The following is a 65,571-nucleotide window of genomic DNA, read 5'->3' as shown; positions in this document are numbered from 1 at the left end:
CATAACTTTGATGATGTAGCCATATGTCCATTTCTTCTTTCTCATCTTTATCATCTTCTTTTTGAAATGACTCAAGGTGAGCCATTTGAAACTAATTTGAATGAACCCATATGGATGATCCAAATATGGCTCCAATGGTATTTCCCAGAATTTCGGGCCAGTAACTTAGAATTCCCAGAAGGTGTGGCTCATGCCCGAATCCTAGCTGAAGCTACTCCCATAGATCACTCTACTTTTGCCTACTTCTATTTCTTCAAGGTTTGCAGAACCCGATCATACCTGGAGTGGGGTGCCTCAGTTTTGAGGAGATATCCCTGGTTTTCTGATCAAGCATTCCAAGACGCTCCCGGAGAAGATGCCACCTCATCTTGCAAGGAGAAATTTATCAGTCCAAGAGATATAGCCTGGGGAGTGCGTGGAAACCTTTATGATCGAGGGTTGGAAGTGTACCACCCTAATTTTTGTAGCAGGCAATTAGGCTTTAAGCAGGCCATCCCTATCCCATTTTTTGATTTTGTCCATTGTGGCACTTCCTTCCGGTTACCATCCCCTTCAGAGGTGACCTTTCGAGCTGCCCGACGAAGTCTGGAAGTTATGAATCAGGCTGCCTGAAAGTCTATAGTTCTAAACTTCGAATGTATTTCACTCTTCTCCACCTGGTGGGAAGCCAAATGGACCAATAAATATGGAGGAGATTTGCGAGAAACTCACGACCGTCTCTTTTGTCAACTTTCTCTCAAGTCATACCCAAGTTCGGGCGAACTTGAAAATTGGAAGGAAATGATTCAGCAGAAGAACCGGTTACTTCTGATAGGTATTTCTCTCCCTGTCTTGACTCTGCCTTCCTTTGAGGTTAAAGTTATTTAGTCTTATCTTCCTTGATTCTGCAGCTCAAGTAGATGTCGAAACGGCATCCATCGAATCAGAAGATGACTCAGCTGATGCAGCAGTTCTTCATGGAGCTGCAGTAGAAGCTCAAAGGCGAGAAGCTGGAGTAGGCGGAGATGTTTCTGAATCTTTTGGGGACTCAGATGCTGAAGAGGTACCCAAAGAAAACATCAAGGCGATTAAACGAAGAAAAGTAGTCGTGGTCGAAACTTCAGAATTTGAACCTGTATCACCACCCAAATCTAAACGACCAACTCCCACCAGAAGGAGTAAGAGAGCAAGGACTATCCAAGCTTCTAAGTCTTCAGCTTCCTCAGCTCCAGTTTCTAAGGCAGGCTTAACAAAGTAAAAGTCTTCAAGTAAGTTTTTTGCGTTTCTTCAATTAGACCGCCCCCTTTCTTATCTGATTATCCCTGCTCTCTTTGAAATCAGGGTCTCATACTTCTAAGAAACCAACTATCACACCCAAGGAGGGTTCATTGGGAACTGAAATACATCAAAGAGCTGAAGATTTACAGAAGGCCACCCTTAGGGAGCGTGAGGTACTCGTTTGTATTTTCATTTGCATGATCTCCCTTGTTTTTCTTTTAAACTTTGAACATGATCTGCCTAATTAGGCTGCAAGTGAAGAAAAGATTCTTCTGCCCGAGGTTTCTGGAACAAATGACCGAACTTCTTTCTTCCTTTCTTTTTATCCAGGTTAGGGTATCTGCCCCCTTGCCTAGCCAAGGTTCCCCTCCAAAGTCTTCTATTTCTCCTTCTGCTCTGGATGTAACTCCATCTTCTCAATTTGACCCAGCAACATGAGTTATGTTGCATTTTGTAAATGAAGACAGTAGTTTGGTGAACAGTTGTTTTGACATTGAACTTCCACACACTATGCCCGTACTAACTTTCCATTTATATTTTCTCCAGCCATCTCCAATACATGAAGCACGACGACCACCAGTGGTAACACTTAAAGAACCCGTAGCCCCTGAAATCTATGTGACCCCAAGGGTAGCTATTTTGCAAGTGTTGCCTTGCCCAATAGCTACCACCGATGAACCTCCTTCTTCTCCCCTCACTCAGGTATGGATATATTTTCTTTCTGTTCTCTTTTCATACTTGTTTATTAACAATTCTGTAATCCCTGGATGCTCTTAGGGCATTGGTGAAGGTTCGGGCATAGCTTTTTCTTCCCCTGCTGGTGGTAGTGATTCTCCTCCTCAAACAGGAGCTGATACTCTTTCTTTTAAAACCCCAGGGCCCATTCAGGCATATTGCTTCTTCCCCAAAGTTCCTTTCTGCTTTAAACTTTTTAACTGTTTTTCTTGCCTTAATCTAGTCTTTTTTGGTTCTCGCAGCAGGTCATATGAGAGGCTTTAGGCAAGTCTCCCCCACGTGTGGTGTCTAAAACAGAACTCCCCCGGCCTTCTTCAACTTCTGGAAAAACAGGGATCTCCCTCCCTGGATTTAAGAGGACCAGGACTGAAGTCGCCTCATCAACAGTTATTACTCCCTTAGAAGATACTGGAGTACGAACCCATCCCCCTTCAATTTCAACAACTACTGATTTGCCCGAACTTTTTGAAGAATTCGAGCAACTTGAAACAAGGCTGAAATTTTCAAAGCATTCTTCTGAACCTTCCGGCTTTCAAGAGCAACGTCGAGCTTTCCAAGAATGGGTGAAGAAGGATTTCCCAGCTTCGTTCAACCTCAAGGCTCTTCATGATACAGAGAAGGTTACAATAGAGCTTTTCAAAGCCGGTCAACTATCCAAAACTCAACATGATTCCTTTCTCTCTTTCTTCGAGAACCTGAGGGCTTTCCGGGATCAACATCAGAGAGCTGAGAGACAAGCCAATCGCGTAAGATGCTTCAAGGAGAAAGAATCAACTACTTCTGCTCGGGTCGAACAGTTGATGGATGCGGGCTTGCTGACAAAGGAAAGGATTGGAGTGGTCACTTCTGAAATCCAGAAGATGGAAGAGCAACTTGTTGTTCTTAAAGCTGAGCAAACAACCCTTCTTGGCACTCTTAAACATCAAATTGAAAAAGTGAAAAAGTCAGACTTAGAGCTGGAGCACACTAGGTCCCAACTTGTTAACAGCAACACTACTCTGGACGAACTTGATCGAATTTTTGCAATCATGCGGACTTATCATTTCAGAATAATTACTCTAAGTGCAAATGTAAATCTATTAGACTAGGCTTATTTGTAACCCTTTTTTTTATCAGAATGAACATTTGTTTTGCCTCTGCTTGTCTTGCTCATGGCCCCATCTGCATTATAAATCCCATATGATATATTCGGGCAACTCCTTGCCCCCTTTTTATTTTCTTTTCTGCTTCCCTTACCAATTTCAAGACCTGATTATGATCAATTGGTCATCCTTCTGATGCTATTATTATTGACGTGGGGGTATTGGGGCAACATGGGATCTATTTCCCTCTTCTTTCGCAACAAATGATGATCCCGGCTTCTCTACCCAAACCAGGTTGATCGCATTGATAGGGGCCTCCGGGAAAGGATTTGTATCAACCATTATAATGGTTTGGGGCTTGTCAAGCAACAGCTTGCCCTTCACTATAAGGTCTTGTATCTAATCTCTGAACTGGACACAATTGGCTATAGAATGGTTGAAGGTATAGTGCAACTTGCAATACTTCTTTCCCCTTAGCTCTTCTGGCTTAGGCATCTTTTTAGTACTGTCGGGCAAAATTATTCTTGCATGCACTAGTTCTTCATAAATCTCAGGTGCTTTGGCCAAGTCAAATGAATAACTCTGGTACTTGGGAGGTTTCATAGATACAAATCCTTCATCGTTCATTACGATTTTCTGGTCTTTGATGGGTTGAACCAACCCTTTCACCATCAATGGTTTGAACGACATGGTCATCTCAGCAGCACAAACATCAATTTCTTCTTTACCATGGTCATCTTCCTGTTCTGGCTTTGCTTCTTCCACCTCCACACGATGAATTATAGCTTTGTTTTTGTAAAAGGGAGGAACCTTGGAAGTATGCTTCACTTGTTGTTCCTCTAGCAGCAACCTTTCATACTTTGTGGCGGCGATTACCAGCTCCTGTAACTCGTTGAATTGTGTATCATATAACCTTTTCCTCAAAGGTGATCTCAAAGCCCTCTGAGCAATTGATATAAGTTGAGCTTGGTTGACAGGGAATTGGCATCTCATTATTGTCTTTCTGAACCTCATCATGAAATCTTTTGTGGTCTCATGGTCGTATTGCTTGACTTCAACCAGATCATTGATAGTCATTTCTGGCTCTATTCTATAAAACTGTTCATGAAAGGCCATCTCCATCTTCCCCCAGTTGGCAATAGAATTAGGGGGCAATAGAGAGTACCACTGAGATGCTAGCCCCGCCAATGAATTTCCAAATAACTTTAACTTGTAGTTCGGGTTGTCTTCATATGCCACACAATGATTGGAAAATTTAAAAATATGATCTCTAGATGACACACTTCCATCTTCTCCCGTGAATGTTGGGAATGCAGGCATTTTGAAGTTGATAGGAAATGGGTTCTGCTCATCAATATATTAAGGATAAGGTTTTTGATAAGTAACCCTGAATACTGGACGAGCTTATGGTTGAGCATTGTGAGCCACCGTCCTCCTTAATTCAGCCAGCTCTTCCCTTAGTTGTTGAGTAGCTGTATTATTATTATGGAAGATAAAAGCAGCCTCATTCTTTGGGCTTCGGTCATTGCCGGCACCTACTTCCTTTTTTGATTCGGGCTTTCTCCAGTTGGCTCCTCCTCCCTTATTAGTCAATGGAGGTGGCCTATAAGAAGGAGGCTTATCTGAGGTGACGAAGCCTTCTTTTCCGCTGGGTTCTCCAGTTATTATGGGCATCCCATACCTTGTCATTTCTTGTTGGCTATGCTTCCTATTAAATGATAATAATGGGAAGCTAGGGAATTCTTTTTCTAGAATTGGTTCAATTATGGGCTGACTTCCTTCAAGAACTTCATTTTCCTTTCCCCTATCTTTTTTTTCTTCCAATAACGGGAATATGGGAATAACAGGTTCACTTTTGGAGGTAACTTGGCTCATCATACTTCCTTGAGCACCTTTTGGGGTAGAGAACTCCAGATCTAGTCTCCTCTGTAGATTTCCTGTTAAGGTACAAAGTCGACTTACTTCTCCCTTAGTTTCCAAAGAAATTCTTTCCATGCTCTTTAACACTGGTATCATAATAGCCTGCAGTTCTTCATTGATTCCTTTTCCTTCAGACCTTCCAGATGAAGTTGGACTTTCCAGGACCACCTGTCCTGATGGAGAGGAAGGATTTCCTAATCGATTTGTCATTTGCAGCAAAGGTTGAGATAATTCGTACTTTGTACTCTTTCTGCAAGGTATATGGCTTTTCTTCTTTGACATACGAGATTGAAAAGTGGAATCCCACCAGGCGTGCCAAAACTATGTTCGTCTCGAGGAATATCCAATGAGGACGTTTCCTGGTAAACGAGCACACAGCTCCCCGAGAGGTTGGCGCCGATTGATATCGTCTGTCGGGCTTATTCTTATTGGCGGGCTGTAAGAGAATGACATAGTTAATTCTGAAAGGTGCCTTTGTGGGGCCTTAGGTGTAGGCCTTGAGGCTCGCAATCAAAATTAACTTTGAATGTTCAGGCGTGCCACTGCCATCTTTAGCATGACTGATGTAAAAAAGACGTTTGGTTTGATTGTATATGCCCGAGATACCCAGTTAGTTATGAAAGGTGCCTTTGTGGGGCCTTAGGTGTAGGCCTTGAGGCTTCCAGTCAAAACTAACCAAATACTTGAACATATATTAGTTGTTTCATTGTTACCTTAATCGCCCGAGCCCACAGAGCAGAACGAACTCAGATAGGTGCCTTTGTCGGGCCTTAGGTGTAGGCCTTGAGGCTTCCCATCAGAATTAATTCTATACTCAAGCGTTCTGTAGCAACTATGATACAACAGAAGTAAAACTAAGAAATAGGCTAATTACTTGCGCCCCAAGTAACTTTGGACTTCTTGTTACCAAGGACTATCGTGGATGGGTTAAGTCCACATAAAGTTCTTGTTTATGCCTTGAGACCAAGGACTTTTAATTGATCAATCTTGTTTGCCCGAGAGGATAGAACTTAGAAATCTTTTACTCATAATCTTGCTAGAAATAACTGGGATGCAGATGGAAATATACATCATATTACTAGCTTTATGAATGAAAAGACAAAAACAAAGGAGGTCGGGCAAGGCTGATCGTCTTGCAACTTCCCCTCTTTGTGATTTACAAAAGGGTTGAGTACTAGAAATGGAGATTGGGAGATGAGTTTACAAGAGAGAATCGATACTACAACAAGATTTAAACAAGGTATCAGAGCTTTTACAAAGACTTCTTGGTAAAGGTTGATCCTGAAAGGGATGAAGGCTTGGGGGCTGACTATAGCTTCGTGAAGGCGAATCTGGTTTGATCAGAGTTTGTGATTGTGTTTGTTTGTTTGATTGAGTGTCTTTGTCTCTCATTTTCCTTCCTCCTTTTATAGGCGATTTTGGCTTGGCTGTCTGCAGTGTTGATTCTGCCCGAGTGCATCTGAAGAGTAGTGACTCATCAGCTTTTTACTTGTACTGCCATTGTAAAGTACTTTTGGGCCGATTAGCTGGCTGGTCTACACCACTTGACCTCTAAGTAGGTGAGCAGATGACTTGAGTAATCTGCACTTAGTCGGAAAAAGGATCTTCCTTTCTTCTGGGCTTCGGCTGGGCCTTGAGCTTTTCTTTCTCCTTTTGGGCTTTCTTTTGAGCTAACCTATTTTTAACCCAAAGTCCAAGTTTTATCCCAAACACGTTTTTCTTCTCTCTCTCTTCTCCACCGTCTCCGCCCTCTTGCCGAAGTCATGGCCTCCGCCCTCTTGCAGGAGTCATGGCCTCCGCCAGCAAGCTATCCCCTACGATCGTCCGGTGCTTGTCGACCAGATCAACGACGTCGTCGCTCAGGGACCCGAACCCAAACTGGTCGAACCGGCCTCCCAAGGAGACGATCCTCCTCGACGGGTGTGACTTCGAGCACTGGTTGGTTGTCATGGAGGCCCCTCAGGGTGAAATCACTAGGGATGAGATCATCAATAGCTACATCAAAACCCTGGCTACCGTCGTCGGAAGGTAACACCTGCTATTAATTTCTGTCTAATTTAATAATTTTTCTTACTTTTATTGTCTTTGGATTATGAGAAATCAGAACTGGAAATGGAATTTTAGAATTTATATGTCTCTGTTTATAGTGTATTTTTATCTTTAATTAATTTTCAATTTGTATCTGTATTTGTTTTTTCAAAGTTGTAGCTTTTTAATTTTCTCTTTTTCGCTCTTGATTACGGTAGTATTTTGGGTTAAGTTGATTTGTATTGCACCAGGAAACTTTTGTTTGAGAAAATACAAGAGGTTGTTTCTCTATTGGGGGAGGGTTGTGTACACGATTTGTTTGCTTTCTTGTCTGTTTTGGCAGGTGAACCTTTTATTAATGGCCAAGCAGTGGCATATGATCCCAAGTACCATGAGGAATGGATAAGAAACAATAGTCGAGCAAATGAGAGAAACAGGCGTAATGACAGACCTCGTAACTTTGACAGATCAAGGAACTTTGAAAGGAGAAGGGAAAATATGCAGAATCGTGATTTTCAGAATACGGGTCCATCTCCTATGCCTAATCAAGCTGGGCCAAATTCGGGACCTGGACCTGCCAACATGGGTCCTCCACCCCCGAACAGGGCTCCAATGCCGCCTCCCAACATGGGTCCACCAAACAACTACAATAATCCCCAGCCAAGCAACAATTGGAATTCTGGGCCACCGAACAGCTATAATCAGGTGCCTCCCAACAGCTACAATCAGATGCCTCCCAACAACTACAATCAGATGCCTCCTAATAACCTGGGAGGGGTGCCACCAAACAACATGGCTTCACCTTCTAATGCAGGATGGAATGATCCTGGACAATACCAGAATAACTACACGCCAGACAGGGATGCTGGAGTCAATCCTGGTCCAAACCGTTACTAAGCTTGAGGCTAGTTGCGGTATGATGAGTCTTGTAGGCATGTTGTAGATAAACGAGGAGGTTGCTCGAGATGGGCTGTAGGTTTCAATGTTTCTGGTCTTGAATGATATTTGGTTTGACATATTGCTGTGTTTGGAACCTGGTTGCTTTTTGCGATTAGTCGTGTCTTTACTTTGGTGCGCAGTATGAGTTCTTTCAGGTAGTGCACATATTGACAAAAAGCAGACTGCGTGGGGATCCTTGTTAGATGGAACATGTTAATTTGCAGTCCTCTGAAGATTATGTGTTGCTTTTCTTTCGTAGATTGTTTTTGCATGATATGAGCACTATTACAAAATTATCTATAACTGGCGGTTCAAAAATCGACAAAAAATGTTTATTACTGTCGGATTTTAAGCAAAATTCGACAGAAAATGGATGCAGTGGCGGATATAATAAGCGACAGAATTGCTTGCGTCAGGAAATGAATTTTCCGACAGAAAATACTCTAAAACCGACAGAAATTGTGTCGGATATAACCGACAGATAATAAATTAATAATAAATAAATAATAGCATTTTCTGTCGGATAAAACCGACAGAACATATAAACAGAACTTATGTCGGTTATAACCGACAGTAAATATATTAATAATAAATAAGACCATTTTCTGTCGGATAAAACCGACAGAAAATAGATAAAAAATATATATACTTATGTATTCACATAATTATGTGTAACTAATTTTTAGTAGTTAGGGGCTGTTTTGAAGCCCCGAATATGATCGTAAATTTGTTGTGATATTTTGTTTGAATGACTTTTATGAAAGGATGAAAATTGTTTCACTACTTATGTCATTGATAAATTCTTTATATGTTTCTATGGATGCATACATAGTGAGCATATCTAGGATTTTAATGCTATGAATATATGTCTGCCTGCCCTTGTTGAATGAGGACCTACATATGTTCTAGAGTAGCACTTGTTAATTGTGGTTTACATGTGAACCGATTTCTAGGATAAGTAAGACAACGCCAGTACTTATTGTCACATCCCGGCTAGGGGTGGACCACTTCCCGGGCCCGCTCCACCACCGTAGCACGATATTGTCCGCTTTGGGCTCCGACCACGCCCTCACGGTTTTGTTTCTGGGAACTCACGAGCAACTTCCCAGTGGGTCACCCATCCTGGGAGTGCTCTGGCCTCCTTCTCGCTTAACTTCAGAGTTCCGACGGAACCCGAAGCCAGTGAGCTCCCAAAAGGCCTCGTGCTAAGTAGGGATGGGAATATACATTTAAGGATCGCTCCCATGGGCGATGTGGGATGTTACAATCCACCCCCCTTAGGGGCCCGACGTCCTCGTCGGCACACTCGCGGCCAGGGTCAGGCTCTGATACCAATTGTCACATCCCGGCCCGGGGTGTGACCACTTCCCGGGCCCGCTCCACCACCGTAGCACGATATTGTCCGCTTTGGGCTCCGACCACGCCCTCACGGTTTTGTTTCTGGGAACTCACGAGCAACTTCCCAGTGGGTCACCCATCCTGGGAGTGCTCTGGCCTCCTTCTCGCTTAACTTCGGAGTTCCGACGGAACCCGAAGCCAGTGAGCTCCCAAAAGGCCTCGTGCTAAGTAGGGATGGGAATATACATTTAAGGATCGCTCCCATGGGCGATGTGGGATGTTACACTTACGATGCCTTGTGATGACTCAAACTCTTTTTATTCTTAATGATTTCTACTTGTTAAATCTATGAACACACCATTCTAGATTGCATGCTAGGGACTAAGTTAAGTTGAAAACGTCATTCTCTTAACATACTACGTAAGAAAGAGTAATAGGTTGAGTTCTAACAGTGAGCCAACTTGAGCATCTTCATCCGGAAATACAAGGAATTTGAATGAAACATAACATACTTGCATGATTATTTGGTGGTGGAAAGCATGTCCCCTAACTCATTTTCTTAACTTGTGAATTAAAATCGGTTTCTGTACTGTTTTTGTACGATTTAATTTAAATAGCAAATCAACTCCAAAAATCCCAAATATTTGTGTGAGCATAGCTTGGTGTGTCTAGTTTATGTGTATAAAATTTCGTTGCATTTGGATAAGTGTAAGTTAGTTTAATAATTATTGTTCGGTGGCTGGTCAGTGGAGACAACCACCCTGTTTTTGTGACATTTTAAGTATTTGGATAAAACAATCTTCTGCGGGACCCTTATTTTCATATGCTACAATTGACAAATCTTAGTGTTAATAAGGAAAATTAATAGGATTATTGTGTGCTACTTTGTGGTGCGTTATAATTACTATCACTTGTCCTATTATTTTCTATCTGTGTCTCTCCTTTTCTTCCTTCCTAATACAGATGCGTACGGCTCCCAAATAGTGAAGTCTGGGGAAGGATACAAAGGCAACCAAGGGTGACAAAATAGGTAAATAATAGCTCCAATTCTCTGTGTTCTGCCCAATGTGAGTGGCTTCCCCCACATAACCAAACAGTGGAACGTGATTGAGAGGTGAGTATGGATCAACCAATTTCCTGACGGAAACCCGAACATCGATCAGACGCTAATTTCATTCATACAAATTATCAACCAAAAAATAATGCAAACATCCATAACTCTGTGTAAATCACCTGTCAAGATTATTCCATACAGGCAGGAGACGAGACGAAGGGATCAGACTTGGAAGCTCAGGTTTGGGAGTGAATACTCTTAATCAACCGAGCTACATAACCCTTATTATTCTATCAGTATCACATATGCACTGCCACCACTAAAATCACCATACAACCTCATTTTTATTGTACATTAATCACATATTTTGAGTTAATTAGATTTAAATACTCAAAATTTGAATTTCTTTTATTAAACATCCATGCCTTTTAGAATTTTGAACAAGGCACCTTGGTACATTAGGCCACATCAGTATTCTTATTTTTTAAATTAAAAATAATAATTTTATTTTTTTAATTAAAATTTTATATATTGATTTCTAAATTTGTCCTTTTAATGAGTTGAGAGAATTTTTTTTTATCCGGCCATTTTTTGTATTCATGTATTTTAGGGGTTGTGGACTCTTTTTTAGGAGATAATTTTTGACACGCCCCGACCCTGATATTCCTCGAATACCAGGATGGACACATGCTGGCCGATACCCGAGGGTGACGAAAGCCATTAATTGATACAAAAGTTAAGAATAAGAAGTAAATAAGGGTTATGAATTTAAATACAATCAGTTAATAATTTAGGAACGTATTCAGAGCATACAACTAACTAGAGCTCTAAAAGAATTAATATACATTTGAATAAATAAGAGGATGTGGGTCCTACACCGAGAGAACTTGAATATGCCAATGTGAAAGCGTTGACGTCGGGATCGTATGCCTCGATTCTAAATCATGAAAGGGGGCGCAAAACAAGAGTGAGTGGACCAAGTTTATATACATACATAATACAAAAACGGTTATAAACATACTAACCCCCAAAGTTTTAATAATGAAAACTACTAGCATAATAAATGATAGGTTTCTATGAAAACCCTAGCATGCCATAAACATCTCAAAAGACATATCGTGGAAATAAAAGCATCAATAGTCTCACAGATCGTCTCATCAGCATGGTGTGCTGCCAGTAAGCTCACTGAATAATAATACTCCCGATCCAATGCTTGCACCTAAGTCTATGTGCTTGTCTCCGTGTCCCTCAGCCTTTCGCTAGGGATTATTTCTCCTGGCCTAACTGCCAACACCAGATCCTCATCCCAGGCGGCATAGTGTCCACTAGGTACGCACAAATAGTTACGCCTCTCAAAAATAACCACTTCATAATATAAAGTCATTCATCGTCTATACTATAAAGAAATGTTTCAAAAACATGTTCTAGCATCCTATCGTCATCCACCAGATAGTCTACCAATTCATGATTTTTATAGAAAATATGATATATTAAAATATAGCTCAATATAGGTCAACAATTAATTCCTCACCAAAAACACGAGACGAAAAATCAACATATTCCATAAACATGCTTAACATAAAATCAAATCATAAACTCGTAAGGCATGCTATTCATTTATGTAATTGAACTATAAAATCATGTAATTTTAGATGGGGTCCACTCGCAGTACTTAGCCGCCAAAAACTGCGCCACTAGCGAAGACAGAAAAGTCACAATAATTGCCCCTAAGCACATAAATAGCACATTTAGTCAAACTCTACTCAAACGATTTTAGTTGGAAAAACAGACTTTAAAAACGGGTCCAGGACGTCAAAATTAGCCTAGGAGAGGTCCCGGACGAAACCCCAAAAAGTCAACTCTAAAAGTCAACGTTCACCGGTCAAAGTCAAAGTCAACTCTGACCGTTAACCAAGTCAACAGTTAGAGTCAACGGGTCAAGGGCTCAGACTGGGCTTGAATTTGGGTTGGGTAGTTAGAGCCTAATGGGTTTAGGGTAAAGGGTTTTGGGCTTAGAGCCCCAACAGAAATGGCCCAAAGGCCATTTTGGTTTTTTTTTAAACTATTAAATTAAAATAAAAATAAGCTGGGCTTAACGGGCTGGAGGCCTGAGTTCCTCCCAGCCCTAAGGCTTAAAGCCAAAGGGTTTGGGCCTTGCTATCACGGCCCTAAGCCTTTTGGGTCTTAAGGATTTAAACCAAAATTATAAGGGAATGGTTGAGGGTACTGGGCTGGCTAAAACGGGCATAAAGCCCATGGGTTTTGAGAAACGGCCTAAAAGGCCTAGTGTCGATGGGAACAACATAGAAGAACACCGAAGCCTTCCCAGCTCCGGCCGACTGCAAACCACAACCTTAGACTCCGATTTAAGTATTAAAATGAAGCACAAGAGAAGAAGAATGTATGTATACCTTCCCTTTGCCGTAGAACGACCGGAGACGACCGGAAAATCCCTCAACTCACACAGGTTCGCCGGAGATGGGTGAGCTCTCCTCCGGGTCGATTTTATTCTAAAAACCTTAGAAAAATAACAAGATAACACTCAAAATCACATCCAAGTTTAAATCTAGAACAAGTAGAGGGAGACCCGAGGTTTACCTAACTGGAAAAATTAAAGAAATCTCGCCGGAGAGCTCTGAGGTTCTCTCGAGTTATGCAGCGATAAGAGAGAGAGAAAAATACGAGGTTTGATGATGATGACGGTTGTCTTCCTCGTGCAGGTAAGCAGTTAGGTGAGTGTATGTGTGTGTGTGTGTGTGTGTGTGTGTCTCGATGAAGAGAGGGAGAGAGATGAGAGCAGAGACAGAAAGAAGAAGAAGAGGAAATCACGAGTTGGGGACACAGAGAGAGAGAGATGAGGTTTGTTAGGGTGCTGCCATGTGGCAGTTTGAGGGAGTTTACGAATCTAGATCAAGGGTCCAGATTTAGTCAAGCTAGGGGACCAAAATGATAAATTCAATAAAACTTTGGGAAATTATAAAATTACATATAAATTTGGGGTGGGGTTTAACAATCTACCCCCCTTAATAGAATTTCGTCCACAAAATTTAAAATCACTTACTAAATTGAAATACTTAAAAATAGGAAGAAAAAGAAAGAAAAAAAAATATATATGTATTAAGAGAAATCAAGTCAGAGTGGGTGCATCAAAAAGACTATGCCACACCGTCGCGTGCGGTTTGCAAAATCCTCTATCATGCCTCCAAGCTCTTACTTTCTTCCCCATCAGTGTAAAAGTAGAAACATAGAACCTCTAAATCAACAGAATGACAAATAAGAAAGATACAAAGCAGCCTAGAAATGTATGCAATGGCACGATTGGTTACCTTAAAATAGTGCTCTTGAGCAAACCAAAATTCAATGATTCCAGAGAAGTTCAAAGTAAAGCTCGATCTTCGTACAATGATGAATATGGTAAAGCCTCAAGCCATTACACTGAAAATTACAAGGCTGAACAAATAGTGGACAAGAACACTAGTCAGTTGGGCTAGAAGTAAGAGGCTAAATTCAACTTTACCGAAAAGTGCATGGACAAGGAGTTAGGGTTTACCACCGAGTATTAGACTCAGGTGAAATTCAAGAAGTCTGTTTATCCAAACAAGTATGGATCTTCATCATCTAAGTCTAGTTACAACAACAATAGGAATCGCAACTCCCATTGAAAAATTAATGAGAATATCGTCTGTTGCCAAGGAGTTTCCCAAGAAAAGAAATTATTGTAAACGAAGTCAACACTCGAAGAATTTGATGTGAAGCTGACGATCAAAGGTCAATGAACTTGACTTCGTTGTTGGAATAAGCAAGAAGGTTATCGATAGAACAATCGTCGAAGATTTATTCTAAACATTCAAACGAATATCCTTAGTGGAAACGAGTTCGAGAACATTGATATGCTCCCACCAACTACCACCTACTAACCGTCGTCACCACTAGAACTTACTCGCTTCTTTAGCATGCACTTTGAATATTTTCGAGCAAATTTCCAAGAGATATGACTCTGCCCACCATTCCTAAGGAACGTATGTCGCAGAGTGATATCATCGCTTCAGATCTTCCAAATTCAAACCACTTAGGTTTTTCTGTTTCCCAACGCTCTTATGTAGATCCAATCTGCCAGCAATTCCTAGGGAACGCATGTTGCGGAGTATTGATCTGATGTTGAAAGTCGTCCAACAATTCGAACACGTCACCGATAAGGCACAATCCCGAAACGAATTCTTGTATTTCAACCAGAAGATGACAATTCAAACAGAGTAAGATTTGCACAATTGCGCCGAAAGACAGCAAATCCGGAAGTCATGACATCCAAATGATGTCATAACCGACACAATACGAGAATTGAAGAGAATCCTAAGTATGCTCTAAACAAACCTCGCTCTGATACCAATCTGACACGCCCCGATCCTGATATTCCCCAAATACCAGGATAGACACGTGTTGACTGACACCCCGAGGGTGACGAAAGCCATTAATTGATACAAAAGCTAAGAATAAGAAGTAAATAAGGGTTATGAATTTAAATACAATGAGTTAATAATTTAGGAACGTGTTCAAAGCATACAACTAACTGGAGCTCTAAAAGAATTAATATAAAATTGAATAAATAAGAGGATGTGGGTCATACATCGAGATAACTCGAATATGCCAATGTGAAAACGTTGACGTCGGGATCGTATGCCTCGATTCTAAATCCTGAAAATGGGTGCAAAACAAGGGTGAGTGGACCAAGTTTATAAACATACATAATACAAAAATAGTTATAAACATACTAACCTCCAAAGTTTTAATAATGCAAACTACTAGCATAATAAATGATAGGTTTCTCTGAAAACCCTAGCATGCCATAAACATCTCAAAAGACATATTGCAGAAATCAAAGCATCAATAGTCTCACATATCGTCTCGTAAGCGTGGTGTGCTGCCAGTAAGATCACTAGATAATAATACTCCCGGCCCAATGTCTGCACCGAAGTCTCTGTGCCCATAGCCAGAGATAACTTCCTCCCGACCCAATGCCTGTCTCCATGTTCCTCAACCTTTTGCTAGGGATTATTTCTCCTGGCCTAACTGCCAACACAAAATTCTTGCCCCAAGCGGCATAGTGTCAACTAGGAACGCACAAATAGTTACACCTCTAAAAAATAACCACTTCATAGTATAAAGTCATTCATCGTCTATACTATAAAGAGAGATTTCGAAAACATGTTCTTGCATCCTATCGTCATCCATCAAATAGTCTACCAGTTCATGGTTTTTATAGAAAATACAATATATTAAAATATAGCTCAATATAGGCCAATAATTAATTCCTCACCAAAAACACGAGACGAAAAATCAACATATTCCATAAACATGATGAACATAAAATCAAATCATAAACTCGTAAGGCATGCTATTCATTTATGCAATTGAATTATAAAATCATGAAATTTTAGAAGGGATCCACTCACAGTACTTAGCCGTCAAAAACTGCGCCACTAGCGAAGATGGAAACGTCACAATAATTGCCCCTAAGCACATAAATAGCACATTTAGTCAAACTCTACTCAAACGATTTAATTTGGAAAAATGGACTTTAAAAACAGGTCCAGGACGTCGAAATTAGCCTAGGAGAGGTCTCGGATGAAACCCCAAAAAGTCAACTCTAAAAGTCAACGTTGACCTGTCAAAGTCAAAGTCAACTATGGCCGTTGACCAAGTCAACAGTCAGAGTCAACGGGTCAAGGGCTCAGACTGGGCTTGAATTTGGGTTGGGTAGTTAGAGTTTAATGGGTTTAGGGTAAAGGGTTTTGGGCTTATATCCGCAATAGAAATGGCCCAAAGGCCATTTTGGTTTTTTTTTAAAACAATTAAATTAAAATAAAAATAAGCTGGGCTTAACGGGTTGAAGGCTCGAGTTCCTTCCGGCCCTAAGGCTTAAAGCCAAAGGGTTTGGGGCTTGCTGTCATGGCCCTAAGGCCTTTTGGGTCTTAAGGATTTAAACCAAAATTATAAGGGAATGGTTGAGGGTGCTGGGCTGGCTAAAACGGGCCTAGAGCCCGTAGGTTTTGAGAAACGGCCTAAAAGGCCTGATGTCGACGGGAACAACGGAGAAGAACGTCGGAGCCTTCCCAGCTCCGGCCGACTACAAACCACAACCTTAGACTCCGATTTAGGTATTAAAATGAAGCACAAGAGAAGAGGTGTGTATTTATACCTTCCTTTTGCCATAGAACGGCCGGAGGCGACCGGAAAATCCCTCAACTCATATAGGTTCGCCAGAGATGGGTGAGCTCTCTTCCGGGTCGATTTCGTTCTAAAAACCTTAGAAAAATAACAAGATAACACTCAAAATCATATCCAAGTTTAAATCTAGAATAGGTAGAGGGAGACCCGAGGTTTACCTAATTGGAAAAATTGAAGAAATCTCGCCGGAGAGCTCTAAGGTTTCCTCGAGTTGTGCAGCGTTAAGAGAGAGAGAAAAATACGAGGTTTGATGATGATGACGGTTGTCTTCCTCGTGTAGGTAAGCAGTTGGGTGTGTGTATGTGTGTGTGTCTCGGTGAAGAGAGGGAGAGAGATGTGAGCAGAGACAGAAAGAGGAAGAAGAAGAAGTCACGGGTAGGGAACAGAGAGAGAGAGAAATGAGGTTTGTTAGGGTGCTGCCATGTGGCAGTTTGAGGGAGTTCAGGAATCTAGATAAAGGGTCCAGATTTAGTCAAGCTAGGGGACCAAAATGATAAATTCAATAAAACTTTGGGAAATTATAAAATTACATATAAATTTGGGGGTGGGGTTTAACAATTTTGGTTTTTTCGCTCAAAATATTTATCCAATTATCTCTTTTAATTTTTGTTTCCGTTCAAAACATTATTTTTATCCTAAAATTGAAAAAATAATTGAAATGATGGACGCTTAGATTTTGTTTGTTTGTGTATTATTTATTATACTTTTTGTTATATAATTATTTTGTATACATTTGAATTTGTACATGTTGTTGATTAGTGATAATGGTACGTTTATTGTTGGTTTATCATATACTGGTTTTGTATTGATTGGTTCGTTTATTTTTAATTTTTGGGTGTACATATCGTTAATTGGTACGTTCAGTTTTAGCTTTTGGTACGTTTTGTTTTAGCTTTTGGTACGTTTAGTTTTAGCTTCTGGTACGTTTAGTTTTGTTCTCGTTGATTGATAGGTTTTTTTTCATGATTTTGTTATGATTGTTTTTGTATACCTTATGGATTGTACCATTTAGTATCATATGGGTACAATTAATATTATACATACCGTTGATTGGTACATTTACTTTTGTTCTTCAACGTTGTTTACTAGTACGTTTATTTCCGGTTTTAGTAGGTTTGTTTTCATACATATATTTTTATTGGTACGTTTTATTCCTTAATAAATTGTAGATAATCATTTTTTTTTTGTATAATTATCTTTAGAGGGAATCAAATGAGCTAGATTGTAGGAAATTCGTTTCAATATCTCTGCATTCTTTTTCTTGACGTGAAGAATTTAGGCAGTGGTAAGATATGTAATTTTGGTACAAATAAAGTTATGATAGATGAGACTCCAAATTTGTAGGAAAAATGTTTAATTAAATCTCTAAAACCAACAAATGTTTAGTCTATAGAGTTGAAAACTCAGGCACTTATATCAAAACGCTCCTTATATAAATCCCAACTAGCAATAAAGTATGGTTCATGCTATTTAGTACTACGGCCTAATTGTATTCATCTTCACTTATAAGTGAGAGGTCTTAAGTTCGGTTATCGTCAAAGCCGAATTTGAATCACATTACTACTAGTCCATTATGAGACTAAGTCTACCTCCTCCTCTTTAGTATAGATAAAATCGTTTGTTAAAAAAAAAATTTTAAAAATGTAAAACAAAAGTATAGTTCATGAATCTGGCACGAGAAGCCCAAATAGCTACATATGTTCCGGTCTAGTCCATACTACGAAAAGCCAATACTCTCGTCAAAGCCCATTTAACTAGAATAATTACTCATATGAAGAGGCCCAAGGTATCCATCCAGTATAAAAGCACACAGAAGAATCACTTACTCGGAAAACTCCCAACCCCTCACCCTCCCTCTCTGCTCTCTTCCTCTTCCCAAAGGGTTAGGGTTTATCCTCTCTCTCTCTTTCTCTCTCTCTCTTTCTCTCTCTTCTCCCAATGGACGCAACCAAGAAGCGCAAGCTCGACGAAAACGGTGTCGTTCTGGACACAGATCCCTCCTCCGCCCCCAAGCTCTCCCCCGAAGACGCTCGCAGGCTCATCGAGCGATTCACCCCCGATCAACTCCTCGACATTCTCCAGGACGCCCTCTCCCGCCACGTCGACGTCCTCGACGCCGTCCGCTCCATCGCCGATCCCGACGCCTCCCAGCGCAAGCTCTTCATCCGCGGCCTCGGCTGGGACACCACCACTGAGGGCCTCCGATCCCTCTTCTCCGCCTACGGAGAGATCGAGGAGGCCATCGTCATCCTCGACAAAACCACCGGGAAATCCAAGGGTTATGGGTTCGTCACGTTTCGCCATGTCGACGGCGCTCTCATGGCCCTGAAAGAACCGAGCAAGAAGATCGACGGCCGCATGACCGTCACGCAGCTCGCCTCCGCGGGGAATTCGAACTCCAACACTGCCTCCAACAGCGTCGCCGACGTATCGTTGCGGAAGATATATGTGGCCAATGTTCCGTACGACATGCCGTCGGATAAGCTCTTGGCCCATTTTGCCCTGTACGGGGAGATAGAGGAGGGGCCGCTAGGCTTTGATAAGCAGACTGGGAAGTGCAAGGGGTATGCGCTGTTTGTGTATAAGACTCCGGAGGGGGCTCAGGCGGCACTCGTCGATCCGGTGAAGAACATCGAGGGGAGGCAATTGACTTGTAAATTGGCGATTGATGGGAAAAAGGGCAAGTCAGACGGGCCGGGTCAGGGTCAAGGACCCGGGAGTGGGTCCAATACGCACGGCGATGGGATGGGGATGGCACCACCGTCTTCGATTCCTGGGCAGTACGGCATCCCAGGTGGAATTGGTTCTTATGGTGGGTATACCAGTGGGCTTCAGGGCCAGCCTCCGTTGGGTCACCATCCATTGGGTGGGCCTGGGTTGTCTGGTATCGGAAACCAGGTGAATTCGGGTTTGGGTGGTGGTGGCGGATATGGAGGGTTGGGTGGGCCTTATGGTAACTATGGCGGCCCTGGGGGTTATGGTTTAGGTGGTGCTGGTGGGCTGGGTGTTGGACTAGGTGGTGCTGGGTCGGCTGGTGGTGGTCCGGGTGTGGGTACCGGGTCGTCTTTGTATGGATTGCCTCCGAGTTCAGGTGGGTTACCATCTGGGAGGTATCCAGAGGGTGGGCACTACGGCCTGTCGGCATATCAGAATCAGCACCACCAGCAAGCTGGGACATCCCCCCATCCAAGGGTTCCGCAAGGTGGCATGTACCCAAATGTGCCACCTTATTTCTGAGGTATTTTCATTATTATATCCTTTGCTATTATGTGTATAGCTTGGTGGTGTTGGTTGAATTTCTTGGTGCCTGGTTAGAATACTTGTGTATGGTTCTTCTTGGTTTGGTTCTTTCTTTACAAAATTTGTGCCTTAGACTAATTGTGTATTGCATTTGTTTTTTCCTTTGGTTTACATGTGTGCCTAGGACGTCTTTGTTCATGCTTCTGCGTGAATTCTCTTTGCTTTCGTTGATTGAGAGGTGACCAAGCATTTCACTTTTACATAAGACGAAGATGTTTTCCCTTTGCTGTAGCATTTCTCTTGTTTTTAATTTTCAATGAAATGATTTAACAGTACTTTCTGTGTTGCCTCCAAAGTTTTAATTTTAGCAAAAATAGTAGATGTGGATATTTCATTATAATTTATGATGTCGGGTTATATTTAGTGAAGAACTTAAGCAATTGAGTTTCCAAATGAATTTTAGTGTTTTCTATTTTCTCTTAACCGATGAAATTTATATGACTTGAAATTTGAATTATTTGTTAAGTGTTAACTTTTTAGTCCTTAATTATGGAGTAATATGGATATTAGAATCCCTTAATCTTTACAAGATGCTTCTCCAGTCCGCATAGCGAAGCCTTTTTTGTTTGGTGAGTGTGGAAGGATTTGTGTGCATTTTTTTCCTTTGATCAATGCGGGTGGAAGCTTAATACTTGAGAAGGAATTCAATTATCTCATTTGTGACTTTTATTATATTTTATGTATTTGTGTATAGTTTTTGTTGGGAATTTGATGGGATTGATTAAGCAACTTATCATAACTTTAAGTGATAGAGTCCAACAGTAATGTCATTAGTCCAACACTATAGATTCCATTAAGTGGCATTTTCTGTGTTTGTTAAGAACCTAAGACATAAGGAATAAAAAAAGTAGTGGATCTTACTGTAAAATCAGATATCACATGAGGGTAGTTTATTCCATACCTATACAACCAGATTCATTCCTATTCATCATTTCCCCAAATCCAATCAAGTAAACATGCCATAGGAGGTATAGCGAGTGACTTACATGGATGATGAGCTTTGCTCATAGTCAGATTTTAGTGTGTGGGTTTCATCCAGTGTTTTAATACGCAAAAAAAAAAAAAAGGTATAGGGCTTTCTCCGTCTTGCAAATCGAGTGTAAGCTTTGAGACAAGAATATTATTACTAAAAATATTTAAATATGTATATGATACAGAATTATGTATATGTATATTTAAGAACATACATGCAGTATTAAATACTTGAGCTAAATCGCTGTTTTCTACGAAGAGCTGTTTATTTGTTATTGGAGGTTAGTGGGTGCTCTAGTAACTGCACTGTGTAATATTCGAAGCATTCATATCTTTGTAGTTGTAATATTTGAATGGTGATATAAATTTGGCTTTAGGAATTGTGGTTAATAATGTGTGTGTGGAGCTTTTGTAACAGTTGATTTGGAGGGTTAGTGAAGTAGTGGGATCATTATGTGATTGCCTTTTCTTCTCGTAAAAACAAAAAATCATGCATAGGATTGCCTCTTATCATTCATACATTTATTTGAGGAAAGATTTGCTTTTTTCTTGGTCAGTGCAAAGTTTAACTTGACTTACCAATGAAACCGTTAAAACATTTCCACATTCCAGTATTCTATTGATGTAAGCCAACTATTGGTTGTTAGTTTTATTTAATTATTCTTATGCTCAATGAAGTATAGCCTGCTGTAAGATGATGAATTCATCTTCTAAATTTTGATACAGTTGTATTATTTGTTTTTTTTAATGTCACTTTTGAATTATCTTATCATTTTATTGTTCTCTAGTTGTGTGAGTATTTTATAATATTTTGGTAAGGTAGCAAGGATTTTTTGACTTGTGGGTCACTCGATTGCTTGTGCTTCAAATCCTTATCAGGATCCTTATTATGGTGGAATGATGGCAGCTTATGGACATCAGCCTTTGGTATGTTAAACAGCAATATCCTTTTGTGCAATACCATCTTAAGTGTCATGTTGGATTTGCGTGTTTTTATTTTTTGTGCAACTATGTAATTGTTCAGTAGAGGTCGCACTTGGTGCGATAGCAAGTGCCTTCGCCCATGAGCGGTAGGTCTCGGGTTCGAGACTTGGGAGCAGCCTCTCCATAAAATGGGGGTAAGGCTAGCCGACATTCACCTCTCCCAGACCCTGCGTAAAGCGGGAGCCTTGTGCACTGGGTACGACCTTTATGTATGTTAGTGTTAAAGGTACATGAGCTATCACTATGCCTTGTGATTCGTTTTGATTTTTATTTCAAGTTGTGTGAAATGTGTTAACTCCGCCTATGTCTTACATGGCCGGTCCCAAGCCCGGATAAAGGAGGAGGGGGAGGGCGTCAGGTAGTCGACAGCCGGCACTCCATGATCACGTCGAATCCTTATGAAAATGAATCCAGAACAAAATCGCGCTAAAGCTAGGGCGTCACCCGTAAGTGGCGCGCTGTGTGGCCTGAGCACAGTGATAAGTGAGCAAGGGTCGCTGTATCTCCATCGGCACCCGGATGCAGTGTTAAATGAGCAAGGGGGCCATAGAAACTTCTTTTCGAACGACTCCACTCAAAGTTGTTTGGGAGCATATGCTCCTATCAACTTTACCCGGGACACACAAAAGAAGTACTTTGATCCTATTAGACGGGGGAGGGTGAAGAAGCTAGGACAGAAGGGTAGAGTTCAAGAGAGCAAAATGCGTTTAGGAACGTGGAATATAGGAACCTTAACGGGAAAATCTATGGAAGTAGTGGAAGTTATGGTGAGGAGAAGGATAAATATTATGTGCCTACAAGAAACTAAGTGGGTTGGTAGTAAGGCAAAGGATCTAGAAAACTCAGGGTTTAAACTTTGGTATTCGGGCACAAATAGAACGAGAAACGGTGTTGGCATCATCGTGGACAAGACCTTGGTACAAGATGTTGTAGATGTCAAGAGGGTAGGAGATAGAATCATGGCAATCAAGATTGTAATAGGACAAGAACTTATCAATGTGATTAGTGCGTACGCACCTCAAGTAGGGTTGGATACGAGTTCGAAGGAGAAATTTTGGGAAGATCTTGGAGACTTGGTGCAAGGAATTGCTCAGACGGAGAAGTTATTTATAGGAGGAGATTTAAATGGACACGTGGGCAGGGAGACAGGCAACTATGGAGGTTTTCATGGTGGCCATGGTTTTGGGGAGAGAAACGAGGATGGGGAAGCTATCTTGGATTTTGCAATGGCATATGATCTCTTCTTAGCCAACACCTTCTTTAAGAAGAGAGAAGAACATGTGATCACCTACAAGAGTGGGTCGTCAAAAACACAAATAGATTTTCTTCTAATGAGGAAAGGGGATCGTATAACTTGTAAGGATTGCAAAGTTATACCAGGAGAGAGCGTGGCTAATCAACATCGCTTGTTGGTGATGGATGTACATATCAAAAGAGTAAGACAAAAGAACAAGATTTGGAAGTGCCCAAGGACTAGATGGTGGAATCTAAAAGAAGAAAAACAAGCAATTTTCAAAGAGAAGGTAATCACCCAATGTGTGTGGGATAGAGAGGGGGAAGCTAGCCAAATGTGGGATTCCATGGCTAGTTGTATCCGAAAAGTAGCAAAAGAGGTATTAGGAGAGTCCAAGGGCTTTGCCCCACACCAAAAGGAATCTTGGTGGTGGAATGAGGAGGTACAAACAATGGTGAAGGCTAAGAAGGAATGTTGTAAAGCCTTATACAAGGAGAGGACTGATGAAAATGGTGAAAGGTATAGAAAAGCGAAGCAAGAGGCGAAGAAAGCTGTCAGAGAAGCTAAGTTAGCGGCTTACGACGATATGTATAAACGACTAGATACCAAAGAAGGAGAGTTGGATATCTATAAACTATCTAGAGCAAGGGAAAAGAAGACAAGGGACCTAAACCAAGTGAGGTGCATCAAGGATGAGGATGGAAAGGTTCTTGCTACAGAGAACGCGGTTAAAGACAGATGGAGAGGTTATTTTCATAATCTTTTCAATGAAGGACATGAAATGAGTGCTTCTTTAGGGGAGTTGAGTAACTCAGAAGAGTGTAGAAACTACTCCTTTTATCGTCGAATCCGGAAGGAAGAAATGGTTGTAGCTTTGAAGAAGATGAAGCATAAAAAAGCAATAGGCCCAGACGATATACCAATCGAAGTGTGGAAACTTTTGGGAGAGACAGGTATAACATGGCTCACTGACCTTTTCAATAGGATTTTGAAAACGAAGAAGATGCCAAATAAGTGGCGAATGAGCACTTTGGTGCCTATCTACAAGAATAAGGGCGACGTACAAAATTGCATGAACTATAGGGGTATTAAGCTAATGAGTCATACAATGAAGCTCTGGGAGAGAGTCATTGAGCATAGATTGAGGCAAGAGACACGGGTTTCGGACAACCAATTCGGGTTCATGCCAGGGCGCTCAACCATGGAGGCAATCTATCTCTTACGAAGATTGATGGAAAGATATAGAGATGGGAAAAAGGATTTACACATGGTCTTTATAGATTTGGAAAAAGCGTATGATAGGGTCCCAAGAGACATTCTTTGGAGGATTTTAGAGAAGAAAGGAGTACGAGTAGCATATATCCAAGCTATAAAGGATATGTATGAAGGAGCAAAGACTGCCGTAAGAACTCATGAAGGACAAACCGAAAGCTTTCCCATAACTGTAGGATTACATCAAGGCTCATCCTTAAGTCCTTACCTTTTTGCGTTGGTAATGGATGAGTTAACACGACATATTCAAGATGATATTCCTTGGTGTATGCTTTTCGCAGACGATATAGTGTTGATAGATGAAACTCAGGAAGGGGTAAATGCAAAGCTTAACCTTTGGAGAGAAGTGTTGGAATCTAAAGGTCTTCGCCTAAGCCGATCAAAGACAGAATATATGGAGTGCAAGTTCAGTGCAAATGGAGGCCAAAACGAGTTAGGGGTGAGGATCGGAGATCAAGAAATACCAAAGAGCGACCGTTTTCGTTACCTAGGATCTATCTTGCAAAAGAACGGAGAATTAGATGGAGATCTCAACCATAGAATACAAGCTGGATGGATGAAGTGGAAGAGTGCATCCGGCGTGTTGTGTGACCGCCGTATGCCACTGAAGCTCAAGGGAAAATTTTATAGGACGGCAATAAGGCCGGCGATGCTGTATGGCACAGAATGTTGGGCGGTGAAACATCAACACGTACACAAAATGGGTGTAGCGGAGATGAGGATGCTTCGTTGGATGTGTGGGCACACGAGAAAGGATAAGATTAGGAATGAGGATATCCGGGGTAAAGTAGGAGTAGCCGAAATTGAAGGAAAGATGAGAGAAAATCGGTTACGGTGGTTTGGACATGTGCAAAGAAGGCCTACTGACGTTCCGATTAGAAGATGCGACTATGGGACAGAGGTTCAGGGCCGAAGGGGTAGAGGAAGACCTAGGAAAACTTTGGAAGAGACTCTAAGAAAAGACTTAGAGTACTTGGATCTAACGAAGGACATGACACAGGATCGAGCACAATGGCGTTCTAAGATTCATATAGCCGATCCCACTCAGTGACTTGGATTTTCCAAGTCTCCAACCGAGAAGTTTTCCTCATTCGGGAAATTAAGAGAACACTACCCCAACCTACATGCTCCACTCAGAAAGCTTCAACATACAAGCTTTAACAAAAGAAAATTCAAAGAACTTAGCGAAGAAGGCTTTGGTGTATTTAACACAATACGTTGAAATGAAGGAAAGCTTATTTATTGATATCCCCGATAAGCTACAAATATGTACATATACATGAGTCAAAATAAGCACACAAGAGGGAGCCTTCACAAAGGTTGCTTAGGAGAAGTCTCAGCAGTCGGTAGAGCCCCAGAAAGAGAAGGCACCGGAGGGGGATCATTTGGAGCCTCAGTACTGGACAGAACCCTAGAAGGAGGAGGCATCAGAGGTTGATCATTTGGAGCTTCATTACGCGGTACAGCCCCAGAAGACGAAGGCAATAAATGCCTTTGGAACAAACCCACAAATCTCTGATGATCAAGTAAAACCTGACCATCAGTTTCCTTCATCTGGTCAAGCTTCCTCTTCATGTTTGTAGCATAGTCATGTGCGAGCCGGTGCAACTGTTTATTCTCATGCTTGAGCCCTCTAATCTCCTGTTTGAGACTCATCACTTCAGCCGCCAATGATTCAACTTGGCGGGTTCGAGCAAATAGGCGTTGGGCCATATTAGACACAGAACCTGCACACTGAACACTGAGAGCCAGCGAATCCTTAACAGCTAACTCATCAGACCGTTTGGAAAGTAGTCTGTTATCTTTGGGAGTGAGAAGGTTCCTGGCCACCACCGCAGCGGTCATATCATTCTTCATCACGGAATCCCCAACGGTAAGAGGACCAGTAGGGGAGACGAAGGATGGGCGCCATATGTTGTCTGGAGAAGGCGGGGCTGCCTCTTCAACAAGGTTCAAGTCAAAACGACGGTCGGAGGGGCCAGACATTTTCAAAGGTGTTGAAGAGAGAAGAGGTCGGACAAATCAAGATCTTAGAAGTGCAAGAATGAAGCTGCTACTGGTGGAGATTTAAGTGTGCTTTGGAACTTAATGCCAGCCCCTATAAAAATCTGCACTCGACGAAGCTTCAGAAATCGAAGAGGCGCCTGCTCAGAAATCGAAGAGGCGTTTGCTTTCTCAAAAGCTGGGCTGCTTAGAGATCACGAGGGTTGATCTCAGAAATCGAAGAGGCGTTTGCTTTCTCAAAAGTTGGGCTGCTCAAAGACCACGAAGGCCAATCTCAAAAATCGAAGAGGCGCTCGCTTTCTCAAAAGCTGGGCTCCCTAGAGACCACGAGGGCCGATATCAGAAATCGAAGAGGCACCTACTTTTCCAGCCTTTTCCAGCCTTGTCAGCACCTGTCACACGCACACTCAGTTTTGCGGAAATTATGGGCATTCTGTCAAAGACTTCTGGGGAAGTAGAAAACACATGAATCTTACTGTTCAATCACCCACTTCCTACACGCAACAATAGCTCATGGGTACCACAGATAACTTTGCCAAAGTTCTCTGCCAAAGTTGAGCACGTGAAGCTTGCAGCTCCCACTACATCGCTCTGACCAAGAAGGGTAAAAGAATAGCAAAGAAACAGCACTAACAAAGTTTAGACCCATAAATTTTGAAGGTCTAGCTACCATATTATTACCCACAAGGGTAAAGGAACAGTACCACTGCTGGATAATTGGAAAGTCCCTGTGTGTCAACCTCTGTGCTTCGTGGCAAGGTAGACTAGCAAACATGCCCAACCTTTACTCACATTCGAGAAAACACTCCCAATAAGATTGCTTGCTCCAAAATCGAAGAGGCACCGTCCTCCGAATCTCGAGAGCCAGACTCCCAACATGACTACTTTCTTAAAAATCGAAGAGAGGGTAAAGGAACAGTACCATTGCTGGATAATTGGAAAGTCCCTGTGTGTCAACCTCTGTGCTTCGTGGCAAGGTAGACTAGCAAACATGCCCAACCTTTACTCACATTCGAGAAAACACTCCCAACAAGATTGCTTGCTCCAAAATCGAAGAGGCACCGCCCTCCGAATCTCGAGAGCCAGACTCCTAACATGATTACTTTCTCAAAAATCGAAGAGACACTGCTCCCCGAATCTCGAGAGCCAGACCCCCAGCATGATTGCTTTCTCAAAAATCGATGAGGCATCGTTCTCCGAATCAATCGAAGAGGCGCTCGCTTTCTCAAAAGCTGGGCTGCTCAGAGACCACGAGGGCCGATCTCAGAAATCGAAGAGGCACCTACTTTTCTAGCCTTGTCAACACCTGTCACACGCACACTCAGCTTTGCAGAAATTATGGGCATTCTGTCGAAGACTTCTGGTGAAGTAGAAAGCACATGAATCTTACTGTTCAATCACCCACTTCCCACACGCAACAATAGCTCATGGGTACCACAAATAACTTTGCCAAAGTTCTCTGCCAAAGTTGAGCACGTGAAGCTTGCAGCTCCCACTACATCGCTCTGACCAAGAAAGGTAAAAGAATAGCAAAGAAACAGCACTAACAAAAGTTTAGACACATAAATTTTGAAGGTCTAGCTACCATATTATTACCCACAACTGTAAAGGAACAGTACCACTGCTGGATAATTGGAAAGTCCCTGTGTGTCAACCTCTGTGCTTCGTGGCAAGGTAGACTAGCAAACATGCCCAACCTTTACTCACATTCGAGAAAACACTCCCAATAAGATTGCTTGCTCCAAAATCGAAGAGGCACCGTCCTCCGAATCTCGAGAGCCAGACTCCCAACATGACTACTTTCTCAAAATCGAAGAGAGGGTAAAGGAACAGTACCATTGCTGGATAATTGGAAAGTCCCTGTGTGTCAACCTTTGTGCTTCGTGGCAAGGTAGACTAGCAAACATGCCCAACCTTTACTCACATTCGAGACAACACTCCCAACAAGATTGCTTGCTCCAAAATCGAAGAGGCACCACCCTCCGAATCTCGAGAGCCAGACTCCCAACATGATTACTTCCTCAAAAATCGAAGAGACACTGCTCTCCGAATCTCGAGAGTCATACCCCCAGCATGATTGCTTTCTCAAAAATCGAAGAGGCATCGTTCTCCGAATCTCGAGAGCCAGATACCACAGACCACTTTTTCAAAGTGCTCTGACAGAGTTAAAACATGTGAAACTGGCAGCTCCCACTACCGTGCTATGACCAAGCAGGGTAAAGGAATAGCATTACTACTTGTTGTTAGGGAGACTCCTATATATGTCGACCTCCATCCCCAACGGACAGGCAGACCTGCAAAAATGCTCAACCCTTCATCATATCTGAGAGGGCACTCCCAACGAAGCCTTTCGAAATATTCAGCTTTCTTTCCCCCCGATAATACCTCTGCAAACAAGCTATACTAGAGCAAGAATATCTCATATCATTAGGGTTAAAAGCAAGAGTATCCCATATCATGCTTTTTCCCTGTCTTTTCTTTTGGCCTTGTTTTTACCTGCAAGACAAGGAGAAAGAGAGCAATCAGTCAGCACTTGGAATCAAGCTTCCAGCCAGGAACTGACTGCCTGGAACCCCTTACCTGATTACTTACCTGGCATTGCTCTCGAGTACTCATCTTCAACATCTTATGTTTCCAGGGAAGATTCCGCATCTGCTTGAGGAACAGATAGGGCAAGTGCGAAGGATACAAGGAAGCATGTGGAGTCAAGCGTAACAGCACACGTGCCGATACATTCATTACTCTGTCAAAAGCAAAAGTATCCCATATCAGCAGGGTGGAACGTACTCTAGATTTGATGGACTTGTTTTGACCCTCAAATTCTTCAGTCGGCCTTATACTCTGGAGGAAACCAGAAAACCCTCCAGCTCAGTTCAAGAATAAGCCTGTGGAAAGTTACTTCTTCAAAAGCAAAAGTATCTCATATCATCTCTTCTCATTTTTCTTCTCTTTATCCTTCATGCTGCTGCAAGATGGGGAGAAGGTGAACAATCAGTCGGAGCTCTGATTGCTTACCTTGTCTGTCACCTCTTTCAGCAGACCCCCTAGCTCGGCGACTTGGAGGACTCCTACTACATGGTTTGTATCGCGCTTGACCAAGCCTGAAACTACAAGTAAGCTTCAAGTGAAATTGATACATTACCTTGTGCATCTCCACCAGTTAAAGATACCACCCCTGGATGGAGGAAGAGTACTTCCAGAGAAGATGCCACATCTACCTATGAGACAGATAAGGCAAGTCAAGACGACACCACACTCCGATACTTAGAAGTTTCGTGATTACGAGATCATTCTCCCACAATATTTCCTAATGTCATTTGTACTAAATCATTCACTTGTACTCACTAAATGAGAGCTTGAACCTATGTACTTGTGTAAACCCTTCACAATTAATGAGAACTCTTCTATTCCGTGGACGTAGCCAATCTGGGTGAACCACGTACATCTTGTGTTTGCTTTCCTATCTCTATCCATTTATATACTTATCCACACTAATGACTGGAGCAATCTAGCGAAGATCACAAAAAGCGATCGTTTTCGCTACCTAGGATCTATCTTGCAAGAGAACGGAGAATTAGATGGAGATCTCAACCATAGAATACGAGCTGGATGGAAAGAGTGCATCCGACGTGTTGTGTGACCGTCGTAGGCCACTGAAGCTCAAGGGAAAATTTTATAGGACGGCAATAAGGCTAGCGATGTTGTATGGCACAGAATGTTGGGTGGTGAAGCATCAACACGTACACAAAATGGGTGTAGCGGAGATGAGGATGCTTCGTGGGATGTGTGGGCACACGAGAAAGGATAAGATTGGGAATGAGGATATCCGAGGTAAAGTAGGAGTAGCCGAAATTGTAGGAAAGATGAGAGAAAATCGGCTCCGGTGATTTTGAACATGTGCAAAGAAGGCCGACTGACGCTCCGGTTCGAAGATGTGACTACGGGACAGAGGTTCAGGGCCGAAGGGGTAGAGGAAGACCTAGGACAACTTTGGAAGAGACTCTAAGAAAAGACTTAGAGTACTTGGATCTAACGGAGGACATGACACAAAACCGAGCGCAATGGCGTTCTAGGATTCATATAGCCGACCCCACTTAGTGGGAAAAGGCTTTGTTGTTGTTGTTGTTGTTTGTGTGAAATGTGTTTTGTGGGGTCATTGATTTGATCTGATTGCCTGTGTACTGAATTGATGTGTTTGTGTGCTTTATGGTTCAATTGAACATGGATTGAGTTATTGATTGATGTTTGATTCAGGTGTATGACCGCTTGTTGGCGCAGATGCTTTATATGGTTCTGGTGATTGCGTGATTGCAGACTATATGCTGTGGTTTGATGATTGTATTAGCTGTGCTTTTATCGCCTCTTCATCTGCACCTTTTAAGATGTAGTCATTTCCAAGTTATGGTAGCCAAAGTGACTGAATTAGACTAGTTTTCTGTATTCTGTCGGGAATTGATGTGCTTTGTAGGTTTTTTTACCATAAAGTATAGTTTGTTTTTTATAATAACCGGATTTATGTTTCTTTTACTTTGAGAAGGCATGTATGGCGGTTGTTGCTCTTTCTTTAGTTGATAATTGATATGACTTTGCTGGTATGGAGCTCTCAAGATGGGGGCTTGCTGCTGTTATATGTGTCTTGCAAGTGCACCTAGGTTACTGCATTGAGTTTACGACTTATGTTTGCTCTAAAATTATGCTGGTGAGGTTATCTCAAGCTTTCTTTTTGGTGAAAAAGATTGGTTACATTTCATTGGTTTTTGACCCTCGCTGCAACAGTTGTGGGTTTCCCTATGGTCTCTTATGACTCTGATGTGTGTATCCGTTAGTTGCTTTATACGTTGTGATATTGTGGGGTTTTCCTTGGTGTACTTGTTATGTATTCAGATTGTGTTTTTTCCCTCAGACCCATTTACAGGTTGAGGTATGATTATCTTTATCTTTGACCCTGGGGTGTGATATTCATCAAAGACAAATTTTATACCTTGCATCGTAGGTATTTATTGATGGTCAAGGCTTATATGGTTGTAATTCTTTTTGTAGTGGCACTCGTTAAGCTTTTGGTGGTTTATTAAGGAGCCCTAAAGTGTTGGTGACCATTTAAAATCTTGATTGTAAAAGCGTTGTTTCTAGTACATATTTCATGCCTTTATAATTTAGCTGTCTTTGTTAGACTGTCTAGAAGCGAGTGGAGATTTACTGCACTTCGGTTTAGATGTACGGTTGATTCTGTTTTGGTCCATGGTGCGTCTCTATTTGAAAAAATGGTTTTTGCGTGATTATTTTTTAGGTGTGCATTAGTTTGAAGGACAGGAAGGCTTGGTGTTGCGTGGGTATTGTTGAGTGCCTTAGCTTTATGATCCGTGGCGTCTCTGCTTAAAAGTTATGGCTCTTTCGTTGAAGAACCCCGTGCCATTGCTCTTTACATATTATATGATGTAGATGTTTGGGTTGTGAAAGTGGTTCTTTTCTTTCTTAGTAGAGACATTTGTGCTGAATTTCAATTTATGTGACGGTACCCTCCAGTGGAATCATTTCGACGTCGTATCTTGTTATATCCATCCAATCCAGTGTTGTGTTGTTATGTTTTCTCTGTCCCGCTTTTTCCGTTTTAGATGGTTCGGTGTTATTTGATTGACAAACTACTCTCCCCTCTTCCGATAATGGTGGTTTTCCGTTTTTTCTGTACACCTAGGAAAGTAGTTTCCTTTTTCAAACTGTTGAACGTTTTTCCTGTCTGACGTGATTTTGAGTTGTCTCGCTGTCTTCTCGCCCCATTCTTTTCAATGCGAATTGCGAGTGATTTCTCTTTGTTGGGCGGGGAGCGGAACTTGGGGACCAGAGGCCCGGAAGTGAAGAAGTTGAGGAATAAATATGTCGATGGTTTAGCTCGGTGAGATGAATTGCGGATTTTTTCTCCAAGCGGGTTCTCTTTGTCGGGCAGTGAGTGGAATTTTGGAGCGGGAGGCCCAGAAGTGATGAAGATGTAGAGGAATACTCTGATGCCAAATCCGCGTGACATGATTTGTGTTATGCTGTGTGAGCCGTAGCAGCCGAAAAGAAGGCTTATGATTGATGTTTGAAAGTTGTATAAAGCGTACATTCTTTCGTGTTAAAGTGAAAGTAGAGAGCGATTGGGCATCAATTTTCAGCTTTATGCTTCGTTACGTTTATTTTTCTGATTTCTGATATCGACCTTGTCATCAATCGGCGACTTGAAAAAAAAAGAGTAGAAACTTGAAAGATGTGTTAGTCAATCGGCCTGCTTGAAGTGGGCTTCTAATCAGAGTGATTTAATTGAAAACATGGCCTCTGAGAGGGATGGCCGCCCGAAGAGGACTTGGATTGTCTGCCCTTCTCATTCCATACCCTTCTCATGCCCTTTTATTTATGTGATCACGGTTAAGTCACGTCAACATTTTATATTCCTATTGCTTTGTCTTATTATTTTTATAAAAAAATCAATATAAAATGTTGACGTGGCTTAACCGTGATCACATAATATAGGAGAGCATGAGAATGGTATGGGATGAAGAAGACAGACAATCCAAGTCCCGAAAGATGCCTTTGTGAATTCAAATTTATTTGTACCCTTCAACTTGTGGGATCAAACTTTAGGCCGACAAGTCTGCCCAACATCAACTACTCAATGTCTAACCAAACCAGCCACATGAAATTGACGGAAAACGACGGGCTGATTGCCGAACCAGGAGAATGTGAATTGTGTAATGCATTGGTGTCTAGAGTCGACATTGTATTAAAGGAGGAAATGAATGCTAACTTGGGAAATTCGTTCAGGTTTATCCCTTCTAATTCCGTGTGTGTGGGTTTAGTGTGTTCTCAACAATTAGTCTATGAGACGATTTGTTACACTGTTGACTACTAAACAATAATCTACAGAAGAAACAAAAAACAAAAGGAATCCATGCGTTGAAAATTTCACGTACTTTGCGTTTTGCCAAAGTACTATTACTTACAAATTAACTCAGCTTCTCAAATGATGAGGAGGAGTTTTTTGTTAAAATATTTCGTGACTGATTTACAAACTAACTTTTGATTGGAAGTAATATTAGTTTTTCTTTAATATTATAAGCCACCATATAAAGATCATTTTTGAAGAAAAATTAATAATACATGAAAAATATTTAGCCATTTAACTTGACAAAACAAACAAACGTATTCACTAAAAGCATTACGGATTTGACTCGTCTACAAATATGTTATTGGTGAACTCAGACTCGAATTGTATTTTTGTAAACGAGTCCAAGCTATGTATTTATATTGGTGCAACCGGCTCATTTGGATCCGTACGATGACTATTCACCTAACTTGGATCCAAGGTGAGCGTATGGTGCAGGAGGTGAACATCACGTAAAGAACTATGCCCTAACCACGGGTGGGAGCACTAACACCGGGATCTACGTGTTTTCGTTATAAAAAAATTATGTCCAGCAAAGTCAAAACCAAGAAATGCTCTAAAAGGGACTCAAAGACTATTTGTTTGAAGAAGTTTGAACGTCATTTTACTATTAGGGTTAGATAGATACGGAATCATGAATAATGTGCTTCATTGTGGACCACTAATAAAATGGCAAATAATAAGACAACCGGGTTATTCAGACATAAGAAATATGACCTCAATTTTAGACTCATTTTTACACAAATCGAGTCCAACTCATACCCTTATGAAAATTAAAAATAAGAACCATATGAATTTACATCAGACAGAATAATACAATCCAGATCTACAAATGCTAAGAATCGTATGTCCTAATAAAAACCGAGTGTTGCGATTCCAACCCCTATGTCTTCTTTCCTCATCCACTTTAAATTAAAGAAATATTTTGTTGAAAATCACCAAATGGTCGTGAAATTGACGCAAATGGTCGTGAAATTTATGCAACTCACCAACACAATCTCTGAAAATAAAAATCAATCAATGTTATCTATGAATATAGATGTTGCAAATCAATGTCGCTCTTCCACTCTCTTTTCGTCAATTAGTCAGTTAGTGTTACGGCATGACATACGCGTCGGACGAATACGAACAACACCACGTGAAAACTACCATAAAATCTTGACTTAAAAACCTAAAAAAAATCTATACATAATTATAAATTCAATTTGAATATTAAATATAAAGAAAAAGTAAAAAAAAAAGAAAAAAAGAAAAAAAAAAGGAAGAATAGTAGAACCCTCCTGCCGAGATCGTCCCCTACGGCTAAAAGATCCATAATGAGCCACTTAGTACTACGTTTTAGTGGTATTCATCTCAACTTGTAAGTGAGTGTTTGGACCTGAAATTGCACCATCGCCCTGTGCAATCAAGGCCGTTGAGTGAGTATAACTCCCAACCATCAGATGGAAAAGTGTAGATAATTTTATTATTTTTGAAGGATAATATTATGGTTTTTATCATAATAATTATCGTTTAATATGATTCATCTTGATATTTTCTTATACGGGGTAAATGGGATTCAAATTATCTCCAAGCAAGCAGCACAGTTCAAATGGACTTAGTATTCTTGTTATCAGGTTGGAGCAGCATGATGGGTTTGATCAGAATTGTCTTGAGCATGGTCTTCATGCATGCATGGGATGCCAAGACGAAATCACAGGGAATATCCTCCACGTGTGTTTGGAGTCGGTCAACCATATAGGTTATTTTGGTTAATAGTGGTACTTGATGATCATCAAAAGATAATGGAGTGGCATATTCTAGATTGGGATAATTATTAGCACAAAATATATGCTAATAATTAGTATATACTCCAGGGACAAGCACGACATGGCTTAAAGTGTTTTAGCTTTGTCAATGCCTGTACTTGGATGTGAAGAAGGGTGTAAACATTGCATGGTTGTCTCAGGATGCTACGGGAAGAGTTTCAGTAACGTACCACTTGATCTGACACATGGCTATCATGAGTGGTAGACAAGGATCAAGATTAGCATCAAATCCAGTGACCAATTTAAGGATGATTATCATGAATTTTCGAATGAGGTGATTATCTTCAAGAGAATTCAATTATGGTCAGCAAAGAATACTTCACGAAAAGCATATGCGTATGTAGTCCTATAAATACAAGAAGATATACAATGAGAGAATGCCCCTCCAATTTAACACACAAATTGCCCTGCGCAAAGCTTCTCAACAACCTTGAGATTTTATCCTTCTCCCCTTTCTTCTCGCCAACACATCTTCAGTTTGGATAAACAGCACTGTGAAGGCAACCGGCGACATCTTTAGTTTGGATTAGTGTTCTAAAAATCAGCCTAGGTGGCCGCCTAGGCGCTGCAAAGTGGCCAGCCGCTCCGATTAGCCCATAATCGGGAGAAAAATTGGCAAGAGAATTAGGTGGGCGTTGAGGCAGCTTAGGCGGTGCTTGGGCGGCCTAGGCGGACGACTTGATGATCTAGGCGGTCTGGACGTTTTAAACTTTTTGTTGTTGCAAAGAGCTGCGTTGTTATGTTTCTACATTTCTGCGTTTCATGAAGACGAAAGGAAGAAGAAGAAGAAGAAAGGAAGAAGAAGATAGAAATGTGTTTCTCTCTCTTCCCACTCCCTCATGTAACAGAATTCCACTCCACTTTTTTTTTAAATTAATTACCTTCTAATCAATTGTCAAACATACATTGAATATTGGTGTGGTGTGCCCCACATCCCTTTTGGTGCAGTGCACCCCACCTTCCTTTTTACAGACTACAAACCACAATGTTTTCACTTTTACTTTTTTTTTTTAAGTTCACTATATAATAAATAATCTTTAAAAAATATTTATTAAGTAATACATACTTATTATCATATGAACTTTCATCTTATACCATCTAGTTCATTAAAAAATAAAAAAAAATCCTATCTATTGGAGAGACATTGTTGGATACTTTTTTTTTGTATTTTATCATTATTTTATTATTTTATTCATGGATTTCATACAAGTATAATTTTTTGTAAGTGTCAATATGCACTTATTTACAAGATATACAATAAATTTATCTAAATCCGCCTAGGCACCCGACTAGACTCCGCCTAGGCGCCTAGGCGCTAGGCACTAGCCCACCGCCCGACTAGTGCCTAGCGTTTTTTAGAACCTTGGTTTGGATAGACAAAATTGGAGTTGTAGAATTAGCCGACCGAGGAGTACCTTCAATTTGGATAAACAACATTACTTTGAGGCCGACTAGTTATTTATCCAAGTCTCGGTTGAGAATAATTTTCGAATCCTTGTTGGCAGAGGTCATCTCATCAGCCTTGTTGGTCAAGTGAGGTTTTACAGATTATCAGGCTCAGCACATTGAAAGCCGAATTGTTTTATGATTGGATACGCACAAGTAAGTTTCAAATTTCGGCATTCAGATGGCTGAACCACATTTACTATCAAGACATACATCTATTTTGAGTATTTTTATCCATATAGTCTGGTGCTAGTTCGGCGTGCTTATACTCTCACTAACATAATCACCATGATCGAACATGGCGCCGATGACTCGTGAACTTTGCCAGATTAGTAGCCTTGTCTTCAAGCTCTAGAATCCAAAGGCCTAGACATGTTCCTTCCTCGGCTGCAGTCGCAAGATCAAGAAGTCAGCAGCGCGCTCAACGCCACATCAACACATTTTACTCCCCAGCGCCGTCAAGTTGGCATGCCCCGCACATAATCGAAAGACGTAATTAGCTTATTAGTTACTAGGCTTGCGCGCCATGTAGGCTTGGTAGTTTTTACGGTCAACAGTGAGAGAATTTAGATTCAATTCTCGCCAAAGGTGAATTTGAACCACAATATTACTAGCCCATTATGAGCCATAACTCACTCCTCGACTCACTTAGAACTCGTTTAGATGTGTTTTTAAAATGACTGAAAACACTTTTGGTGAAAATATTTTTGAAACTAATCCTTAGTAAAAATGCAAGTAAATTTTGGAAAAGTACTTAAAATGCTTCTTGGAAGAATCACATAACTGACGCTTGCAGAAAACACTTCAAGTGGTTTTGAAACCCAAAACGCACGATGAACCCACAGACCTACTGCTTGCTTGCTGACCTTCTGCAAATCCCATATGACTCCTCTATATGCACAACCCGACTGGAATGCCTTGCCTTCATCATATGCCACACACGCGATAGCTTCTCTCGTCCAAATCCAACCCACGACAACCTTCTCTAGGTGAGATCCAAAGGGAAATTTTCTAAAAGCTATGTTATCTCAAGCTTTTCCGTTGACACCATCGAAAAAAATCCATTGACAAGAAGTACTAGACCCAATTCATTGAGCAAATTTAAAAAAAAAAAATTCAATTGTTATTTTCTTTTTTTATTTATGGTTAAAAATTTAAATATTAAGATTATTTTAGAAATGATGACGGCTGTGGAAATATTATCCTGTTGTTTTTTCTTTTAATGGTAGGTGGTAAAATAAATGGGGATGAGAGATAAAAACGGGATGAGCATAGTAGCACTCTAAAAAGCGAAGGAAGGAGAGGACAGGAGGAGGGCCGAAGGAGGATTGGAGGAGGAGGAGGAGGAGGCCCGGCTGACATTTTCCCAATCAAATATATGGAAGTTCAGTAGGACTGAAATTATATAATTTAAACTTTATTATTTAATAATAATATGCGATTAAGATAAACAAACATAACAAAGACGTTCTTTATTAAACCCTCCCCTTCCTTCTCCCTAAACCTCTCTCTCCTCTCTCTCCTCTCTCTCTCTCTCTCTTTGCCATCACAGAAAGGTCCAACTAAGCTTGCCGGCGTCACCAGATGCCGGTAATTCTTCTCCTCCTCTTTTCTGTCTTGTCTTTCTTATTCATTCAAATTGCGTTGCTTTTCCATTCAATTCGCACACTTTAAATTTATTTTTGCTGGTTTTTTTTTCTTCTTTTGTACGGAAAAAACCTTTTTCCGAATTGTAACAATTATATATGCATGTATGTGTTTATATTTGGATCATTGTTTTGAATTTTGTGTGTACAATTATACATAGCTTATGTTTTTCTGTATTTAGAGAGCTCCTGTGTTTCTGTTTTTGTTTTTGTTTGCCTGTTATGTGAATTCTGAGAATGATTTAATTTCAGTGTGAGTTTTGGGTTTTGGAATTGAATTTGATGATGGTGATTGATGAGAGAGTTTGGTCAAGTTTAAATTAATAGCTTAATTGTGATTACTGTTTGAAAAAAAAACTCTGTTTTTGTTCTTGGGCGAGATGATGATGGAAGACTCATGTATGAAATTTATATGAATTTGTTAAACCCTAAATTTTATTTGGTTTTGTTTCTCTTATGAGTTTAAAGATTGAAACCCCGGTTAAGAATGTGCTTGCACGCGGTTGATGTTGCTTGAGACTTTCATAAGAGCAGCTAAGGTGGTGTAAACGAAAGAAGCACTGGTAAGGCGGTGTAAACGAAAATATAGGTGTTGCTCAAGACTTGTGTGTTTTAAGTGTTAAAGAATAGGTAAAAGTCTTGAATTTGAGGAACTTTTCTATTTAGTTTTAGAAGACATTGAATAGGTATACAAAGCCCGTACTTATACATATACATACATATATATATATATATATATGAATAAGTATATTTAATATATTGTACGCACAAAATAGTGATCCTCAGATATACAAATATACAATCGTTGCATTGATGGTTATCTTGGATATTTTCCGTACTCCGTGCTCTCTAGACCAGTAACCTCTCAATTCGTCAGAAATAATTTGGTTTGGTATTTGGTCTTTTCATGCATTTTCATTCACTGTCAGGTTTAGATCAATTTCCTTGCTTCGATTCTATTTTACTGCAACTGTGATGCTTCTCGTAACCTATAATACCTTTGTTTTGTTCTCTTCTGCCTTGTGTTAACTTTATGCACAGTTTTGTTTGTCACTCGAAAAATTTGTAATCTGGGACTTAACGTGAACTTATTATGCACATTGTAGTTCATCTACTATGATATTCTATGTTATACCTCTGTTTTCTCACTATGCCTGTACTTGAGCTGGGAGCCTGGGATGGTAATTTTTGCTGTCCTCTCTATGTCTGACTAATGTAAACAACTGAATAAAAAAAATACAATTTGACTGGTTGCAGGTACAGTTTGGTGGTCGTGATGGATTTTAAAAAACTCAAAAGTATGAATTGGGTTGGAAACATTTACCAGAAATTTGAAGCAATCCGCCAGGAGGCGGATGGTATTGTGAATCAGGTAATAAGGGCAAAAAAAGCCCAAATGAAAAATATTTCATTTGCATCTTGTCTTTGATTAGTGTGGTTGCTGCTATGCAGTAACTGAAGTCGTCAATTTCTCTCGTAATAATGAATATATTTCTTTCGCAGGACTCAATTAAATATGTTGAAAACCAGGTGCAGACTGTGGGTAAAAGTGTGAAGAAATTTTCTAGTACTGTCCAAGATTTACTTCCTATGGTTAGACAGAAATCTGCCATTAGTGTTAAGTCAAGGGAAAACGTAAAGGAAAATTCTTTGGATTTAACTGCAAACCAATCACCTGGAGAGCCAAATGTAAAGGATCCTGTGAGAAACCAGCTGAGTCTGGTCTCTACGGAAAATGACCTTCCAGACCAACCTAATCCTCCAACAATGAATACTCTTGAGGGGTCGGAATTATCTGTGGGAAAGATCGATGAAGTTTTGGCAAATGAGAAGTCTTTAGTTGCAATTGAAAAGCAATCTCCTACAGAGCCCAATGTAACGACTCCAGTGAAAAACCAGCTGAGTCTTGTCTCTAGTAAATATCACCTTGCCGATCAACCTAGTTCTCCAACTTTAATAGATACTGTTGAGGTGACAAAATCTGACTTATCTGTGGGAAAGGTTGATGAAGTTTTGACAAGTGAAGGTCTTGTAGATGCGATGGAAAATAAATCACCTACAAATCTCAATGCAATGGATCGTGGGACAAACCAGTTGAGTGTTGTCTCTAGTAAGTATCACCTTCCAGATCAACCTAGTTCTCCAACTTCAATGGATACTCTTAAGGTGTCAGAGTCCGACTTATCTGTGGGAAACATTGAAAACTCATTAGATTCAACAGAAAAGCAATCGCCTATGGAGCCCAATGTAATGGGTCATGTGACTGAACAGCTGAGTCTTGTTGGCAGGAAATATTACCTTGCAGATCAATCTAGTTCTCCTGCTGCAGTGGATACTCTTGAGGTCTTAGAGTCTGAGTTATCTGTGGAAAATACTGATGAAGTTTGGACAAATGAAAATTCTTTAGATGCAACTGAAAACCAAACACCTACACACCCCAGTGTAATTGATCCACACCAGCCGAGTCTTATCTTCAGTAAATATAACCTTGCAGGTCAACCTAGTTCTCCAGCTTCCTTGAATACCCCTGAGGTATCAGAGTCTGACTTGTCGGTTCCAGAGTTTGATGACATTTCTACCAATAAAGACTCGGAAGCAAACAATGAAGAAACTGCCATAAAAGTGTCTGCACCTATATTAGAGGAGTTAACTTCTTCTTTTGTGGCAGAACATTTTGTAGTGTCCCCACACGGGGTATTTTCTCATAGCAATCATAAAAATAGACATACTGATTTGCCTGAGGTTGCACCTGCAAGCTCTGCATATGGATTGGAGTCTGAACAAAAATTGAATGTTTGTGATAACACTTTGGATGAAACTGAGTGTGTATCTGGTGCTTCAAGTACTACTACTGAAATTGCCTTTTCAGTTGTATCTGGGGAGAACGCTATCGAGAATGTGGAACTTGCATCCTTCAGCAGCTCCACTGCAAAGAAATCACCTTGGCTCTCTGGGTATTCTCCTGAAAACTTATCCCTGGAAGCTGGTGAGGTGGTTGGGTGTGTATCTAATGGTTCTACTGGGCACCCATCATCTGCTTCATCTCTATCTGTGTCTGGTGAGAATAAGGATATCGATATGGGGCAATCTTGTTTCAGCAGTGTCATATCACCTGAATCAGTAGGTTAGTATTTTTGGTTGGCTTGTTATAGATGTACTCTTGCTGTCTATGAAAAACCAGTATTGATTAACTTGGGTATTACTATTACAGCAGAAGGCACTTCCAGAACTGCAGAGTTCATGCCTCTGACAGTACCATCTAGAAAGAAGCAAGTTGAAATATGCGACTCTGTTCAGTATGATGCTCTTAAGCCGTCTTTAGATATTGGTATGTGGCAGATGTGCATTTGGTACTTCTTTTTATTTTCTTTCCTGTTGTTCATGTTTAAAACTCCTAGGCTCAAAGTCTATTGCCTTCCTGGAGATATCAGAAGTGAGATTCCTGAGATACATTCATATGAATTTTTGTTGGTAGTAAAAGCAATGGTGTTGCGATTGATGTTGCAATCAGGCAGAGCCTTAACGCTATCTATTAGCTTTGAACTGATCTAGACCAGATCCTTTTATGATGTGTTTATGATGTCACCTTTTCTTTAATGTCATAAATTGTTTACAGGAAGTTCAGATGAATCAAGTAGTGATTTTTCTCGCTCTTCTATGGAAACCATCGATTTGCATGATAAGGTAAAGCTGGAGGAGAGGAGTGTTGATTTCCATGATAAGGTACAGCTGGAGGAGAGCTGTGTCATTGTAGATGATAGCGTACTGCACGCTGTCTCTAGCAGGGCAAGAAAACAAAGATCATACAAGGTACATGTTATACGGTATTCCATTGTCCAAACACTTACAAATTTCTATTGAAATGAATGAGAAGACAAAGAAGATTGCATGCATCATTTCAGACTGGCATTTTACATGGAATATGCTTATGGATTCACATTCTCACATTTAAAGCATATTTACACTTTACAGTTAACTCGAATTTAGATTTATTTTGCAGTCACCCATCTGAACTTTCTAGAGATCAATGATTTTATCGGAAAAAAGTTTTATTATATATTATTTTAAAAAATTATGAAATTGTATCAGAACATTATGTGCCTAAATAGCAACATGAGCCTGACTGATCAATTTTCTTTTTTCTTTCTTAAATTCAGAAAAGAATCCAGGATGCTTTTACATCAAAGAAGAGGTTGGCAAAGGAGTACAAACAGCTCGCAATTTGGTTCGGAGACAGTCATATAGAAACCAGCCAACAAACACTCTCTAACGTGAAAAGTTCGGAAACTGATGATGCCTGTGATTCTGAATGGGAGCTCCTGTAAATAACAACGTGTCCCTGTAAATATTTCAACGGAGTGGTTAAAAGGCCGCTTGCCTTTGCAGGTAAATATGGTGAGAATTATACAAAACCGCATATTAATAAATCGAGAATGATTCCTCTATCTCATTGTTGAAATACACAAAATAAACTAGTTAAAAATTATAGTATTGAGTTCTAGCTGGTCAGTATTGTTTCTGGATTTTATCTCCTCTTGCCCGTTGTTTGCTGGCTAAGAAGAACAACGAAAGCGTTTTGAATTTTGTATGCTTGCGGTCACCAAATTCAATTCAAGTCGTATTTCGTTTGTTGGTTGAAGAAGACCAACAAAAGAGTTCAATACAAATGCTATTGCAGGTGTTACATCTCTCTCTTCTTCCTGGAAAAATGCTGCACTACTAATCCTCAATATTAGCATACAAATGTACCTTTCGTACATTTTATCGAAGACTTGATTGTTAAATTCGTGTTACAAAATATTTTGGTGACTCTTCATCAAATGTGCATACAAAATTTCATTCCATGTATCAGGAACCCCAGGTAGGCACCAGTGAATGCAGTCGGCGAATTTTTTAGGATCCGATCTTTGTTTCTTCGTCAAGAGCTTTCCCCGACGTTCTCCATAAACCGATGTGTGTGCATCTTTCCGGTACTCTGACAATTGGGTGATATTCAAAAATGTTACCTTCGCTTTCAGATCCTGCATTTGGTCGTGTATAATATCCATGATTTCCATGTTTGAACCAGTTCCCCAGTATGAACCCTCAATCGGGTATGACTCATTGAAGCAGTTTTCGTCACTTCCCGGCTTCCATTCCCAACTCCTACAAAAGAAATTTCTGTCAAGTTTCCATGATTACGAATAAAACTCTAAATCGTGTATGCCAGATTCATGACACGTGTTGTTATATATAGCAAGGGGCTTTGTGGGACCACCTATAAACTCGAGATCCTGTGTTTGACTCTCTCTTTTCCCAATATTGCTTCGTATTGAAAAAACGTTTTTTCACTTTCCTCTTAACGCTTTTGAAGATGTTCGAGTGAGAAGTGTGAAACTCTTACCATAAATGTGTTGGAGACATGCTCATGAAGAAGACCTTTTGCCTTTCAGGGTCGATGCTGGATTCTAACCAGTCTGCCCAAGTTTGTAAGGCTAGTTTGTATGCTGTAGTGACTTTATATTCTTGTACATCTGGAGATCCATATCTGGCATAAGGGAGAAAAAAAAAAAAACATAAGGCCTTCGTGTGGTAATGTTTTCAAAAACAGTTTTTCGTTTGACAGATAGAGAAACACGGGATACTAACTGAAATCTGAAGAGCAATGAGATTTATAACATAGGGGTGCCCTACAAATTTATGTCACTCACGTAGCATTGACTGTAGGGCTGTGCATCCACCACACATAGCTCTCAAACACCAAGATATCTACTCCTTCCCAGTGCTTGCCGTGGTTGGCTATGGAGTCAAGGTTCACCAGCCGTTTTAGCACAGTATGTTTCGTCGCGTGGTCCGAAATAGACTCCACGAGAAACGGAGCCCAGTAGTACTCAATCGATGCATCAAACTCCTGCGAAAGAAAAAAAGGGTGAGGGGACGTCGAACTCTTGCCGTGAGTAGGGTTTAGTGTTATAAAACGTGAGTTTTACCTCTACTCTGAAGATCTTTCGAGGAGGGACTCTTTGGAGGGACCTTTTTCCTTGTGTTATAGATTGAACCATGCAGACCAGGGATTCAAACTGGCCTCTTTGTACTGAGTCTCCAACAAACATCAGCCTTTTGCCCCTCAAAATCTGCATTAGCTTCAAAGCATCAAACCTGAATTTTCAAAGCCAAAGCCACTCACTAAGTAAACAAAAAAGACATGGAATGCCTCGACACATATGTTTTAGCGTGACTGTCACATAGTCATGTGGTATTACTAATTCACTAATCATAATATGATTAGATGACGATTAATGTTGATATGTGATGGATTAAGGTATAGCACTAATAAACAGATAAACGTGTAATGATCTGGATGAATTAGTTAGACCACGTGACAATACGACGGTTTTGTAGACTAGAAAAATTAGAGTTTTGACCTTGGGAGGTTGCAGTCATTTGGTTGCCACCTCCAATTCTTGTAGTAAGAATCAGGCCTCCCATTCCTCTGGCAAGTAACTTGCTTTACCAAGTAGGGGCAGCTCTCTTCTGTATAGTGAGGATGTGACAAATTATCCCACACCCACTTCCCTTCAAACACATTGCAGCTCTCGTCAATCCGGTCCTCCGGTGAAATAACAACTGCCGGTCTCGGTTTCTGGCCTCTTGGCCAGCCATACATCTGAAAGACAAAGCTGTCATTGCTCTTCAAGGCGTCGAGGACTAGGCGTGCGGTCCCTAGGACAAGCAGCGAGGCCAGTGCAAACGGGAAGAGGGACTGGATTCGCCGGTCGAGGGAGGGCTGCTGCTTTGTCATTTGGGGAAGGGGATGAAGATGGTGGGTGCGGAAGTGTTTGATTGTTAAAGGACATTTTGTTGGTGAAGTAATTGAAAATGGTAGCTTGAGTTCTAAGTGTTTTAGGTGAAGTCACAATATGCAACCACCAGTTGGTAGGATCAAGCTGTGAATCCTGTGATTGTTTTGAGTTCTGATGTGGTCCTTTAGATCGTAAACAAATCTTCTTATTATTAAATTAATTTTATTTATTTTTTCGAGTAACAATATTTTCGATGGATTAAGAGAGGTGGCATGTTTAAGCACATCACCATTTATAGTTAAAATGATGATGGTTTCACAACGAAAATATCTCATTAATACTTCAAAATAGAGAAGTTTAAGTGGCAAGGGAATGCTGAAATGTTTATCGGAGTCTTTTTAGTTTTCGGAAGTGTGGACTGTCGTGGCGAAGCTAACAGCTGGTCCCTTTTTCTTAAGGAAAAAAAGGAGAAATTTAAGCACACATTAATTTCAAATTCTAATTTGTGCATAGAGAAGAATAACTCTTTACACATAAATAACAATCTCATACTTGCAAGTGGTGGATTGCCTTAGTGGTAAGATGTTCCTCTTCAACCTACTGCGTTACGGATTCAAACTCTTTCTATTCGGTATAAATTAATGTAAAATATCACTCGTATTAAAAAAATACTATCTCATACTTGATGAACAAGTTTAAGTGTGAGAAGAAAAAGAAATTTAAAAATAAAATGAAATAAAATAAACGAAAAACATATGGAAATGTCCAATAAGAGTTGAGACCCAAAACCCTCTCTAAACCCGACCGAACACAAAAATAATCCAATCCAATCCAATCCAAACCTGTCTCTTCCTCCCCAACCAAAAATATGATAACCAGTAGCAGTTGTGTCGGTACATTTTGCCCGCGGGTCCTCAGGACGGCTGGGCTGCTGACTTTCACTCTCCGCCGGCGGCGTCTGACCACCGCCTGCTCTGTTTCAGCCACCAAGACTAAAGAGAAGGAGAAGGTGATAGTGGTATCTGGGCCCACCGGCTCCGGGAAGACTCGCCTCGCTCTGGAGCTCGCTAAGCGGCTCAATGGAGAGATTATAAGCGCCGACTCCGTCCAGGTTTGAGCGAAAATACAATACCCAGTTGTTGGTTTTTGTTGTTCTTTGTTAGGATACTGGGGAAAAGGGGAAGAAAATGGGAAAATTTAGCTTCTTTCGAACTAAGCAGCAAACTGGTTAGTTGGGTTTTCTAAAGATTCTAACTTGCAAGTAATTTAGTTTATTGGGTATTTAGTGATAAACCATGTTTGGTTGATGAGAAAATGTAGGAAGGTAATAGGTAGACAGTTGACATTGTTTTATACCCGAAAGTATTGAATTTGTTTCCTTGAGAATTTTGACTTGTTCTGGTCAATTTCGTGAATCAAGCCTGCCTTCAATCGGTAATGCTAAGGCCCCCGCTTATAGACATTGCCGTGATTGAATTTCCAATCTCCCTCAGTAAAAGCCGGTTCTATTGGTGTATGGATAACATCGCTCTCTCTGCCATGAGAACAAAGAAAGCCTTATGGCATTGCCTTGATTGAATTTCCTTTTGTTGACGCTTGTAGAATTAATAGGTAGTGCCATATTGTCGAAGTGAATTTGTTTGTTTTGGCTTTTGTGCCACAGGTATATCGGGGTCTTGATATTGGATCTGCCAAGCCTTCGCCAGCTGAAAGACAGGTGCTTGTGTAATTGAGAAATTTGCACATTTAGTGCAGGCATGATTCTACATTGTAATTGAACTATGGTAATCTAGATTTCTAGAGTATGTTGATTTCAGATGCATCGTATGCCGTCTTAGTTTTATGTTTTCCCATTAAATTAGGTTTTGAATTCTCTTTGATTCCGAATAATTGTCACTATGGTGTTAATGTTGTGCTCAAATTTTACGTTTTATCATTTCTAACACGATGTTTGTGGATGCTACTGTTCCATCATGTGACTCATATCTGACTTGAATGTTAACAGTTTCAAAGACTAGCAGTTCATATTATCTTCTCCAACAAATCCTATAATATCCACAGTTAATGTGCAGTTCAGGAATAGTATCATATGTTATAACTCTATTGTATAGATTTGATCTTTAAGACGAATTTCATATATATATATATATATATATGTGTGTGTATGTATATGTGCGTGTGTGTGTGTATATATATAATAGATAACTTCTCCACATTTTTTTTTTCAGGCAGGAGCCTTTCAGTTTATCTTACATTGCCGGTCCCAAGCCCGGATAAAGGAGGAGGGGGAGGGCGTCAGGTAGTCGACAGCCGGCACTCCTCGGTTACGTCGAATCCTTATGAAAATGAATCCAACCGAGCACAATGGCGTTCTAGGATTCATATAGCCGACCCCACTTGGTGGGAAAAGGCTTTGTTGTTGTTGTTGTTGAGGAGCCTTTCAGTTGGACAACGTCTCCCTTTGCATTCTATTCTCAACTGGTCTGTTATTAGTAACTGGAACTTGACCAACAAATTTGGTTCATTTGGTGGAATCATTGTGATACTCTTTAATGTTTTGTGTTTTTCTTTCTTTTGGTGCAGGAGGTGCCACATCATCTTGTTGGCATACTGCACCCATCTGAAGGTGTGTTGCTAGGTTTGGGATTTTGGATATTTATGTTCTGCCACTTCAACACGTGTTTTATTCTTCCACGTGTTTTATTCTTCAGACTATTCTGTTGGACGGTTTTTTTTTGAGGATGCTAGGCAAGCTATAAGAAGTATTCTTGATAGTGGCCGGGTTCCTATAGTTACTGGTGGTACTGGATTGTACTTGCGATGGTATGTGCCAATATCTTTTTTGTTTTTCTCATCATTTTAAAGTTAGGATGTTTTTTGTCTGTTTAAAGTTTGAATATTGAGTAAAAATTAACATAACTGGCCTGCCTTGTGAAATAATGTAATTTGCAATGGCATCTGCATGTTGATTGGTGACGTTGCTGAATAAGAAAAACAAAATCTCTGTAATTAAGAGTAATAAGCCTAATTATTTTTCTCTCTACTTTGTTGTTGTATTGATAGCATTGATTTTTTGTTGTACACAAGCCTTTCTAGAGATTGCATCTGAAGTGTATTCCGATTTAGAGGACCTACAGAAAAATGACGACTGGGATGCAGCTGTGGAGTTGGTGGTCAAGGCAGGTGACCCAAAGGCTCAACTTTTGGCTGCTAATGACTGGTATCGATTAAGACGCAGCCTTGAGATTATTATGGTTGGTTTGTTATGTTTTCTGGTTCTAATATTATGCATTCCTTGGACACAGACACATCAATATCTGGTTAATGTATCTGCCTCAATATTCACTATTTAGTTGAGTTGTTTTGCATTTAGAAGCTTATGTCTCTCCATTTTACTGATGTTGGATGCATAACATATACATGTTCAGCAATGCAGTCTAGTGGATCACCTCCATCTGCATTTCAAATGCCGTATGATTCTTTCCGGAAACAGTGTGATGCAAATGACGCTAGTCCTTCAACTGATGTTACGGAGGAAGTAAAATCAAAGGAATTGGACTATGATTTTATTTGTTTTTTCCTCTCAAGCAAAAGAGTTGATCTTTATAAATCAATTGACTACCGATGTGAAGATATGCTATCAGGTAAATATATTATAACACATCACTACAAATTGATCATTCGCCTTTGAAGTTTCAAAATCAGATCAGGCGATTCATTTGTTTTACACAACCTGATCCGTTAGGATTAGAATTTCAATGGGGGCGAGGTACTTTTTTTTCCTCTCTCTTTCTTTTAATCTGTTTTGTTTTTAAATTCCTGCAGGAAGTGATGGCATCTTGTCGGAAGCTAATTGGCTTCTTGATTCGGGTCTTCTTCCAAATTCAAATTCAGCAACCAGAGGAATTGGTTACAGACAAGTATGCAACCACTATTGTTTATTGTTCTTTAATTATTGAAGCAATGGTTGTCTGATTTTGTTTCATTAAAATTGTGTGACACTGTTTTTTTGGTCATTCTATTATTATCTGTGATAGTAGTAACGGTAAGAAATGTTTGATTTTAGGCTATGGAGTATCTGTTGATGTGTAGGCAGCAAGGAGTTAGTTTTCCAAGAGAGTTCTACAATTTTTTATCTGAATTTCAGAAAGCATCTCGGTAATGCATTTTTACCTCAAATTCATATGTCAAAAGCCATAATACCATATGCTATGCCAAACTTGGAGACGTTTTCAACGTACATTATAAAAATCGTGTTTGCGGGGATACAACAAAACTAAATTTCAGTCAGTAGATATAGGAAGTTGCAGATTGGATTATAATTTTGTTTTATGATTATCAAATTGTTTTATGGTCTATTCATTAGCAAAAAGAGCTTCCAACTTTCCGTGCTTGTTTGTGTCAAAAACCTGGTGCGACAATGAGAGCTTAATACTCCTTGTGGCTTTGTAGAGTAAGATTCTCACACATTACATTCAGTCATAGAATTTTTTCAATTTCGTGTGCAGAAATTTTGCAAAACGGCAGTTAACATGGTTTCGCAACGAGCATATCTATAACTGGCTTGATGCTTCCAAACCCTTGGTATTTCTCCAATCTTGTTTTCATTATTTGTCAGAAAGAGAGATTTAGCTTTCCGCCCTCCCAGGCATTGTCCCAATATTATTTTCGTCACTCAAAGTTTTGGCTGTGTAAGTTCTTCATTTCCCCCAAAGCCTATGAATCGGTGAATGCTTAATGGACAATTTATGCAGGAAACAGTGCTCGACTTCATTTATGATGCATACCATGAAAACACCGAAAATTTGGTTGTGCCTGAATCACTGAGGATGAAGAAAGAATTAACAAGTCATCGAGAAGTTGCCGAACTAAAGGCTTATCGACCTAAAAATTGGTATGATTTACAAACACTCAAGGCTTGCAGTTAAGTTAATTGTTGACTGTTGGGTTTTTCGTCAAGTCTTAATCCTAGAGGCTTGGCATGATTATTCGTCGTACTCGTTATTGATATAGTCAAAGATTGTTGTTGCTGACCGCGTAGTTGAACCACCTAATTTTTTTGTGTTATTTGTCTTGGTTATTTTGTTTTTAGTTTCCCGAGTTTGTTTTGTTTTTCCCATTCGTAATGCGATATTCACAACATTGACACAGTGGACAAAATACTAAATAGTTTTGTTTACGACACGAAGGCATTTTATCAGACGCGAAGATTGTTCAGACATTCTAGACTGGATAAGAAAAACACAGTGCTCCAACAACAAATCGGAACTTGATCATTCACTTCATTGAGGTTCAATCTTTGCCAAACCAACCAGTGTTACATGATCATCCACTATTCCACCTGAGTTGTGCTCAGTATGTCTCTGTCGGATCAGAAAATCTCACGAAACAACTCCGGAAAGGTTAGTCTTTGATGCTCTGGCTTAAACCGGTTGTTCATTTCTTAAGGCTCCACCGATGTATCGCTGCAGCCGGCCGAGGACTACATCGGAATCATTTTGTGAGAACTCATTATTCAACATATGGGATTTCAAAGTCTTGACATTAGCTCTCTGCAATTGTTAAAATAGCATGAAAAGTTTTGAGTTTGATTGTAATTTTGTTCACCACTTAAAATGTTATAAAATTGTAATTTATAGTGATTTGGTGAATAAATCCACATGATTACTAATCGTTTAACAATGGACAAAGTGCATGTGGTGTAATATCCTAATGGATAGGGTGTTGGATTTCTACCTATGCATTGCGGTACAAAACTCTCTTCTCCATGTGCTGGTCAGGCAGCGGGCAGGAGCCTAGAGCTCAGGTGTCTAGACAAGGCCTAGGTGGTTTTCTTAATTTTAATTAAATTTATTATCTAACATATAAATAAATGTCTACTTATATTAACAAAAAAAAAACATGATTGAAAACATGAGGAACACGCATATAATGACTGTTGATCTAAATATTCAACAAGTTTTTTTTTTAATTTATTGAAAAAATGAAAGTTATTTATTTATTTTTTTTCTAAATAAGAGTCACGAACTAGGTGGATGTTTAGGCAGGTGTTTAGGCGTCATCAAGAAGTCATTTCTTAATTTTTAAATACTTAGAAATAGGACAGTGGCTAACCGCCTAACTCTAGATGGGACCTAACGAATTCTAAGCGAGAATTTATAAAACAGTGATAATAATAAATATTTTTTTTTAAAGTTAACAGTGTACAATGAGAGAAAATAAAAGACAATGTAGCAGTGACAAACGAATAAAGTTCCCATGTGCTTTTATTTTTTCATCTCCAAAGGGGAAATAAAAGGAATATAGGTTCACTCTCATGCAACTTAAGCGATTATTGCAAAAAAGAAAAAAAAAGTTGGCTTTAAATTTTTTATTTTTTATTTTTCTGAAAACCGAAAATTGAAAGCTTAAAATAGTTTTTACAATTTTTTTTTCTTTCAACTTTTAAGAAAGTGAAAAAGAATTTTGGGAGGGGTAACTGAAAGGCATGCATTTGCTTCCTTCACCAATCATAATCTTGGTAAGATGGGCTTTTGCATATCTAATTTATTACATACCAAGGAAACCACTGATGATTTGTGATTATCTTGTGGGGAACAAAGATTCTGATAGTTTTGTTTTTTTTTTAACGGTTGATATTATCTACGCTAAAGAAGGAGGAGGATCGGCTTAACTTCACAATAAGTTAGCAATAATATGATTTAAATTCGTTTTTGATGAGAATTAAACCTAAAAATGAAGAGGAATACAATATTACTAAGTGATAGATTTTGATAGTTTAAACCAATGATATCGCCTAAAATAAGTAATCTTCTTGAAAAATGCAAGAGAAGGTGAAGGCCCTTTATTGGAGCCTAGCCGGGCAGTTCAACCCGGGAAGTGCGATAATCAAGATAGAAACCTCGCTCTAAAGTGGATGCCGTAACCCAACCACCAAAGATGTTTGTAAGTTGTAACACATTTTGTTACCACAACTGAGTTCCCGTGTTTGAATTGAATTGTCCTTTACGTTTAAATTTATTTGGTTATTTTATCATTTGTCATAAAAGGTAAAGGACCATGTAATAATTATTTATTATTTGAAGACCTCTTAAAATTACACGTTGGAAATAATATTCAACACCACGAATCCCTAGGAGCCAACCATAGATCATAGATATATACCAATAGCAGGCACGATCGCTCGCTCTGTTGGTTACTTGTTGTTGTATCAGTACTTGCAACTCGCGAAACAAAGCTAAGCAGAGAGCTTTCGACACTCCCAAAGCAAGAACATGAGGCCTTCAATGTCCATCGCCAGATCCGTACACCGAGTCGCCCGCCGCAGCTACTCATCCGCCTCCGTCCCCGAGCGGAAGGTCGCGGTCCTCGGCGCCGCCGGCGGCATCGGCCAGCCCCTGGCTCTCCTCATGAAGCTCAACCCCCTCGTCTCTCACCTCTCCCTCTACGATATCGCCGGAACCCCCGGTGTCGCCGCTGACGTCAGCCACATCAACACCAGATCTGAGGTACTCCGAACCCTCTCTAATACTTCCCCTTCGCCGATCGGGTGTTTCCGATTCGATCTTAAATTTTTCAACTTTTTTTATTAATTCGGGGATTTGGTGAACGGTGGTGATTAGGTCAAAGGTTACGCCGGAGAAGAGCAGCTTGCTCAAGCCTTGGAGGGAGCCGACGTCGTAATTATCCCCGCCGGAGTGCCCCGAAAGCCCGGCATGACCCGGGACGATCTATTCAACATTAATGCCGGTATCGTCAAGGGTCTCACTACCGCCATCGCTAAGTACTGCCCCAATGTGAGTATCCCTTTTGTGCCCTTCATTTCTATGAAATTTTTGGAAATCTTGAGTATTTGATCGAATTGGGATGTTGGGTGATTGTTTTTTATAGGCGCTGATCAACATGATTAGCAACCCAGTCAACTCTACAGTCCCGATTGCGGCCGAGGTGTTGAAGAAGGCCGGGAAGTACGACGAGAAGAGGTTGTTTGGTGTCACTACTCTTGATGTGGTCAGGGCTAAGACTTTCTATGCTGGAAAGGCCAATGTTAATGTTGCTGGTATATACATTATTGACTTGCCTTCTAAAAGCTCTGTCCTTTTAGCTATGTTTATCATTTTTTGTGCTTCTGTTTCGGGTTTTTGCAAAAGATTGATGTTCTCGAATCTCAACTTAGCTAGATGTAATTAAAGCATTTCTATTGTTCTTTTTGAGGGGTTTTCGAAGCCGAGTTCTTTTGTAAGATTGCGTTTTGTTCAGTACTAAATAAAGAAAATGGGTTTGTGTTTGCAGAGGTTAATGTACCAGTTGTTGGTGGCCATGCTGGCGTCACCATTCTGCCACTATTTTCTCAGGTATATATCACTTGAATGGTTTAAGGCTTGCATTTGGATTGTATGAGATTAATTTCGGTGTTTCTCCTGTGGCATCTGCTTTGGTTGGACTTGGCTTAAAGATGTCTAATTTTGTACTGTTCTTTTTAATGTTTTAGGCTACCCCAGCAGCCAATTTGCCTCATGATGTTATTGTGGCTTTGACAAAGAGAACACAAGATGGAGGAACGGAAGTTGTGGAGGCGAAGGCTGGAAAGGGATCAGCAACATTGTCAATGGCGTAAGTGTTAGGATAAAACCATTGCGTGAACACTTTGTTTTGCAAAGATGCTTCGAGTTTATGTTTCATCATTATATTTGCCTAATTTATATTGAAATTTATATCTCATGTAATGTACAAAGATGTAGAAATGTATGTGGTGAATGTTTCCTAATAATATGTTTTATGTGTTAAAACATTATGGCTTCATAGCCATTCCAAGGTGCTACATGCTTCTTCCATAATGTTGTTTCCCTTTTGTATTCCTCCGTAGATTTCTTTGTTTCAATTTTCTATTTTTGTTGGGGAAACAAAGAAAAAGAAATTTATGTTTTTTTCTGGACTAACTTACCGTTTATCTTGCAGCTATGCTGGAGCTATTTTCGCTGATGCTTGTCTGAAGGGACTTAATGGGGTACCCGATGTTGTGGAATGTTCGTATGTGCAATCAAGCATCACTGAACTTCCTTTCTTTGCTTCTAAGGTTAGTGAGATCAACAAATTAGGGATTCATCTCCTCATCTTTGAATTGATTTTTAAGCTTTTAGTTCATAACTTTCATTTTTCCTCGAGCTATTTTTATTTCTTAGTATACCAGGAATTGGATTTACGGATGAGTGCTGTTCAGCTTTAGTATTGCAGTGTGCTACTTGTCATGTCTCCAGATGTGATTATGTTTGTAGTCATGCCTACTAGTCTGTTCCTTGATTGTGTATCCCTGGTGGCTACCGCCTGGAACAGTTGTGTATAAATCTCTTTGCTAGACGGTGCACTTCCTGTTTTGGCTATTGATGGCTGTTCTGTTTTCACCATATGGTGGTTGAAATATATTAGTTAATAGTATGTCTCAACCATAGTGGTTGCATACATGTCTGCATTTTACATGAGTTAAAAGCTCAAATTGCCACTCAGTACTACAGTCTGGTGGTATTCCTCCTCACTTGGAAGTGAGAGGTCTTAGGTTCAAATCTCGTGGATGGAAAATTCGATACCAAATTAGGTTGCCCATTGTGTGGCTTAGCCAAACTCCCCCTCCCTTTAGTATAAAAATATCGATGTACTCAAAAAGCTCGAATTGTAACACATGCTCATGGAGGGTAGACACGCAATAGATATAGTATATGTTGGTCAGTTGCATTGCATATCACCGTAATGGTTCATCCATACAATGGCCAGTTTTAATCTTGTGTCCCGTGTATGTCTAGTTGGTCATGAAATTGCTGATGCTATATTTTCCTTTACCTTTCTTGTCATAAGCAATAAACCATACTCTGCATTGGTTTTCAGGTGAGGCTTGGAAAGAATGGAGTCGAGGAAGTTTTGGGGTTGGGTAATCTCTCAGACTTTGAACAGGAAGGACTCCAAAAATTGATCCCTGAGCTCAAATCATCCATCGAGAAGGGTATCCGGTTTGCCAACCAGAGTTAGTGTAATGTATTATTAGTGCATTGGGGGGGTGGGGTTTATCTACCCATCCTGATAGTAACCCATCCAAATTTTGCATTTGTCCAAGTAGTATTGTATTTTCAGTGCTGCCAGCGGCACAGGCATCGGCTTTGCTGTTCTCATTGGAGTAAGCTCTAATAGACAAGGTTTCTATAAATAATTCCCAATGACATGTTATGGGAGGGGGTTAAGTTGTTTGAACTTGAATCATCATAATGTTTCATCGAATCAAAAGTTGATTAGTGGTTACTGGTTAGTCACTGAAACTGGATCGTAATGCTTGTGAGTTGCAAGTCTGATCGTCATCTGTTTTACCCATAAGGATTTCTTGAACGTGTTTACGCCTTCTTGTGGTGCGTAGACGCGAATATTTCTTATTTCCTTTATCGCAATTTCTTCTTCAAAGTAGTTTTGTGCACCTCGTCTCTCATTGCGTGAAAAGAGGCAAACGACGGGTATGAATGTGTCACCACCAAAGTTCTTTTGTCAGCAATTCACCACGTCCCAAGCCTATATTTGGCAAGTGGTTCACTTTTTGAACGTAGGGTGACGCTTGGGGCTATGAATTGGTTGCAAGAGAGAATCTGTTCTCAATAACCTTCTCTTTTAAATTGGTTGTTGATGGTGACTTAGAGGATTAAAAATTGTGTATTTGAAGATTTTGTAGTTAATCCAGGTATTTGGGTGCAAGTGGACAAAGCTGTGTGCGTGGTTTTTAACTAGTTGGGACGCTCCAAATTGCTAAAGGACAAGGATCCCACTTGGACTCGGCATTTGCTCATTTCAATGTGGATTCCATCAAAGGCCGGCGTGACCTCCACAACTACAAAACACAAATTCACCTAAAAGTCGACCTCTTTTTGTTTCTATTTGCTTGGGCAGACCGGTGTATAGATCTTGGCAAAATTCTACGAAAATTTTACTATGCTTTGGTGTATCTTATACACGGGGATTATTGGTAGCTAGATCTTGATCATTGGGTTATATTGATCAAATTCGACGAAAAACTGTTTCATCCAATTTGTTCATAAACTTCTCTAAGACTCCAAGATGTCAAGAAATGTGAAGGGACTTGTGTAAGACGCCTTCATCATAAATCAAGTATGTTTGACGAGTGACTTACAAATTCTAAGGCATATAGGCAAAACGAGGAAGAAGTGGATCACAAAAGTTATACAGGAGGAATTCGAAAATGCACCTCTGGTACGTCGTAGGAATTTGTAAATGACTACTTTCATGCATTTGTAATGCTCATGTACTGCATTTCTAATCCCTCATATCAAACTTTTCTGATCGATTTCTTCGTCACTATGCCTAAATCCCTTTAGATTTTGAAAGTTCCTCGTCCAAACATAACCCTCAATGTCCTACACATGAGTTTTAAGGAAATGTTGCAAGTTTAGTACGCTTATGAATAAGGATTAATAACACTAAACTGTTGCAAATTTAGGATAAAGTAGTAACTTAAGGTTGTGTTTGGTACTTATGATCGGATAACTCAATCGATTCGGAGCATGTGGAAGTAAAAATTTAAGGTCAATTACTAAACTGTGTCCTAGCTGAATGAATTAGGTGGAATAATCATGAACGGATCCCTTCTAATCCCCACAAACTGTAGGATTGGAAGGAATAAGTTACCTTCACGGGTCATCTATCTTCTTCTACCTTATACTCTGGACAAATTTTGGTATTTGGCCTCTAATTATTTATCACTAAACATTCTCAAACATATACATATTTCCAGCAAACCGGGTGCAAAATCTTTCAACTCCAAAACTTTGCAACTCCGGTACAACTTCCAGATTTTTTTTGTACGGAGAAGGCCTAGGACGCTCCAAACAAATGGTAAAAGTGCAACTGAAAAGAAAAGATAGTATTTTGAACTTCCAAGGATTTATCACAAATTCTGTTTGAATGAGGGGGCTTTCCCAACAGGATCCTCTCCGGATCATTTTGGTGAGGATCCTGGGAATCTGTAAATTGTGTCCGTTCATCGTACATCGTGCAGTCAGTTTTTGTGAGGCACTGTTTGTATTTAATTTTGAATAATTTTTTTTAAAATGATTTCCGATCGCACAATGTACGATAAACGGATATGATTCACGAACCCTCGGGATCCTCACAAAGAGGATCCGAATTTAGGGCTTTCATATATTTGTGCCTTTCCACATATTCCCTTGGCCCCACACATGCCACACAAGCATCTTAACACAACTTACAACAGAATCTCATGGTAAGGACAAACGTGATGAGTGAGTCAATACATAAAAAGATAAAACATAAATGACCAAACTGATGAGTTAATAAAACATAAATGATCATTTGTGATAAAAACTCTAAACACGAGAGAAGTTTTTTGTTATCAATCCAAATTGTGTAAGCATCTACTGGACAGATTGTTTCACATTTGTTGGGTAGGTAACGCCATTGAAATTATATATCAAATGTAAGAGAGAATCTCTCTAAGAACAAGGTTAAATATTAAGTCAGAAACAGACGAATTATTACTTTTTAGTGACATACTCAAAAAGTGATACATAGTTGGAGAACTCATCAATTCAGTTCGACGAAAATTCTACCATACTCCGGTGTAATCCCCAACCCCAAATTAAATTCTTGGACTACAGATTACAAGACCAGAGTGACCCCAACACCAGGTAAAGAAACCAGAAGGGCGTGCACTAAGACAAGTCAAAAGCACAACCATAAAAACAACTTCTAACATATCACTTTCTAAAAGGAATTGATGAGCAAGTAGCTTGCAGTTTCCACTCGTACACATTTTTCATACAAACTGTTTCCTGCCATCATAATTGTTCGTTCTACGACTTTCATACAATGTCTTCCCTAAGCAACAACTAATTAATTTACCTTCCTACATCAATATACACCATCGACGAACTCTAATCAGGAGCAGCAGTTAAGATGACCCGCTTTGGATGCTTTGATCTACACAAACTATATCCCAGGTCGAACAAAAAACTTCGCAAAAGATCTGAGATGTCAAGAAATGTGAAAGAAACTTGTGTGAGACGTCTCCATCATAACAGAAGCCACATAACTAGTGAATGACTGAATATGTCATGCATGTACAGAATCACTCAACCTGAATTTTAGGAAACCGTTGCAAATTTAGTATGCTTATGAATCGGGATTTAATAACGCTATCCAAATTTATGCAATTGTCTGTCACTAAAATTCGAATATTTTAAAGATTGTCACATAACTACTGGATCTTATGTGCATTTAAAGATGTCCGTAGCATGCAAGCTCTCTATGTATAATACAAACTCAGAATCCTAGTATATGCATATACACTAACATTTAGAGGTTGTGGCCATATTTTAAAATGAATATTATTGAGGCAACTCGAGTGTTGCTCTCAAACCAGCAAGAGTTTTCTTGATACATGAAAGCACGCACATGGACACTTCACCGACATGCACACGAACACACTGCAGTCACACATGCTTATCCATACATATGCAGAAGCATTGTAAATAAACTATGACCATGATATCTTTTCATCATTTGTAACAAAGGAACGCAAATAAGGTTCAAAATCCCATCAGACATTCACAGTTTGAAAAATTTCATGGTAATTGGAGAAACTTCACGAATCCAGTGGATAGCCACTGCAAAACAAAAATTCAAGGCGAAAGCCTCACTGGTACTAGAGTGATGACAGTTTTTTAAACCGGAAATGTCATGAAATACAGAACAAAGACATTCAACATATTATGGAACGATTTGGGATTGTAAAACTTGAAGAAACAAACAATTTCCCATTGGTCTAATGGAAAGTTAGAGTAAACTACTGTTAGGGCACCCCAAACTTTTTATAAATTGGTCTCCTGCTAATTATTATGATCCAAATAAAATGAAAAACTCTTAATGGAAAAACTACGACGGTCTAACACTTCTGACACATATCTCTGCATTTATTTATTGACAAATTGCCATTTGAGTGGAGAGAAAAACAACGATCATAATTGCTGCAATGACAACTGGCACGATACAAATTATCGTTTAGTTATATAATGGAAACTCAGAGTTCTACTTTCTTTCTAGTTTCCTTTTTAGGGTTTCCAAGATCAAAGAAACTCAATTATAACCAATCATGGAACCCCAAAGATTGAATATTATAATTCCGTTGTTACTATCTGTTCTTGATTCAAGATTTATTCAGTAGTCGACAGGCCAACTTTGACTAAAAAAATAAGAATAAAATCATTAACCAAGATAGTGCCACCTACCTCAACTAAATCAATTCAAGTCCTAGATCAATGATTTGAATCTGATTCAACACCAGAGGAACTTTCATTGTCAGAATCTGCATAGAGTATACCACAATAAATAAACTCTCAACAACATCAAACAGAACTAGGACCTTACATGAATAGTAACAGAAAAACACTGATAATTACCACTTGAAGAGGATTCAGAATCACTCCTAGAACCACTTGATCCACTCACATTATCACCTTGCTCTTCTCTTCGAACCGGGGAAAAGGTATTACTGTTGTTTTCCTCTTCTAAAAACGAAACAGGAAGTGTTAAGCAAATAGAACGTGATAGATTCAAGAGTGACCTCAACCAATGTGCCACTGATGTTTAAGAGTTAAAATTTATTACCTGCGTTGGCGTCTTTTGCTGCAACTGTAGTGGTTGGTTCTACAGTCTGCAAAGATGATAAGTTAATCATGTATGAGCCAGAAAAACTTAAAAGTGAGAAGCAGGGTAGGGAACTAATTTATTGTCTTACCATCTCCTGGATGGCATCGTCGGGCTCCGCTATTGGTTGAGGACCAAGCTCCACGTTTCTGTGAACTTTGCTCAAGCTTTTTTTGTAATTAGTCACAAACCTATCCAGTTCCCAAAGCGTTTCAGGATCAACACTACCAATGTCCACCTCAATCTCATCCTCTTGCTGAAAAGGCCCTGGGTTCCTCTTCCTAATAATCTTCACAACGTTATCTAGTTTCTCAGAAGGCAAAGTCATAAGGCTTGCGCTGAGCCTCTGCTTCTCCTCATAAGTCATATCCCTTTTGTCGGGGTCCCTAGCTTTTGGTTTCTTTGGAACTGATACCCTACCTGAATGACCAGAACTCACAGGTTTCAACTTGGGATCAACAAGCTTTGTCATAGATTCTGCTCTATCCAAAGTCCTCATATTTGATGCCGGAGGAGGAACAGGAGCTTCAACCTTTCTTGAAAGAGGTGTTGTGAAATTTGAATTATTACCCAATCCATTTCTCAGATTGAGATTATACTCAGCCTCTATATCGGTCCACTTGGCTTCAAACATCTTCAACAATTGGTCTGCCATAAGATGAACATCCTGCTCTTTCGGGTTATACAACATTGCATTATTAAATGTAAGTCTCACATTCTCTGCAAATTCCTCAGGTGTCTTATACCAATTCTCGTTCAGCCTCGTCCTCACCGTGCCCAAATCCATCGGTTTCTTAACAATCTTAAAGTAATCATGAAGACCAAGCATCTTTGCATCAACAGGCTTATTAAACACCCAGCCAAACTTATGCTTCATCAATTTGTCAAGCAAAGCACTACAATTCTTGAACATTTTACTCGGATTCTTACCTGACCTGAACCAGGGCTCTCCCCCACCCCCACCTCTCCCCCCTACATTGGGTTTCAACTTCTTGCTACTCCCCGAAGGCGGTAACTTTCCCTTCCCAATTGGAAACTCAGAACACTGATTTGTCTTCGGCCTCTTCTTCACTATTTCTTTCTCCACAAACTGACCAACCCCACTCTTATTCTCTGCAACCGAAACACTCAAACCCCGATTCAGCCCCGAATCACGGAGTCCTACAGAACCTGCCTCCGAATTGACCCTCTTTGTAGGTTTAACATTATCTACCGCATAATTAGCCGAAAATTGCGATTGACCATACCTGTCACCAAGATCAGCCTCCTTAGCTTCAAGATTCTTCACCAAGCATCTGACTTGCTCGAGCTCACCCATCAGCTTCCCCTTAATCTCTCTCCTATCGTCCTTGGACTGAGAATTCAACCGAATCTGAACCATGTTCCCGAACTTGGCGTACCCACGCGGAACGTCGTCCGGCTCGGCAAGGCCCGGCAGCAGGCCATTGTGGCTCGTCGAATCGTTGGACGCCAGTGCGCCGCAGAGTTGCGTCAGGTCCTGGGGCGGCGGCGATGAGTGGTGGAGGACATGGTTGGGACTTGGACTTGTTCTGGAATAGGCCTTGTTGCTCGCTTCGTCACCTACCAATGGTACTGAAACCAAAATAAGGAAATGCTCCCAAAAACCTGAAATTTGATTTCTTCAAGATTCGCCTGCAGAAATGGAAATTGAATAAAAGCTAAGGTTTGGGGAAGAAAACCCTAAAAGTTAATACATGAAAAACCCTGAGTTTCAATTTTTTTTTTGTTGACAAACCCTAAATTTCTAAATTTGCTGAAAACCCTAAATTTTGTTCTAGGAATTTGGGACAAAGATTCCTACTTTTAGGGTTTGGCGAAATTGGGGATCATGGGCAGGAAGATGGATTGTTTCCCTACCCATTTCCATACTCTCTTCATGCCCTGTGATATGGTCATGTTAAGCCACGTTAATATTTTATATTAATTTTTTATAAAAATAATAAAATAAAAAGTAATAGGAATATAAAATGTTGACGTGGTTTAACCATAACTACGCAAACATGAAGGGATGGAGAGAGTATGGAAATAGGAGGGTAGACAATCCACCTCTCATGGGCAGGGGAGGTTGTCGGTCCTTTGTGGTGGCAGATAGTGGCTCTCTGCAGTAGTATTACATCATCTTCGGATCTTTTTGGTGAGAATTCTGAATATTTGTAAATCGTGTCTGTTCATCGTATATTATGCGGTAAGCTTTTGTCAATTACTGTTTATGTTTATTTTTAAATAAAAATATTTAAAATGATTTTTGATCGTAAGATATACGATGAACAGACACGATTCACAAATTTTCGAAATCTTCACAAAGAGAATCCGGCGAGGATTCGGAGTCATAGTAGTGATGCTAGTGCAATCGGATTCAGGATTTTAATATCGGTGTTCCTGATACATTAGGCGTTAATGGAATGACATATTAGAGTCTAGGCAAGGTCTAGATTGGGGGCTAGGCTATTTTTTTGAGGTCCTACGAATTTCTAGTGAATTTCATAAAAAATATGTGGTGTTAAACATATGGTATAAAAAATATTAATTGTGTAATACATCATCATTTATTAATTAAAATGGCGGCATAACTTGATTGGTCTATAACTAAAGAAGGACAAAATAGGGCGATTGGTCTCATGGGAAATAGAAAGAGAAAGTCTTTCTTTGAACAAGGTTCAAGAACAAAAGAGTCATGATGGTCTTCTATATGTTTTTTTTTGTTTGAAATTAGATTTTTTTTCTTGATTTAAAACTTATGTTGCACAACATATGTACAACCATGGTGATCTTCTCTTCCATCACCTGCCTAGACTGTTGGGTTGTCCTTGAAAGCCCTCACAACCACTTAATCGGACTTTCGCATGGATGGATCTGCCCCTGGTTCCCATTTTGTCGTTTTGTTTGTAATTGTCGTCGTTTTAAGATTTTATTATTAGTTTCACTAGATATTGTTATTAGTTTTGGATAAACAAGTTAAGCTCACTCATGAATAGAGGTGTGAGAGTATCAAGCCCCAGACATGCGAGTAGAAACCCAACTCTATCCACTATATGCATTTAAAATACTAGTCCTTAAAGTATACCATTAATATTTAATTTTAATACGTTACATGGAGGCTAAGCTTAATACTAAATCATGGTTTCCATCATAGTCACTTTGTCGCCGTCTTATATATATCCTCAAGTGAAAGAACAAAAAATTGGAAAAGAAATGGGAGTAGAAATCACTCCCCCTTATATACCTCCTACATTTTTTAAGCCAGTCAAACAAAAAATTAAAGGACAAAATTTAGCAGAAGAGCGCAGAACGTCAAGGAGGGTGCGACAATTCCTCGTCAAAATATACACTTGCAACTTGAAAGTGAAATGTCTCTCAAGACTAGCCTAGTGAAATTGTTTTGTATCTGTAAGTGAGATGTTTCAGTTTTTGAATTCTGTGAATGATGAGTTTCAAACTAATTTATTCCTCCCAACCCCTCAGTGGAATATGGTTTGTTTGGAAGTTCTTCTAAAATGATTGAAAACGTTTTTAGAAAAAAATATTTTTGGGTTTCAAAAGCACGTGAAGTGCTTCATGCATGTGCTTTTTACAAGAAGCACTTAAAATGTTTTTCTAGATTTCACTTGTATTTTTATTAAGAAAGGCCTAACAAATTTTCATTAAAAGTGTTTTCAGCAATTTTATAAGTATTTTCAAACAAACCATATATTGTTTATGCCGTGGGATGAAAAAACTTCCACTCTGAACTACAGAGTTGCCGAGATCTCATCAGGATGGATCATGTGCTGCAGTTACTATATAAAAATGGAACAAGTTCGAGGATTGATCAGGCATCAATGGCCAAAGCCCTTTATTTAATCCCTTGCGAAAAGTCATCGAACAACTTGCACTACCATACCAACTTATAATATAATATCAATCAAACCATATTCTTCATGTAACATCCCACATCGTTCAGGGGAGTAGATCATCTAAGCATTACACGAGACCTTTTAGGAGCTTACTGGCTTCGGGTTCTATTGGAACTTTGAAGTTAAGCGAGTTCACACGAGAGCAATGCAAGGATGGGTGACCCACTGAGAAGTTCTTGTGTGAGTTCTCAGAAACAAAACCATGAGGGCGTGGTTGGGGCCCAAAGCGGATAATATTGTGCTACGACGGAGTTGAGCCTGGGATGTGGTGGGGGCCCGGACCAGGATGTGACAATTTGGTATCAGAACCAATCCCTGGCCGTCGAGCCTAGGATGTGATGGGGGCCTGGACCAGGACCAGGATGTGACAATTTGGTATCAGAACCAATCCTTGGCCGTCGAGCCTGGGATGTGATGGGGGCCCGGACCAGGATGTGACAATTTGGTATCAAAACCAATCCCTGCCCGGATGTGTGACGACGAGGACGTTGGGCCCCTAAGGTGGGTGGATTGTAATATCCCACATCGCTCAAGGGAGTGGATCCTCTAAGTCTTATATGTATATTCTCATCTCTATCTAGCATGAGGCCTTTTGAGAGTTCACTGGCTTAGGGTTCTATCAGAACTCCGAAGTTAAGCGAATTAGCTCGAGAGCAATCCAATGATGGGTGACCTACTGGGAAGTTCTTGTGTAAGTTCCCAAAAACAAAACCATGAGGGTATGGTCGGGGCCTAAAACTGACAATATCGTGCTATTGGGAAGTTCTTGTGTGAGTTTCCAGAAACAAAATCGTGAGGGCGTGGTCGGGGCCCAAAACGGACAATATCGTGCTACAACAGAGTCGAGCCCGGAATACGGTGGAGGGTTGGGTCGGGATGTGACATTTCATCAACAAAAATGTGAAACAAACCAAAACTTTCTTTGAGAGATTCTTAGAAATGGGATTGAAGCACCAAGTTCCCAAACCTTCCTTCAAATTCTTCTCTTTTAGATATTCAACAATTTTCACATTGATCCTACTCTTCACATCCTTCTTCCTCTTCCTTGCATCCCTTAGGAATGTTCAAGAACCGTTTTTTTCGGGCCCATTTTCCCCAATTCAATGGTGATCTTAAAGAGAGTGGATCTTCTGAGCCTTATATGTATATTCTCATTTCTACCTAGCACGAGGTATTTTGGGAGCTCACTGGCTTCGGGTTCTATCGGAACTCCGAAGTTCAGCGAGTTCGCGATAGAGCAATCCCAGGATGGATGACCACTGGGAAGTTCTTGTGTGAGTTCCCAGAAACAAAACTATGAGGGAGTGGTCGGGGCCCAAAGCGAACAATATTATGTCACTGCGGAGTCTTTGTTGTGCGGAAGCGTCAAATATGAAACCAATAAACTACAACGGCAAAATATGACAAGACAAATAATCCAAAAGACACAAGGATTTATACTGGTTCGGCGTAAGCCTACGTCCAGTTCTGAGACTGCGAGGAAATTCCACTAATATCAAAAGAATATTACAAATAGAGTTTTAACTCTCAAACCCAAATCCCACATACACCCAATAGCTCTCACTCTCACAAAGAACAAATGGAGAAGTTGGAAACATATACCAAATTCCTTCTCTCCCAAAAGCCACAAAATGTAGCACAAATATCTTTGATTGAGTGATTACTAACAAAAGGGGATTACAAACAAAATGGGAAGGATAGATAACAGCAACCCTTCTCTTTCTTCTCTCTAATTTGCCGTTCCCAACTCTCTCTTTTTAAAGGCATAACCAAATGCCTTAATATAAACAAAAGGCCCCACCTTCTCTCTCTCCTCTTCTCTCTTTCGGCTACATATTCTTTGCCTTTGTAAAAGCCACAAATCAAGGGCTAGACATCATAATGATGTCCCCCTTTTCCTTATTCTATTTTATTAGCCGAAAGGTATTTTGGCTTGTTGTCCACTTGGTCACAAATCCAACAGTCTTCACCGTGCCTTTTGACAGGAGGGCACAGTAGGACAT

At 40.1% G+C, this 65,571-nt stretch overlaps 7 protein-coding genes across 16 annotated transcripts; 5 read left to right on the top strand and 2 right to left on the bottom strand.

Moving 5' to 3' along the window:
* Positions 1-6,783: 6,783 nt before the first annotated feature.
* Positions 6,784-7,919, top strand: LOC126617165 (multiple organellar RNA editing factor 8, chloroplastic/mitochondrial-like). The gene is made up of 2 exons (XM_050285205.1): positions 6,784-7,022; positions 7,274-7,919. The coding sequence occupies exons 1-2, from the start codon at positions 6,784-6,786 to the stop codon at positions 7,917-7,919; spliced, it is 885 nt and encodes a 294-aa protein (XP_050141162.1).
* Positions 7,920-18,392: 10,473 nt separating this feature from the next.
* On the top strand, positions 18,393-32,486 carry LOC126614359 (UBP1-associated protein 2C-like). 5 transcript variants are annotated; one of them, XM_050281976.1, is made up of 2 exons: positions 18,393-19,816; positions 32,095-32,486. In XM_050281976.1, exon 1 carries the CDS (start codon positions 18,517-18,519, stop codon positions 19,813-19,815), a length of 1,299 nt encoding a protein of 432 aa, XP_050137933.1. In that variant the 5' UTR covers positions 18,393-18,516; the 3' UTR covers position 19,816; positions 32,095-32,486. The 5 variants fall into 5 exon arrangements, with proteins under 5 accessions (XP_050137933.1, XP_050137932.1, XP_050137934.1 ...); XM_050281975.1 differs by lacking the exon at positions 32,095-32,486 and adding an exon at positions 31,632-31,925; XM_050281977.1 differs by lacking the exon at positions 32,095-32,486 and adding an exon at positions 21,730-22,078.
* Positions 32,487-37,818: 5,332 nt separating this feature from the next.
* LOC126614353 (uncharacterized) lies at positions 37,819-43,148 on the top strand. 4 transcript variants are annotated; one of them, XR_007620350.1, is made up of 7 exons: positions 37,819-38,104; positions 39,418-39,532; positions 39,664-41,284; positions 41,372-41,488; positions 41,777-41,970; positions 42,318-42,546; positions 43,013-43,148. XR_007620350.1 is itself a non-coding variant. In XM_050281965.1 (6 exons), the coding sequence occupies exons 2-6, from the start codon at positions 39,437-39,439 to the stop codon at positions 42,483-42,485; spliced, it is 2,193 nt and encodes a 730-aa protein (XP_050137922.1). In that variant the 5' UTR covers positions 37,934-38,104; positions 39,418-39,436; the 3' UTR covers positions 42,486-42,669. The 4 variants fall into 4 exon arrangements, 2 of the variants coding, with proteins under 2 accessions (XP_050137922.1, XP_050137921.1); XR_007620351.1 differs by having other exon boundaries at positions 42,318-42,555; positions 43,013-43,121; XM_050281965.1 differs by lacking the exon at positions 43,013-43,148 and having other exon boundaries at positions 37,934-38,104; positions 41,375-41,488; positions 42,318-42,669.
* On the bottom strand, positions 42,766-44,993 carry LOC126614360 (protein trichome birefringence-like 31). The gene is made up of 5 exons (XM_050281978.1): positions 44,565-44,993; positions 44,130-44,298; positions 43,851-44,050; positions 43,544-43,687; positions 42,766-43,305 (listed from the first exon to the last, which is right to left on the bottom strand). Exons 1-5 carry the CDS (start codon positions 44,939-44,941, stop codon positions 42,951-42,953), a joined length of 1,245 nt encoding a protein of 414 aa, XP_050137935.1. The 5' UTR covers positions 44,942-44,993; the 3' UTR covers positions 42,766-42,950.
* A 706-nt stretch (positions 44,994-45,699) lies between these two features.
* LOC126614361 (tRNA dimethylallyltransferase 9-like) lies at positions 45,700-50,624 on the top strand. Its single transcript, XM_050281979.1, has 11 exons — positions 45,700-46,053; positions 46,606-46,659; positions 47,526-47,568; positions 47,654-47,776; positions 48,027-48,196; positions 48,379-48,586; positions 48,768-48,862; positions 49,009-49,100; positions 49,451-49,526; positions 49,697-49,836; positions 50,132-50,624. Exons 1-11 carry the CDS (start codon positions 45,811-45,813, stop codon positions 50,229-50,231), a joined length of 1,344 nt encoding a protein of 447 aa, XP_050137936.1. The 5' UTR covers positions 45,700-45,810; the 3' UTR covers positions 50,232-50,624.
* A 1,447-nt stretch (positions 50,625-52,071) lies between these two features.
* On the top strand, positions 52,072-55,229 carry LOC126614364 (malate dehydrogenase, mitochondrial). Its single transcript, XM_050281982.1, has 7 exons — positions 52,072-52,450; positions 52,565-52,738; positions 52,833-53,001; positions 53,235-53,296; positions 53,434-53,555; positions 53,901-54,018; positions 54,822-55,229. The coding sequence occupies exons 1-7, from the start codon at positions 52,217-52,219 to the stop codon at positions 54,960-54,962; spliced, it is 1,020 nt and encodes a 339-aa protein (XP_050137939.1). The 5' UTR covers positions 52,072-52,216; the 3' UTR covers positions 54,963-55,229.
* A 2,232-nt stretch (positions 55,230-57,461) lies between these two features.
* Positions 57,462-61,562, bottom strand: LOC126614356 (transcription factor GTE4-like). Of its 3 annotated transcripts, none has more exons than XM_050281970.1 (5): positions 59,746-61,562; positions 59,616-59,661; positions 59,408-59,512; positions 59,237-59,313; positions 57,462-57,975 (listed from the first exon to the last, which is right to left on the bottom strand). In XM_050281970.1, the coding sequence occupies exons 1-4, from the start codon at positions 61,033-61,035 to the stop codon at positions 59,264-59,266; spliced, it is 1,491 nt and encodes a 496-aa protein (XP_050137927.1). In that variant the 5' UTR covers positions 61,036-61,562; the 3' UTR covers positions 57,462-57,975; positions 59,237-59,263. The 3 variants fall into 3 exon arrangements, with proteins under 3 accessions (XP_050137927.1, XP_050137926.1, XP_050137925.1); XM_050281969.1 differs by having other exon boundaries at positions 57,462-58,086; positions 59,408-59,515; positions 59,746-61,561; XM_050281968.1 differs by having other exon boundaries at positions 59,408-59,515; positions 59,746-61,561.
* Positions 61,563-65,571: the final 4,009 nt, after the last annotated feature.

The sequence above is a fragment of the Malus sylvestris genome, chromosome 3 (assembly GCF_916048215.2).
Source record: "Malus sylvestris chromosome 3, drMalSylv7.2, whole genome shotgun sequence".
NCBI classification, from domain to species: domain Eukaryota; kingdom Viridiplantae; phylum Streptophyta; class Magnoliopsida; order Rosales; family Rosaceae; genus Malus; species Malus sylvestris.
This window is presented reverse-complemented; position numbering and strand designations above follow the sequence as displayed.

What these genes read in the sequence shown, in the direction of transcription:
- LOC126614359 (XM_050281976.1), top strand. Translation starts at nt 18,517, where the DNA reads ATGGACGCAACCAAGAAGCGCAAGCTCGACGAAAACGGTGTCGTTCTG.
- LOC126614360 (XM_050281978.1), bottom strand. Translation starts at nt 44,941, where the DNA reads ATGACAAAGCAGCAGCCCTCCCTCGACCGGCGAATCCAGTCCCTCTTC. An exon ending in GAAAGATCTTCAGAGTAGAG is followed by an intron (nt 44,051 to 44,129) that starts GTAAAACTCACG and finishes TTTCTTTCGCAG; the next exon opens with GAGTTTGATGCATCGATTGA. An exon ending in AGCCCTACAGTCAATGCTAC is followed by an intron (nt 43,688 to 43,850) that starts GTGAGTGACATA and finishes CCCTTATGCCAG; the next exon opens with ATATGGATCTCCAGATGTAC.
- LOC126614361 (XM_050281979.1), top strand. Translation starts at nt 45,811, where the DNA reads ATGATAACCAGTAGCAGTTGTGTCGGTACATTTTGCCCGCGGGTCCTC. An exon ending in GCAGCCTTGAGATTATTATG is followed by an intron (nt 48,197 to 48,378) that starts GTTGGTTTGTTA and finishes TCAGCAATGCAG; the next exon opens with TCTAGTGGATCACCTCCATC. An exon ending in TTGATGCTTCCAAACCCTTG is followed by an intron (nt 49,527 to 49,696) that starts GTATTTCTCCAA and finishes CAATTTATGCAG; the next exon opens with GAAACAGTGCTCGACTTCAT.
- LOC126614356 (XM_050281969.1), bottom strand. Translation starts at nt 61,035, where the DNA reads ATGGTTCAGATTCGGTTGAATTCTCAGTCCAAGGACGATAGGAGAGAG. An exon ending in AGCAAAAGACGCCAACGCAG is followed by an intron (nt 59,516 to 59,615) that starts GTAATAAATTTT and finishes TTTCGTTTTTAG; the next exon opens with AAGAGGAAAACAACAGTAAT. An exon ending in TTCTGAATCCTCTTCAAGTG is followed by an intron (nt 59,314 to 59,407) that starts GTAATTATCAGT and finishes TACTCTATGCAG; the next exon opens with ATTCTGACAATGAAAGTTCC.
- LOC126614353 (XM_050281964.1), top strand. Translation starts at nt 39,437, where the DNA reads ATGGATTTTAAAAAACTCAAAAGTATGAATTGGGTTGGAAACATTTAC. An exon ending in TAAGCCGTCTTTAGATATTG is followed by an intron (nt 41,489 to 41,776) that starts GTATGTGGCAGA and finishes AATTGTTTACAG; the next exon opens with GAAGTTCAGATGAATCAAGT. An exon ending in GAAAACAAAGATCATACAAG is followed by an intron (nt 41,971 to 42,317) that starts GTACATGTTATA and finishes TCTTAAATTCAG; the next exon opens with AAAAGAATCCAGGATGCTTT.
- LOC126614364 (XM_050281982.1), top strand. Translation starts at nt 52,217, where the DNA reads ATGAGGCCTTCAATGTCCATCGCCAGATCCGTACACCGAGTCGCCCGC. An exon ending in ACATCAACACCAGATCTGAG is followed by an intron (nt 52,451 to 52,564) that starts GTACTCCGAACC and finishes GGTGGTGATTAG; the next exon opens with GTCAAAGGTTACGCCGGAGA. An exon ending in TCAGCAACATTGTCAATGGC is followed by an intron (nt 53,556 to 53,900) that starts GTAAGTGTTAGG and finishes TTTATCTTGCAG; the next exon opens with CTATGCTGGAGCTATTTTCG.
- LOC126617165 (XM_050285205.1), top strand. Translation starts at nt 6,784, where the DNA reads ATGGCCTCCGCCAGCAAGCTATCCCCTACGATCGTCCGGTGCTTGTCG. An exon ending in CTGGCTACCGTCGTCGGAAG is followed by an intron (nt 7,023 to 7,273) that starts GTAACACCTGCT and finishes GTATTGCACCAG; the next exon opens with GAAACTTTTGTTTGAGAAAA.